At 30.8% G+C, this 72,089-nt stretch overlaps 2 protein-coding genes and 2 long non-coding RNA genes across 4 annotated transcripts; 3 read left to right on the top strand and 1 right to left on the bottom strand.

Moving 5' to 3' along the window:
• Window positions 1-29,017: 29,017 nt before the first annotated feature.
• Window positions 29,018-32,297, top strand: LOC114721216 (uncharacterized). The gene is made up of 2 exons (XR_003738044.1): window positions 29,018-29,094; window positions 32,228-32,297. It is a non-coding gene; the product is annotated as an uncharacterized LOC114721216 (long non-coding RNA).
• A 6,443-nt stretch (window positions 32,298-38,740) lies between these two features.
• Window positions 38,741-39,095, bottom strand: LOC114721210 (uncharacterized). The gene is made up of 2 exons (XR_003738043.1): window positions 38,888-39,095; window positions 38,741-38,839 (listed from the first exon to the last, which is right to left on the bottom strand). It is a non-coding gene; the product is annotated as an uncharacterized LOC114721210 (long non-coding RNA).
• A 6,552-nt stretch (window positions 39,096-45,647) lies between these two features.
• Window positions 45,648-55,220, top strand: LOC114721240 (uncharacterized). The gene is made up of 6 exons (XM_028907072.1): window positions 45,648-48,590; window positions 49,113-49,703; window positions 51,108-51,698; window positions 52,925-53,503; window positions 54,520-55,110; window positions 55,203-55,220. Exons 1-6 carry the CDS (start codon window positions 45,648-45,650, stop codon window positions 55,218-55,220), a joined length of 5,313 nt encoding a protein of 1,770 aa, XP_028762905.1.
• Window positions 55,221-55,279: 59 nt separating this feature from the next.
• LOC114721231 (uncharacterized) lies at window positions 55,280-60,645 on the top strand. The gene is made up of 4 exons (XM_028907062.1): window positions 55,280-55,514; window positions 60,080-60,185; window positions 60,251-60,337; window positions 60,419-60,645. Exons 1-4 carry the CDS (start codon window positions 55,335-55,337, stop codon window positions 60,643-60,645), a joined length of 600 nt encoding a protein of 199 aa, XP_028762895.1. The 5' UTR covers window positions 55,280-55,334.
• The last annotated feature ends 11,444 nt before the right edge of the window (window positions 60,646-72,089 follow it).

The raw sequence follows: 72,089 nt of genomic DNA, 5'->3' as shown, positions 1-72,089 counted from the left end.
GAAATATTGAAATTTTAATGTTGGAGGGGATGGAACTGAATGCATCCTTCCTGTACTGATTTTTTTTTTTGGCACAGTAATTTTGAATATGAAGTTATTGCATTATCATTATTATTCAAACACAAAAGAAAGATTTGTATTGCTTTTAAAACAGAGCATGGTGAGATCAATGTCGGATGTCCTCTATTGAAATTTAGCCTAGTCAAGTAATATGGGACACACAGTCGCAAGCTAATTGAAAACTTATCCAAAATGGTAGTGTAGCCTCTCATACAATGTTTTATTACCAGAGGGAGATGTATTTCCAAGATCATATATCCACAAATCTTCATCAACTTGCCACTCGTTAGTGATGCCGAATCAATGTATTGTCCCTGTTCTCGTTGGATATTGAAAACGGCATCGTATAAAGAAGGCTAATTCCCTTCCATATGCGACCGAGACCTTAACATCATGTGAGAATTTCTAGTTTAATAAATCATTGTTTGTAATAAAAATAAAAACAATAATAATAATAATAATTTCATTTTTTTTTTTGTGTGGCTATGTTAATTCATTCCATAAAACCAGAACAAGTACATACACGCAAATAGAGAGGAAAAAAATTTAGGCCACCTTCTAAGACGAGTTTATATATAAACATCTATTCCAAAATCTCCGCTGGTGACAAAAATCATTTTTAATATATACAATAACAAAGGAAGATGTATTCCACACAATAATGCAGACTCAAAGATCATCCAAATTAACTTGCCCCACTTTCTTTGGAAGACAATATCTAACTTCCACACTGATTTCAGCTTTTAACTTCATCAGAATTTGCAAACTGGAGAAGTTGGTATCACGAAACACTTGTATATAGGATAAGCAATTGGAGCACCAAAAGTAGAGCACAAAACATTTCTTCAGACTTTTTTTTTTTTTAATACACCAACATTTCTCTAGACTTTGTTATGCTTATAATTGAGAACGTAATAAAACATGTTAGATCTCAACTTTTATATATATTCCTTCTACTCACATGTTTAGCATCAATCCAATCTATAGCATAACATAACAACTCTCCAAATCATTCACAAGTGGAGAAGAGGTTGCTCGCAGCGCATAAAAACACAAAGAAAGCTCTGTCATACTTGCTTTAATTGATTTAATTTTGAATATTAAGTTATTGAATTTATTATTATTATTCAAACAACAAAGAAAGCTCTGTCATACTTGCTTTAAAACAAAGCACGGTGAAATCAATGTGTGGTGTCCTCGGTTATTGTCAAGTAATGTTCAAAAAATAATTAACAAGAGAACAGAGGAAGGAAGAAAAATATAATAACATTAAACCACTTAATTGGTGAGGCATTTACAAAACGCTTTGAAAATAGCCAAAATTGGGTTAACTTGTTATTCCACTTGTTAATCAGTAAGAAAATGTGTTGTTAATACCTGCGGTAATAATTGTTATTGTTGCATCTTCAGTTATTAATGATTGTCTTTTCAGTTATCAATGCATATCTAAAAAAGAAGATGAGGAAAGTCTAGTAATTGAACACGTGAAGTCTCTTATAACCAGATTTCTTGAGATTTCATATTAATTTGATGATTTCACAAAACATTTATATATATATATTTTTTTTTTGGGTGAGACCTTAATATAATTTTTCCCAAAAACATTGATGACAAATACAATACAAAGAAAGATGGATAGTGGCAACCGGTTTATAATGGCATAAAAGATCCCTTAAAAATGAAAGGTTACATGTTTAGCATAAAAAGGTCTCTTAAAAATGAAAGATTACATGTTTAATGTTTTTTGAAACTATAAAATATAATTTCTCTCTTTCCATGCTTCATAAGCAATTCTCCTTATAATATAACATGTATTGTTTGGAGCATTAATTTTTTTTTTAACATAATATCCTTAACAAAATATAAAATTTCTAATTGCTTAAACAAATTCTTTCAACTAATGACTTTTATTAAAGACAATTTTGATACTTCACAAAAGGAAACTAATTTTAACTAATTTATTTAGATTACGTAAATTTATTAATAAGTGCATATAACTAAGATTGGAGGGAATAGTTTTTATTATCAATAGAAGATATTCCTCATATAAAAAATTATGTTCTTACAGTTTCATAAGAAAAAAGTAGTGGTAAACACTTATCTTTTAAATTATACTATTTGTGCTTATATATTTACTTTGCATGGATAGTATTATTATAATTTTATAAAACTCTACAGGTATATATAGAAAATGTCTTCCACCTCTGCTTTGAAAAACAGAGGACTCTGGCCTAGAGGCATGTGATTCTAATACATTTGACGAGCAAACTTGTAAAGTTACATATATCCTATATATATATATATATATAATATTTGAGGCATGAATGACTTAATTTATTTTTTGGGCCCCATTTCTTGGACTAAGACAAATACTTCAATTATTTAAGTTTTACAGAGAATCATTGGAAATAAAATTGAGTTCTGTTTTTAGAGTTTGAGGGACTTGTTCTGTAATTCAATTGGTGTTCTCTGCTTTAAGGCAAGGCGACAAGACATAATATAACATCATGAATTACATGAACACATAAACACATGCCTTACGTAACTGAGTAAAAAAGGCTTGGTGAGATCAATGTGCGGTGCACAAAACTATAATTTCTGATATTTAAAATAAAAAATGTATTACATGAAATGAACACCAGTGCATAGAGAGAAATAATTAACAAGGGAACAGAGGAAACTGTATTATTTCATCTTGATCTTCTATTTATTATTTCATTTTTCATTTTTAACATCAGGGTCAAAATATGCCTCCAAGCTTAAAAAACGTGTTCAAAGTAACTTTTTTCTAACACAGTATCAAAAAGTCTATAGCTCCTTATATTACTCCTATGATTCTAAATATAAGAGTTAATTAGATAGTTAATTTTGATTCAAAATTAAGAATTTATTTTATTTTATTTTTCATATTTATTATTGTTTTATCAAACTAATTTTATCTAACATATAAACGGATGTATAATTTAATGCTGGATGGAAGCATTTTAAAGATATCATGTCACATTTGTTAAAATTAAGTAATTTATTTATCTCTCTTAATTTTGTTTCAAGTACCACAATTTTTAATCGAAATCTAGTATTCATAATGGTGAACAGTGAATTGGAGTTAACAAAAGAATATAGCTTTAGATATACAACATAACAAAGTTAAATGTGGGAATGAAATGGAGTCAAAATAAAAAAAGATATCAAATTAGCAAAGGAATTTTGCAACAAAAATTTTGCATTTGCGACAAATTCGCATCAAAAATTCTGGTGCTAATTATCTATGCGTGGAATTTAAATGTTTCCATCACTAATGTCAAATTCTCTCACTAATTTCAGAGATGGAATATTCCAAGTGAGGGAAATAAATTTCTCATCAATGATTCTGTTACAAAATTAGAATTGGTTATCCTTAAAGTTAACAAGGAATATCTTAGTCATTAATTTATATCGTTAATTATTCACAATAGAATTAGCAATGGAAAATTATCATTGATAATGTTTATCGCTAAATATTTTGTAATAAAATAATGAGAAAAATTTTTCATCACTGATTTTCACCGCAAAATATTTTTCTGATGGATTTAAGAACAGAAATTTATTTGTAGTTACCGCTAGAACTGTGAAAAATAAAATTTTTGTTAAGAAATTTTGTTACTAATTTGCCGTTTATAATATAGAGGAAGGCATTTATTGTTTGAAACGGAGTTGAATTGACAAGGAGCAAGTCAAAGTAGATGGGTAGTAATAGAAGGGCTGTATTTATTGTCTTTGCATTTTCTACATAGTTTAGTATTAGAATCAATATTGTATATCAATGAAAAAAAAAGCATATGATAGATATATAGGCCTGTTACATTGATGCACCAGAAATTAACAAAGCACATGCATGTTAAGCCAAATGAATAATCATACTCATCTTTTGAAACCATGCCAATACATTCTAATCAATGTTGGGAAATATTAACAGCAAAAAAGGGCTTTTTTTTATTTTAAATAAGATTTTATATTTAATAATAATTGTATGGATTCATCAATAAGCTATTAGTTGAGATAATAAGCGGTTTCACTCTCTTAAAAAAAAAAAAAAAAGAATACAAGTTCGAATTATGAGAAGCGGACATGTTAAAAGAGTTTTAACCTTAACACTTGGTTCAAAAAAAATTAGTCTCAAATTCAAACTTACTTGAAGATACTAATAAAAATTAATTGGGTGCATTCATTTTCCAAGTCCAAAATTTATGTGCGATACTATTGACATCCAGTATATTTATTTTGCAAGTTTTAATATGATACGGGAAAAAACTTTTGTGCACATATTTATTTTTCCTAACCAAAAAAAAAAAAAGAACACAGAGAAATCATTTCAATGTAGCTAAGATCGCCATATTTACCAAACTATCTCTTCTCCTTCTATGAGAGTCTTCATTTTTCTACAAAAAAATTATTAATAATTAAAAGAAATCCATTTAAATATGAACTACAAAAATTTGATAAATAAGTAATTGTTCTTTTAATTGAATATACAACGAGTTCATCTTCCTTTCTTTCACTCTTTTTTTGTTTTTTTAATATTCAAATTTAATCCTCTCTTTTTGAGTATACTAAAACTTTTCATTAGATTTTGGTAGCTACAGAAAATTAATCATTTAACTTTAGTTAAAAATGGACTTTTAGCAAAAGCGATTTGCAAGAGTTCGAATATGCTTAAAAGTGCTTTAGAATTAGGGAAATTTCGAAAAAAGAATATTAGAATTATTATTTCCCAATTTAGGCATCTAAAAGTTGAAAATGATAGAAAAGAAAGTGGTGCCTAATCTGATATTTTGTAAATGTAGTTAAATAACTAAAATACCTTTATATCATATTTGGAAAAAAAAAACTATCAAATTTGTCATTGTCAATACATTTTTCGTCATTGACTATTCAATACTTGTCATTGACAATACATAACTTATTAATAAATAACTTGTTATTGTCAGTATATTTTTTGTCATTTGCTGTTCAACACTTGTTATTGTCAATTTACAATTTGTTAATAAACTTTTTGATATAATGAAATTTTAGTCATTTAACTATATTGAAAAATACCATATCAGACGTACACCACTCTTTTTTCTGGGATTTTGAAGTTTTAGGTGCCTAATTTAGAATATTACATTTCTAAGCTTCTAGTCATTTTCCCCAAGAATTATTCTTGACATTATAAGATTTTATTAAGGAAAATAGCACGAAAATACCTCCCAACTCTACAAATCTTAATCTAGGATGTTGCATGGCTTAATCATTTAACGAATCATAACTTTTAGGCTAAATTATACAAAACTTCCCTGATGTATGGACCAGCTACATATAACCTCCTTGATATTTGAAAGTTTAAACTCAACTCCCTTGATCTTTCATTTTCTTCATTATGAACACCTTGCTGTTAACTAACCATTATCTTTTTAACGGAATTTGCCATATCAAATCAAAACAAGACACCTTGCATCCTACGTCGCATCTTACCTGGCATCCTATCTAATATAATGATTTTATTATAATTATATTATTTTTATATGAGGATTAAAATGTCATTTTATATTAAAAAAATCTCTTACTCATTAAATCTATTCGATGAAACGCAACTTTTACCTTTCAATTCTTATGAGACCCTCACAACGTCAAAATGAAACTTCCAGCCTTGTTCAGTATTTCACTTTTGCCAATATTTATCTTCTATTACCCATTTTTTGTTTTTTTTTCCAACTAGAAGTTGAGCTTTTATTCTTATATTTTTTTGTCAACATAATTTTTTAAATAAAATTTTTATTTTATTTTTATCGCACAAAAATTGCTATTTTAATTAATAAAAGATTGTCAAAATCTTAATAAATATAATTCATTAAGATCATAAAATAAAATTATAACATTGTAAAAATGTTGCAATGAAAGTAATGAGTAGGTTTTGATGAGCATTAAATAGAAAGAAAAAAAGTAATGGAAGTTTAGTATTAAAATGTTAGGAGGTTATGTGCAACTAGTTTAAAGTTCAGGGGTGTTTTATAAAATTAACTTAGATGGAATGCCATGTAAGATACCATGTAGGATGCGAGGTGTTTTATATTGATCTGACATGGCAAATTTTGTTAGAAAGATAACGGTGAGTTAGCGGTAAGGTGTTCATAATAAAAAAAAAATGAAAGATGGGGGGTTGAATTTAAACTTTTAAACATGAGGGAGGTTATGTGTAACTGGCCCATAGTTTAGGGAATTTTGTATAATTTAGCCTAACTTTTATTATATAAAACGACAACAAGAACAAATTCACTGACAATGAATTTTTTTAAAAAATTACTCCTCATGTCTTTCGTGTTAGAAGGGTGTTAATGCGATGTTGACATCCAACATACCTTAATGCCCATTAAAAAGCTATTATGTTGAAATGATTAAACAAAGCTTTTAATGTTGCCCGTAATTTATGCTAATGACCTCTTTAAGTCTCATTGTTATGGATAGGTATCCTCCTATTAGAAGCAATCATATTTAAGATATTATATAATACTCCTCTGGTCCTTAATATAGGATCCAATTGTTAAGTTGGTTTTGATCTTAAATATAAGACCCATTTATTATATTTATCAATTTTCTCTAAATTACCCCTATAGATACTTCCTCAACCATAATCAAGTAGAAAAGGAAGAGAGGGTATTAAGAAAGATGATTATGGTATTTTAAAAAAAACGTGTCACATTTCCTATAATTAACTAACTTACCTAACTTCCTTAATCTAATCAAATTAGTTAAATGGGTCTTATATTAAAGACCAGAGGAGTACTAAATACAAACATCTTTTTCTGTAGGAATTTAAATATTGATTCATCACATTGTGAAGAACTAGTTTCTTTCCTTAGACTTAAGCCCGTTGATAATCTCATTGTTATCTATCTCCAAAAAAAAAAAAAGTTGATCACTGAATTCAACATAACTATGTTAAAAATATTGAATTAGTGATAGAATTTGATAAAATTTGTGAATTCTATTAAAAAAGGACTGTTACTAATTAATTAGAGACAGAATTTTGTCGCTAATTTAATTAATGTCAGAATTTGTGAATGCATGTTTCATTTCACCTAACAAAACAAAAGGCACTGAAACGCGTTCATACATAGTTTTCATGAACCGCCCAAACAGTTCATAATTAAAAAAAATATTATGCTGAAAGACTATGATTAAATTAAGTATTTAATTGTGACATTAATTAAATTAACCTCATAATTGCCTATTATGGAGTCTTGTCTTGTTCTTAAATCTTGAGATGTAATGGCTTCTGTTCTATTATTAGGCACCTTTTTTTTATATAATACAATTAAGTACTTCTCCATCCTTTATTATAAGATCATTTTAACTAAATTGTATGGTTTAAAAAAACAGTTAAAATTAATTAAAAGTAATTAATATGTAGCAAATGTAATTTTTTGTAAATATACCTTTATATATAAATGGATAAATATGAAAGAGTAATAGTAAGATAAATGAAAAAAGATAATATATTAAATGTATTAATTAGGAATAAAATAGGTAATACTCCCTCCGTTCCTTATTATAAGAGACGAATAACCGAATTACGTTGATAAAAAAAACAGTTAAAATTAGTTAAGAACAATCAATGTGTAAAATGTATAATTTTTTTTCCAAAAAAACCCTCATTAATAAGGAGAGAGAGCATGAGAGAGAACAATGGTAAATTATTCAAAAAAAGAGAAGTAGGAAGGAGAGAGAGTGTGAGTTGGAGACAATAAATATGGGTAAAATAAGAAATCAACACAAAAAAATAGAGACAACTTTCAAGTGTCTCTTATATATAGGAACATGCCATAAGCATCAAATGTCTCTTATAATAAGAAACGGAGGGAGTAATACATTAAATGTTAAAACAAACTTAAAAAAAAATCTTATAAAAAAAAAACAGATCTATTCAAAAAATTAGATAGTACTATAAGCTTGTCCACGCCGGGTTCAGTGTTCCTACTGGAGCAACAAGTCATTAACTATTACTAGACACGTTTAACCAAAACCAATAACCAAATTACTTCTGTAAGAGCTTATTAATACTTTTCATCTTTTTTTTTTTAATTGTATTTGTGCTTTGGAACAATTCAATATTTTTTTGATAATATCATCAATATATTAGTCTACTTTTCTTTCTGGACTGAAATAATTAGTCTGCTTTTGAAAGCTGAAACAAATTATCAAGTTGATGGGACATAAAATGGAGATACAACTTTTATAAGAGTATTTTGTGAGTCCCACCTCAGACCTTTTTTCGAAAATAAATAATAATAATCAAGTTTTTTATTTATTTTATGCTTTACAGGTGTCTTGAGACTTCTTTTCATAATACATACTACTTTTTTTAAAGAAAATATCAATTAATAATGCGAAACTTTGGTAATGATATATATATATATATATATATATATGTTAGCTGTGCGATGAGAGATTAATTGATACAAGAATTTCTCCTTCCTTTCCTGGCCAATTCCAGATAAATTTATTTATTCCATTTTTCAACTAAAATTAAATAATTGCGTAATTTTTCCTTAGTTTTAATAAAATTAAATGTTTGGTTGATATGCCTTGTTTACATATTAATATTTACGGAAAACATGAGACTCCATAATGGACAATTTATGAGGTTAATTTTATTAAAGTCACAATTAAAAAATTAATTCAATCAAAGACTTCGACTTAATTTTTTCGGCCTTCTATTTGCTTAATATGAGATGAAATGAAGTGACCTAATTAATACGAGTAGGAATGATATGAAATATAAGTTCCAGCTTATACGTAGAGTTTATTGATCAAATTTTTCAAAGAAAAATAATTACAAGATTTAAAGAGATGTTTAACATCAATCACGAGCAAAATTAAGAGGTTAACTGATCTTATTATTATGGCTACACAAAACTATGTCACTGATATTCTGCAATATGGTAACACTTTTTTAATATTACCACTCATTAAAGTCTGATGCAATTCTTTTATGACTCCTTAATTAAGATATAATTTATGTTTTTTTATATAATTATTTGATACAGTAATATATACTAAGCCTTTTTTTTTTTGCCAACAATATATACCAAGTCAGATTGAAGCATTGTTTGACATAATTAGAGATAAGTTTGAATTTTTGTTGATTTTCAACTAAAATTAAATAATTTAATATTTTTCTTAGTTTTAGTGAGTTGGTTAAATAAATCTTATAATGGGAAAAAATTCATTGCATATCAAGATTAAGGTTAACATGAGACTCCATAATGAATCGCACTTATGGGACTAACTTAAATAAAGTCACAATTAAAAATTAATTCAATCAAAATCTGCAACCCTTTTTTTTTTTTAAACGTTTTGGGCAGTTCATGAAAAGAATACATGCTTTCAAAGTTGATATATACTCCTTTAATCTAATTTATAAGTCACTTCTAATATGTTTTACACAGACAAAAAAAAAAACCTTAAACTTCATTCACTCTTATTTAAAATTCAACAACTTTTCAATTTTATCACTATTTAATATGTATTATGTCTCATGTAAATAAAGTCAACATAATAATAAATAAAGGGTAAAATTATACATTCATATAAAAAATTCTCTTAAATAGGATAAAAAATATCTTTTCTTTCTGTCTTGTAACAAGACCAGAGGAGTGTGTGTGTGTGTTTGTATATTTTACTCTTAGCCTAAAGCCTAACCTTTCCTATAGGTAAGAAAGACTCGTACATTATCACACTTCACAACAGCTTGTTATCTGCTGAGTTTTTCTTCTTCACATTGGATATATTTCCCAACAGCTGCTTCAAATTAGATTCCACAACCTCCTATTTAAAAAAAAAAAAAGATGAAAACATTTGATAAAAACGTGCAAAATAAAAAGTCATCTCGTTTTCAAGCGTGATTACTTTACAAAAAGGACAAAAGAAAAAAGGATAAGAAGCAAATAGCTGTGAGGCATTTCATCCAAAAGTAATAACGTAACAATAGAAAAGTGGACAAAAAATTTGGCGAAGACTTTGACTCACTAAAGTAGTTGTTGGTTAAGAAGAGTGATGTTTCCAGATCTGAGTATTGTTCAGCATCAACTCATCTCTCATCACCGCACTTCTTGCGCTCTGCTCAGCCTCTTGCGTTCTGATCTCAGAATCTCTTCTCTCTCTCTCTCTTCATAACAACGCTCTCATTTCAAAGAGAAAAAGAAGGTAAGAATACATTATGTATTTTCTTTTTAACAGTATTATTTTCTATTTATATTATTTTATTAACTTACATAGAGTTCAAGCTCTTTAACGGTGATTTTCAATATTCATACTTATTCTATATTACTCAATCTTGTAACTCCTAAAACTAAACATTTCATTTTAAAATTTTTAAAATTAGCAAGACTTGTTTTTATTAGTTGTTTGTTCGGCAACTATTCTGTTCTCCGCTTTTTTTCTTTTATTTTCCTCTGGATCTGGATCAGTTTATTAGATATCTTTCTTAGCAATAATGATTTTGCATTGTCAAAATGTCTAATCTCCCTTTTTCCTATATATATATATATATTAAAATCTTTATGCAATTCTACATATTCAATATTTGTCCACCTGACCGTTTCATTTTGTTACTGAAGTTATAAAAATCTCTAAAAAAAAAATAGTTGTCAACTGTCGAAGCTCCAGTGACCGGTCATCGGCCGACGGCCAAAGCTCTGGTGACGATGGCCTACCTAAACTCTGGTAGTTGCTGCTAGCACCAGAGCTCTAGCAATCACTCGATTGGTGAGGGTGCTTGGTTTTTTTTATAAAATAAAATAAAATAAAAGCCAATATGGTCATTTTAGTAGATTTGTAAATCCTAATTTGGTTATCTATACCTAAACTAGAATTTTGTTTATTCAAGTGACCATTTGGGGATTTTGAAATTTAAGAATTTTTTTTGTCATTTTTCCTTTATATTATAATTTGAATATTTTCAATTATAAAAAAAATGAAAGTTTTTGGAAGAGGAGAACTGCAAAATGCTTATTCCTTGCTTATTAAAAAAATAATTCAAAAGAGAAATGCATATTCCTTGTGATATCAAAGAATATAGAGAAAAATGCAGATAAAGACCTCTCAATATGTGAAATTACGATTTGGGGCTCTTAATTAGAAAAATGGCAAATAAAGACCCGATTCCATATTACAAATATAAAATCTTGGTGAAATGTCTAAAATACTCCTCTGGCAAATTGTGATTTGGTCTATTGAAGTTGCCATTCTTTAAAGTGAACTTGTCATTTCTCATAATCAACTTGTCATTTGGCATATTCTCAGCCAAGTTGTGATTTGGTCTACTAAAGTTGTCATTCATTAAAATGAACTTGTCATTCCTATAGTCAACTTGTCATTTGGTTGAGGAGTATTTCAGACATTTCACCAAGATTTCATGTATATAATATGAGATCGGGTCTTTATTTGTAATTTTTCAAATTGAGAGTCCTAAATCACAATTTCACATATTGGAAGGTCATTATTTACCATTTTTCTGAAAATATATTATATGAATGGATTAATTGATGATCACTTTGATATCATACTTATTACACATTTTCTCTTATAATTAAAGCTTTCGCTTTTTTTTTTTTGTTAACAGGGTTTGTGCTCTTGGGTTTTGATTTAAGAATTTCTTTCATTTTCTGCCAGTTTCTCTATGAAACAACGTTAAAAGACGCTCAAAAATATCTTTTTCTTAAAAAAAAAGGTAAGAATATATTCTAATTTGATTGTTTTTATGTTTATATTATTATTTTTCTTATACATATATATATATATATATATCAATCGGAGTATCCTTCCAATCATATTTAGCATTTTGATTATGACTTTCATTACAAACGGACATGTGAAACTGTGTGTTTAGTGGCATTTGCATGGGAAAACAAGTAGGAAGCTTCATACCTTTTTAGTTATTCATAGTTAGGTGTGTCTTCTCCATGTTTGTTCTTGCAGTGTCATCATTTTTTTCTCTTTCTAAATTTAATTAACATATAGTAAATCAGGGATTAAATATGATGGCAGGAAAATTAGTAATCTCAATTAAAAAATACTTTTAAATTTTTTTTAACAGAGTTAAGGGTTTGGATTCAATGTTTTGTCTTCAAAATAGAGAACATGTCTGCATAATTAAAACAAAATAGAAAGACTGTGAAAGTGTTTTACTCTAATAATAATAATAAGTGGCAAGTGGAGTGTGCTCTCCAGTTAGAAAGATATCTTGTTCAAGATTCTGACTAAATTAAGGAATTAACTACTCAATTAAGGAGACTAATGCTGTCTTTAAATCTAATTGTGGCTATTGTATCACTCCATCTCTCACCATATATAGAAGTTTGTATGCGCTTTTGCTTAACTATGTTCTAGCGTTATCAACATATGATCCAAGAATCTCTTTTATTTATTTTTTTAATACTCTTTTTCTTCTTTGGAATTCCAGACCAAAAAAAAAAGGAGACTTCTCTGCAGGCTGAAATCTCCAAGGCAAAAAACGAAAAAAAAGTAGACTTCTCTGTGGGTAGAAATCTCCAAAGCCACAAAAAAAAAAAGCAAACGTGAGAATATATTTGTTTTCTTTTATTTGTATGTTTCGTTTCTATTATTTTATTGATTCACAGTTTCACTGAGGTCTTTACTGGCGATTCGGTAACTCCTGCCGTTCAGAATTATTATATAAATTATATATATATGGCATTCTAAAATTTGCAAAATCAGTAGTACTCTGTTGTTTGGCTGCTAGATGTTTTTTATTTTATTTTTTATTTTTCTCTTCATTAATTTTTAGAAATTTTTTTAATAATAATAGTTTTGCATGGTCAAAAGCCAAAAGGTCTTATTTTCCTTCTTTTCAATTCCTTTTGAAATTTGTATGCCATTCAGTATTCTCTTTATTGCTATTAAAATGATCTAAAAAATGGTAAATGTACATTATGATTTTTTTATAGTTTGAATTATAATCTTTTAGCCTTTTGATATTTATATTATAATTCAAATATTTTTAATTATAAATAATTGAAATTTTCTGAAAAAAGAGCCTCGCGAAATGCAAATTCCTTGTCACACAACATGCACATTGGGCCCAGAAAATCGATTACTATTAGTTAAATTTAAATGATAGGTCCATACACTGATACACCGTTTGAGCCCAACATTTATTGGCAACGAAATACAAAATAGGTGCAAACCGGGAACCTACTGGGCCACGGCAACACAAGCCCAACATCTGTACAGTACAGTACAATAGGAAAAAAAGAAATGTATGTTGCTTGTGATTATGTGAATGAATTAATTGGTGACCACTTTAATCTCATACTTAATATACATTTTTTTAATTAATATTATTTCGCTCGTAACTAAGGCTCACATATTTTTTATTGACAGGATTTGCATCCTTGTGTTCTGGTTCGAGAATCCCTTATAGTTTCTCTTGGTTTAACACTGAAATTTGGCCCAAAAAAAAGTAAGGATGTATTCTTATTTGATCGAGTTTCTGCAATTTCTATTATTTTTATATCGTGTTTATTTTTTTATTATTATTTTCCTCACACATACAAACACAAATATGGTATTGCATGGTCCAATCTTTTGTCTTTTTCAAAAGAAGCACCTCACCAGAAAAGAAAAAGTCAATATAATATTAATCTGAAACTTGTTAAATTGTGGGTGCATAACTTTATCATCTTAACTTTATTCGTATGCTAATATGTGTAAAACACACATAATGCTATTAAGCCAATTCAATAAAGTTTTAAAAAAAAAAAAAACCCGTGTTTGAAAATTTTTTTTCCAGGGTTTGATGAAGAGGGAAGGAGGATTAACGGCGGAGGCCGCTGATGGTAAAAGTGGAGAGTGAAAATGGGATGGAGAAAGGATTTTTTTGGGTCTCCGGTCGAGGCTTGTCGGGGAAGAAGAATTTTAACACAGTACCCTGACGCTTGCCTTCCAAATGGTGAGTTTCAGTCCTTCATTGCAATAACTCTAACCATCAATTCCCATTAATTCTTTTAAGCTTTTTATCTCAATTTTCCTGCAAAACAAAACAATTTCAAATAATGTAATATCATGAAGCCCCAAAATAAATTATTTAAGAACAAACATAATGATATGACAAAATTACCCCCTTTTGCTTTATTTTAATAAATCAGTCTTTAATTCAAATTAATTAAACTAAATGCGAATTAATTTATTTTAGTTGATAAAAAAACTCTTAAAAAGATATAAAATAATATGGTAAAAATAGAGGCCTTATCAATTGCCTATGTCAGAAAGTTACTCACTTTCAAATTCATCAGGTCATTTGGAATGTTGTGCGAGATATATGTTTCCAAAGGTTCTTGATTAGAAACACAGCTAACTTTCCGGAAATGGAAATCAATCACTCCGCGGTCACCTACTTTTCAGCCAAGTCCCGTTGTAGTTTTTGGTCAATTCTTTTTAATTCCTTTCCCAGCTTCAGACCCGCTTTTGTGCTCGTTGATCATTGGCATTCTATCTGACACACATTTGTACTTTTCTCGTAGAAACTTGGCTCGGAGGGCATCCCTTCTGGTAATCAGGGGGTAATTTTGTCATATAATAATTTAAAATGTATTAGTTCTTTATTAAAATATAATAATTTTTTAACTTTATTCACATTTAATATATGCATCTTTTAAAAGAGATAACTTCTTGCATTATAATAAATTAAGGATAAATAGTATATTCACATGGAAAATTTAATAAAGTGACTTATAAATAGGAAAAAAAAACTTCTCTCTCTGGCCTATAAATAGAACCTAAGAAGTAATTCAGGTATTTAAGAGGTCAAAATCTTAAAAGAAGAAGTAGTACCTGATTTGATATTTTGTAAATATAGTAGTCAAATGACTAAAATACTTTTATATCAGCTTTTTTTTAAAAAAAAAGTTATTAAAGTTGTCATTGCCAACACATTTCTTGTTATTAATTGTTCAACACTTGTCATTGTCAGTTTATAACTTATTAATAAATATCTTTGTTATGAAATAGAACCAAAAATGAAACCACAAAAGTAGAAAGATGAAGACAAGAGAATGAGATTGCTTTTGTATTTCTTACTTGCATTACAACACAAACGACATGCCCTATTTATAGGCATAGTCTTACAAATAGGTTACAATTGTTCTTGAATGACAAATAGTGGATAATCAATCCCATGAATGTGAATGGAGGTGAGTTACAAGAGTGAATGGGTAGTGGAGGAGTAATGGGTAGTGTAGGAGTAATGGATGGTGGAGGTAGTAGAAGTTACTTGGAGAAGATGAAGAGCAAGGGGTAAATGGACATCCACACAATATTCATAACACTCCCCCTTGGATGTCCATTATACAAATATGTGCCTCGTTAAAAAACTTCAACTAGGAAAAACCCTGTGGGATAAAAACCTAGAAGAAGAAAAAGAGTACACATTTATTAATATGCTATTCAGTGCTACCTCATTAAAAACCTTACTAGGAAAAACCCAATGGGATAAAAACCATAGTTAAGGAAAAAAGAGTACAGCATGTGTTAACTCCCCCTCTTGGTAATATCAGTTGATATCTCTGAGTCTACGACATCCGATATCATGAACAAGCTTTTCAAATGTTGTACAAGGAAGTGACTTGGTGAACAAATCTGCTAGATTTTCATTGGAACGGATTTGTCGGACGCTGATTTCACCATCCTTTTGAAGATCATGAGTGAAGAAGAATTTTGGCGAAATATGTTTTGTTCTATCTCCTTTGATGTACCCTTCCTTTAGTTGCGCAATACATGCAGCATTATCTTCATATAGAATTGTCGGGATCATTTTGCTGGAAGACAAGCCACAAGTGGTTCGTATGTGATGTATTATCGATCTTAACCATACACATATCTACTTGCTTCATGTATTGCAAGAATTTCTGCATGATTAGATGATGTGGCTGATATGGTTTGTTTCATAGAACGCCATGAAATGGCTGTACCACCATATGTGAACAAATAGCCTGTTTGTGATCTACCGACATGTGGATCAGATAAGAATCCAGCATTTGCATAACCAATGACGTTAGTTTTGGGTACATTTGAGTAGAATAACCCCATGTCCATAGTACCCCTGAGGTAACGAAGAACGTGCTTAACTCTATTCCAATGTCTTCGTGTTGGTGACGAGCTATACCTTGCTAGTAGGTTAACAGCAAATGATATATCAGGTCGTGTGTGACTAGCAAGATATATGAGTGCACCAATTGCACTAAGGTATGGTACTTCTGGACCAAGTAGTTCTTCATCATTTTCTTGAGGTCTAAAAGGATCTTTATCTTTCCCCAAATATTTTATATACTGAAAGATTTTCTCATATATGCTCCTGGCATATTTTTGAATCCTTCAAGGATTATCATGTAAATTTTACTATTTAATGATCCTCATCCAGGGGTCATCTAGCAGGCACATTTCATAATGCCAGACTATTCAAATATGCAAAATGATATCCCCCACAAAGTAATATGTCTCATTATAATCATTTGGGAAAATCTATATAAACATCTATCTATTCTATAGAAACTTTATATTCTATGTGTTCGGACTGCAGGCCTATTTTCACATATCGAAACAATATTTCCATCACGTATTTTCCTTTTTACTTTTCTTCTTAGCCAAATTTATCTCTACTTTGCATGATAGATCTATGTGTAAAATCCTCTTTTTATCACGTGATATTCTTATGAAAATCATTGTCGACAACTTTACCTTTTCGGTTCCATTTTTTCTTTTGTGACATAACTTGTTGAGATCTCTTTCTTCCTTTTCAGGTACCTGAACCTCTTCTGAGGTTTTATAATTAGTTATGTCTTGACACTCTTCTAGAGTAGATGCCTCCTCAATACAACTTCTAAGTTGTATGCTCCTCTTTATTCAAGATATTTATATTGGAACCGATTAACCTCTCATGCTTCTGGCATGTCTTAATATTCAAAATAATTGGAGCATTTTTAGCTGGAATAAGAGATTTAAAAATTTTCATTCAAGTCAGTAAAATATTTTGTAATATTTCATGAATGCAATTTTGATGAACTTCTGGTCCATACTAATATATTTGAGGATCTATATTTAATAGTAATAATGCATTCCATGCATTCTCTTTTCCAGCTACTCAATTTCTCCCCTCATGTTAGGAAAACTTTGTCGAATAACAGTCAACTAATTATGTAGTATAAGTCTCCTAAATCCATTTGCTTCTTTTAGGAACATTATTTTGTTCCAGTTAAAAACAAACAAGAAGAAGGAGGTTCTTACCCAACATATGTCCCAACTTTCTTAAAAATCCATCTATGTGCACTGTGGTAGATTGGTAAGAATAAATATTGCACATTTCAATCTTTAGATGGAAAATATCTTACTCCTGACCAAAAGCCAATTTCATTGGGAGAATTTTGTTGCCTTGATGTCTATAAGTGCTGCAATATATCAAATATGCCAACACTAAAATGGAAAAATTTGTTCTCATAAATATTGATCAAGCTATTCACAGAGGCATCAACAAATGATTTTGCTAGATCAATTTGTTAAGCAGGCTTTTCAACATTAAAAGCCTGATATATAAATTCACTAGCATCTTTGAAATCAAGTTTTGGAAATCACGTAGTCTGGAAATATTTATCTAAATAATCTTGCAAACTTCACGTTGCAAATTAATATCAATCACACATCTTACCATTTTATATAGATGCATCTATCAAATATTAAATACTTGTATGGCTTATGTGCTTCTAAATGGGCCCATATATATTTCCAGAAATATAGTGATCCATTCAAAAACAAAAACATAACTAGTGATATTTTATAATCAATTTTCTTTGAGAACAAGCAGCACATACGGATTCTTAAAAATGTTGGCTATTTGGAAGAATCTTCTGGTTCTTCAATGGATATCAATACATAATCTTCAATAATTATATAGTTTAAGATGATCAAACAAGTCATGTCAACAACAAATCTAATTATATCAGTAAACTTCTGGTTTACTATATCATGTTTCGTTACCAATAATAAACTTTTCAATATAACATATGATTTATGATATCCATTTATGAAATTGATATGAAAAATATATCCAATATCAACTCATATTTGTATTTCAACAGTTTTTCCCCTCAAGATTGAGTCATTCAAATATGATTCATTTATTCATATATTTCATAAATAGCTGCTAGCATAAATAGGTTAAAGCCAATAACCTATCTTTTGCTTGGAAGCCCAAGTATTTCCTAGTTTATATATAGTTACGGACTTTAATCCAATTATACTATAATATTTACACTCTTTGGAGAACCAAAGCTGTGATATAGATCTATGGGTTATATTTTTCACTATCAATACTTTGTCTGCTCATAAAGAAAAATCAGTATTAGTTCTTCTGGAACTATATTAATACTATTACATCTAGTTCTTCAGGAACTATATAATTTAAGAGGAATATGAAAGACAACTCTATTTCAATATATTATTAAGATAATAACAAATAATTATGAGTATCATAGATTTAACTTACAAGACACATAGAAAACACAAAAAAATGATGAAGAACATTTAAAATGAACTTTTAAAAGTAAAGTACTTAATGTTCAAAACTTCTCAATATTAATCAAGGTACTATAGACATTTAAAATGTTCAAAACTAATATTAAATCAAATCACATAAATAAGATATAAATAAACAAAATATAACTAGTAACTCTTGAGTCTATTTGATCTATTTAGTTTTATATCACACACTTATCAATATTACAATATCAAATTCTTATAACATTTGTTTCTCACAAATCACAATAAATTTAAAGACCAATAAAAATTAAACATTATACACTTAGCCTTCTAGGCATATACTTATATTTTTCTATTTTTATATATACTTTGGATATCTATCTTTCTTCACAACTTACTGCCTTCAGGCATTAAAATTAGCTTCGATATTTTCATAATATCACATGGTCTTTTTGATTCCACAACCATTTTTCTTTAACATTTGCTTTTCAATGAACTAATACATATTTGTTTATATGACTTCTGGTCATATTATAACAGTTGTTCATAATTTTATCGTATTGATCATAGGGCCATTACTAATTCTGCTATTATGATTCAATAGTCAAGTCCCAAGATCATTGCCCTTTTAGTTATCAGTTCCACTGATACAATGTTATCATATTCTTTATCACTCTTATGGATATATTCCTTGCTTTCAATAGCACACCATCAATTTTCTCAAATATTAGTCTTCCGGACTATAACAAAATTTTTAGAACTACGAAATTCTTTTGTATCGTTTCATTTTTAGCCATCAATCTTCAAGACTTTGATATAGATTATCAAATTGTGACAATTTTGTCATGCCATCTGTTACTACCACAAGATAGTCTGTTATCAAATAATCATCAAAACGTGATGTGGCTTCTGGCCATCTAATCACAAAATCAAGAATATAATGATAGTAGAATCATGAAAATATAAAAAAAGTAAGAAATAAAAATAAAAATTTTCATATCTCAATATGATGAATAAAATATTCGATTGCCACTGAATCAATATGGTTAATATGCAAAACCATCATTTGCTTTAAATAAATTGGAGAAATCTTACCAAACTGTTCGGATCAAGCTATCTTCATTCAACGAACAAAACATCAACGTGCATCAACTAGAAGCCATGAACTCTGATGGTAGAGTCTCGTGCTGATAACGTGTTATGAAATAGAACAAAAAATGAAACCACAAAAGTAGAAAGATGAAGACAAGAGAATGAGATTGCTTTTGTATTTCTTACTTGCATTACAACACAAACGACATGCCCTATTTATAGGCATAGTCTTACAAATAGGTTACAATTGTTCTTGAATGACAAATAGTGGATAATCAATCCCATGAATGTGAATGGAGGTGAGTTACAAGAGTGAATGGGTAGTGGAGGAGTAATGGATGGTGGAGGTAGTGGAAGTTACTTGGAGAAGATGAAGAGCAAGGGGTAAATGGACATCCACACAATATTCATAACAATCTTGTTATTGTCAGTACATTTCTCATCATTTGTTGTTTAATACTTGTTATTGCCTGTTCACAACTTGTTAATAACCTTTTTGATATAAGTGTATTTTTGTCATTTAACTATATTTATAAAATACCAGATCAAGTATAAGTTTCTCCCCTATGATTTTAACCTCTAAAGTTGTCTGAATTGGAATATTGTAATTTTTAACTTCTTTTTATGTAATTTCCCTTATTTTAGAGAATTTACATTTTTTTAAAAACTATTCACAATTTACAAGTGAAACGTATGGATCATATAGAAAGAGTTATTCATATTTAATGTCTAATAATACTTTAAATAGACTGTCTCTATTAGAAAAATATTATATATATATATATATATATATATATAAAAGAACCAAACATTAAATAAAGAGACGCAAAATAAAAAATCATCCCTTTCTCAAGCGTGATTGCTTTCAGAAAAGGATAGGAATCGATTACCCGTGAGGCTTTCATACAATAATAATAATATAATAATAGAAAAGTGGAGTATCCTAAAAAATTATTTTGGTGAAGACTTTGACTAAATTAACTTCTTAATTGTTCATTAAGGATGCTCATGTTTTGAAATCTGAGTAGTATGTTCAGTATCTGCTCATCTCTCATCATTGCACTTCTTGCGCTCTGCTTAACCTTTTACGTTTAGATCCCAGAATCTCTTCTATTTTCTCTTCAAAACAACATCAAATTTCAGAGAAAACGAAGGTAAGAATGCATAATGTGTTTATTTTCTATTCCGTCGTTATATGGACTCCACATAGCTCGAGCTCTTTAATGGCGATTTCAATATTCGGACTCTCTATATAGCTATCTGCTGCTTCGTAAACTTATTATACTAATTAATTGTTTCTTTTTAGATTTAATATTCTGTTTTGCGTTTCAAATTTGAGTTTTTTGGCTGATATTATATATGTTTTTATTTTCTTCCTTTTATTTCACTTTCATTCTTTATTTCTATTAATATTTAATATTATTTAGAATGCATTATAATGTCCTTTTGCATTATCGAAATGCCTTTCCTCATCATCATCAAATTATCATGATTTCTTGTTTTCCCCTTTATGTAAAATGATTTAGTTAAAGAAACTCAATTATCATCGCGCACTCGTAATTCTTCTTCTTGCATTGCTTTAAATTCTGCTTATGTTTTCTGTCTCTCACTTCCTTTCAATTTCTCTTCGCTGCTCCCTTTCCTCTTATTTCTGCCTTTATAAACAAAAAAGCAGATTTCTCTGTGGAACATCGTTCAAGTCGCCGGAGAAAGAAGGCAACAAAGAAAAAAAAAACAAGAAGACGGTGAAATCTTCATTGTAGAAGTATGCAGGTGAAAATATTATTCATAAATTAACCTTGTAAGTTCAATTAGTACTAAATTTCACTCTGTATGTTATTTTTTATTTTTGCAAGACTTTGTTTGGGCTTTGCTATATGTGTGTTCTCCATATTCTGTTTACTCTTTTACTTTCGCTCTAATTATTTCTGCTCCATATAATGGATAGCTGTTAAATTAATAACAATTTTTTTTTAATTTCAAATTCACAGTCACAGGGCTTGGACAGGTAAGAATAATATAATCAGATTTTGTTTATCCAGAGTTTAGTTTTTTCTATTTGTCTTCTTTCTGTAAATTAAATAAAACAAAATGAACTAAATCAGTGAAGTAAATTAAATCAAAATGAATTAAGTTAGTGATTAAACAAACTGCCCTAAAATTCAGGATCTTCCTATAATCAAACAAACTGTCTACAAGTCTCTTGATCAAGGAAAGCTTTTTTTCTTAACTTGGCTTAATTCTTATTTTTCTTGTCTCCTCGAATTTACAGCCTACTCAGCATTAACTTGAATATCTTTCCAGTTCCATTAATTATGTACTTGTTGTAGCTAATGTTTCTTCATCTCAGGAATGGACGGGAAATCATAGATGACCTCCTAAGTATAAAATGCTTTTAATTAAGTTAAAAGCACCTATACAGCTAAGATAATAGAAACAAAGATAGAAAGACATATACTAAAATATCGTCCGAGATCTTATCCTTCGTACCTTGTACTAATTTTTCTCCTATCCTCGTCAAACTCCACATGTAGTCTCTATGCAGTACCATGACATAAGGCCAACTCTTTTGATTGGTAGGATTCATATTCTTTTGTTCTGAATTGAGAATTGAATCATGAGCAACATTAAGTAGTTGATTTAATCACATCTTTCAACATAATTATTTATAAGAGTAATAATAAGCATAACAACAAGATAAACATGTTAAAAGTATCTTATAAATAGGATTAGAGAAGTAATTGTCAAGGCATCTTACATGTGGGATGGCACTATTTATTAGATTTTAAAGCATTCACATTGAATAACTTAAAAAAGCATGATTTTATTTTTTTTAAAAAAATTATTTTGTACTTTTTGTGGATAAGCAGGACTTCTTTTTCACTGAGCTTTTTGTCTGTTCTTCTTTTTCCTCCATTATTCGGTTCACAGCTTCGTCCGTCTCAGGAAAAGAAAAGGCCAAAGAGAAAGGTAATAATACATTTAAATTAGGAAAAACTGCTTAAAAATACTTGTTTAAAAATTTATTATACCCTAAAGCACGTAATACACAAAAATTAGTACTCTAAAAAGTTTATACACACATAGTACTTGAATATAACTAAATGCTATTAATATCAAAACAACCTTAAAACAAAAGATCTCAATCGTCATCCACCTTCTCTCGAAAAAAGAAGGTTATCAAAGATGCAAAAAGTATACACCATATGTGGGAAATCTTAGCAAAGTGATCAGCTAAGGCCAGATCTCTAACACATGCATGGTAGATCTGGATCTGCCGCTCTCTTCGAATCAAAGTGCTAATGTCATTATTAACAATATTACTATAAGGATGGTTGGTATCATACCCTCTTGTAGCTAAACTAATGGCCTCGATACAGTCAGAGTCAAAAAAAACGTTACGACAACCTCCATTCCAGCAAATCTGATGCCCATAACAATACTAGTACTCTACATTAGGCACCTCTGAGAAATATACTTTTTTAAAACTGGCATTTTTCAGCAATTTTCCGCTCAGTGGTGCTATATTATTCCCTTCCTCCTATCTCGCGCGTGTTCTCCTTACTTTTTTTTTTTTTTAAAAAAAAGACAATATATTAAATTAAATGGAAAGCAATTAGCCAATTACATAATAAGGTTCACGAACATATACAGTAACATTCTGATGGGAAAAAAAAACATCCTGAAAAAACCAAAATCATGATCAATCCCGTGGTAATGCGATGTGGATAGATTCTTTGAATTGGGAAGGACAAATCTGAATGCATTCAAACAGAAATTAGAAAGTAAAAAAGAACAACAAAGAACGATAGGGAAAGGACGTGGATGTTAAGGGATATGAAAGATGAAATTATTGGGCTCTAAATTCTACGCGCGGGAAGACTTTGAAGTTGACTTCCTCTTTTTTATTTTTTTTAAATCATTTTATCTCTTTAAATGTCATCCTCATACTTACTTGTAACCCTATCCGTTCTATCAGTTTGCCTTTTTTTTTAAAAAAAAAATCATTTGATGTCTTTAAATCTCATCCTCACACTCACTTGTAACCCTATCCGTTCTATCAGTTTGCCTTCCGCTGCTCACATTTCTACATCTTCACAACTTCTGTGCTCCAACGAAGTCTCTTCAGGAAAGAAATCGGTAAAATCTTCTAATTCTTATTATGTTTCTTTCCTCTTGTGTGAATATTGTTATTTTTACTCGCTTTTCCTTCTCCGTATAGTCTTTTATATGCTTTATCTGTTATAATATTTACATCAGGATTTTTATGAATCACATATAGTTATTTTTCACGCAGTTCAGTGTATTATTATCAGCTTTCATTCATGCAGGACTTGTTGCGGGTTTGCTAGCGGTTCTGCGTTCTAGTTTCTTCACAATTATTCCTTCTACTCTTCTTTTCACTCGTAGATTCGCGCATCTTTCAGGAAAAGAAGAAGCCAAAAAAAAAAAGGGAAAAAGAAAAGAAAAGGTAAGAATACATTCTAATTTATGTAATTTCTATATTTATGCCCTTCTATTCGCGCGCACGTGTTCCTTACTCATATTATCACTGTTATTTGTCTTTATTTATATATTTATTTTAAATTAACAGATCTTTTTCTAATCTTAGCATATAAATAAAACTTGAGTTTTCTTATTTTTTGGGCATTTTAGGCCTTGCTTAGCACAATATAATTTACTAAACTTTTTAGAAAGTTAAGGAGTTAACTTTTTCTAGAAATTTCATAATTAATTGCTTATTTTATTTTTCAAATTCGCACAAGGTTTAACTATTTTTAATAAATATATTATTATTCTTATACTAGAAACAAATATATCCTTTTGATTCAATTTTATAATTCTTATGGGCAAGTTTGGGAATATACCCATTTATGGAATTTTTTGCCAACAATACGTTTATGGAAGTGGAAATTGCTTGTATCTTATTTATTTATTGAAAGCAAGAGGTTGGTGGTCTCGTGGCTTAAACAAATAGTTGGGGGGGGGGGTTTTAAATTTCAGCTCTTATATATATGTGGTAACTTAGTCAGTGGAGACCCTCAATGCGCGGGAGACTATAGATGATACTCCTCTGGTCCTTAATATAAAACATAATTATTAGGTTAATTTTAGTCCTAAATATAAGACCTATTTCTTATATTTATCAAATTTTCCTAAAATACTTCTATGGATACTCCCAACCATAATCAAGTAAAAGAGGAAGAGAGTATATTAAAAAAGATAATTATGGTGTTTTAGAAAAAACATGCCATATTTCTTACCACTAACTAACTTATCTAACTTACTTAATCTAATCAAATTAGTTAAATAGTTCTTATATTAAGGACCGGATGAGTATTTACGATCGTGTAGTTTCCTCCATGAGCTCATTGAAAGATAATTGTATATGATTGAAATAAAATAATAATTATGATTGTCTTAAAATTTCAAAGAATAAAATACTCTAATCTCACTTTCATTTTCCCCTTAAAATGTTTAATTTGTTAAAAAAATTCTAAAAAGATATTTTTAATCAAAATTTATGTTGACATTTTCTCTCATTTTCTTGTTGTGTAAAAACAAGAAAAAGAAAAAAAATAAGTTTCATCTCTTTGAAAAAAGTCATTCTATCAGCTCGCCTTCCATTGCTCGAACTTTTGCATTTTGCTTCTTCCTCACAACTTTGTTGCTCTTTTTTCTCTGGGTTCCTCTCATTTCAATTTTACAAGAAAAATACAAAAACAGAAAAGAAGAGCCTCCGACAAAGAACGTTGAAGCCTCTTCAAAAAAAAAAGGTAAAAACTTCTAATTCTTAATGTTGTTATTTGCATTTCCTTACATGTTTAGTCTTTCATATGCTTTATCTGCCATAATGTTTAGATCAAAACTTTTGTTTAGTTATTTTTCCAGTTCATATAACTATTTATTAGATTCTAAAGCATTCGTAATGAATATCTCTAAAAAATATAATTTTATTTTTTAAATATGATTTTTTTGTAAATAAGAAGGACTTCTTTTTGCTCAGATTTTTGTCTGTTTTTCTTCTTTTCCTCCGTCATTCAATTCACAATAAATTAAAAAAATTGAAATTGCTAAAATACTTTTGATTATGTTTGTAATATTAACATTTCCATCATTCTTTCATTAAATTTGATCTTTCGTTGCTCACTCTCCTTATGTCATTAATAAATATTATTGATGGTTTTAATAGTTTAAAACTATAAATTTCACCCCATAAATTTTCATTTGCGCAGGACTTGTTTCGCTTTTGCTGTTCGTGCATTCTAGTGTGCTTTTATTTTCATTTATAGCTTCCTGCTTCTTTCAGGAAAAGAAAAGGCCAAAAAAAGAAGGTAATAATACATTTAAATGAGGAAAAATTACTGAAAAATACTTGTTTTTCGGCAATTTTTCTTCAAATTATGTTTGTAGTGCTATATTTATTCCCCCTCTCCCCCCTCCTTATAAAATCGTGAGGACTTGCTAATCATTGAAAATCCGTCCTTGTCTGTTTTTTTTTTTTTGGTTTTGAATGTTCTGGATTAAACTTCTTCTTTGGATCATTTGGGCTTAGTTCAGATTGACCGAATATGGCTCATTGGTTTTTTTCCTATATAATCATTTTACTTATATTAAATAAAATTATCTTTTTATTTAAAAAAAAAAGAGAATTACAATAGAGTCTCATGAAAAGAAAAATAACTACCAAAAATTTTTAATAACAAGTAAGAAGTCTTTTTTTTTCCTGAAACTTAAGAGATTATAGTTTAAAGTAGATTTTCTGAGATGCCCTAAATTATTAAAAATGAATAATTATTTTATTTTATTTGGATCATATCCATTAAAAAATTGTTTGTGTTCATGTAATTTTATTTATATTATTTCAACATGAATTATTTAAGAAGGTTAGTATAAAAAGTTAAAATTAAATATCATATTGTATTTTAGAATTTATCATGCCATTCATCCCGAATATTAATTTAATACTATCTCCTGTCCTAAATATATTTAGGACTAGGAGATAGTAGTAGTAAATAATTTAAAAAAAAAACAGTTTCTGGGGGCTACGGTAAAAGAATCTCAATTGTTAATTTATTATGGCACTCTCAATTATTCTTGTCTTGCTTTAAATTTTTTTGCTTCTTTTCTGCTTCTGCGTCTCAGTTTTCTGTGATCGCGTTGCTCTTATTTTTGTTCCCTGTCTCCATAAAACAAAAGCAGATTTTCTGTTAAACATCGTTGAAGTGGCTAGAGAAAGAAGGCAAGACCAAAAAAAAAAAGTATGAACACATTCTGATTATAACTATACTATTAAAATCGTTGTCTATTTCTACACACACACACACACACACATTTTACTCTTTTTACGTTCGCTCTGATTATTTCTGCTATATATAATGGAGTTGTAGAAATTAACAAGAATTTTTTTTTATTTCAAATCCACAGTCCCGGGCTTGTTTGATCTGTTGCTGTTTGGCTGTTTGTGTGCTCTACATTTCTCTGAATTCTGTCTTTGAAAAGAAAAAAAGAAAAAAGAAAAAAGATAAGGTAAGAATAATAAAATCAGATTTTGTTTATCCAGAGCACTAGTTTTTTCCATTTGTCTTCTTTCTGTAAATTAAATAAAACAAAATGAACTAAATCAGTGAAGTAAATTAAATCAAAATGAATTAAGTTAGTGATTAAACAAACTTACCTAAAAGTCAGGATCTTCCTATAATCTCACAAACTGGCTACTAGTCCCTTGATCAAGGAAAGCTTTTTTTCTTAACTTGGATTAATTCTTATTTTTCTTGTCTCCTCGAATGTATAGCCTGCTCAGCATTAACTTGAAGATCTTTCCAGTTCCATCAATTATGTACTTGTTGTAACAAATGTTTCTTCATCTCAGGAATGGACGGGACATCATAGATGACCTGGCAAGTATAAAATGCTTTTAATTAAGTTAAAAGTAACGATGTAGCTGAGATAATAGAAACAAAGATAGAAAGACATATATTCCTTCGGTCTTTAATATAGGAGCTAATTTATAAGACCTATTTCACATATTTATTATTTTTTTTTCAAATTAACTCTATTAATATTCCTCCATAATAATCAAGTAGGAGAGAGATGGAGCGAATTGAGGAAGATGTCTTGGGTGTTTTAGAAGAAACATCATATTAACTAATTTAACTATCAACCTTAATCTACTTAAATTAGTTAATTAGGTCTTATATTAAGAATTGGAAGAGTACTAAAATACCGTCCAAGATCCTATCCTTTGTACTTTGTACTAATTTTTCTCCTATCCTCATCAACCTCCACATGTAGTCTCTATGCAGTACCATGACATAAAGCCAACGCTTTTGATTGGTAGGATTCATATTCTTTTTGTTCTGAATTGAGAATTTAATCAGGAGCAACATTGAGTAGTTGATTTAATCACATCTTTCATCACAATCATTTGCAAGAATAATAAGCATAAGGATAAGATATAAACATGTTAGAAATGTCTTATAAATAGGATTAAAGAAGTAATTGTTGAGGCGTCTTACTCGTGGGATGACACATATAAGAGGACTTTGAAGCGGACTTCATTTTTTAAAAAAATAAAAGGAAAAAAATAGTTTCATCTCTTTGTAAAAAGTCATTCTCAGTTCGCCTTCCATTGATCAAACTTTTGCATTCTGCTTCTTCTTCTTCACAACTTTAGTGCTCTTTTTTTCCTCTAAGTTCCTCTCATTTCAATTTCATAACCAAAATACAGAAGCTGAAAAGGAGAGTCTCCGGCGAAGAACGTTGAAGTGTCTTTAAAAAAAAAAAGAGTAAAAAATTTACAATTCTGACTGTGTTTCTGTCCCTCTTTCATGAATATTGTTATTCTTATTTGCATTTCCTTCCATGTTTTGTCTTTCATATGCTTTATCTGTTATAATATTTAGATCAAAACTTCTATTTAATTATTTTTTTCAGTTCAGACTATTATTTATTAGATTTTAAACCATTCACATTGAATATCTTAAAAGAGGTATAATTTTACTGTTTTTTAAAAAAATTGATACTTCTTTTTGCTCTGATTTTTGTTTGTTCTTCTTCTTTTTCCTCCATTATTCGGTTCACAATAAATTAAAAAAAAAACGAAATTGCTAAAATACTTTTGATTCTGTTTGTGATATTAACATTTCCATATTCTTCCATTAAATTTAATCTTTTGTTGCTCCCTCTCCTTATGGTACTCATTAAATATTATTGATAATTTTAATAGGTTAAAACTATAAATTTCATCCTAAAAATGTTCATTTACACAGGACTTGTTTCGGGCTTGCTGTTCCTACGTTCTAGTGTAATTTTGTTGCTTCCATTCATAGCTTCTTCCATCTTTCAGAAAAAGAAAAGGAAAAAAAAAGAAAGGTAATGATACATTTAAATTAGGAAAAACCGCTGCAAAATACTTGCTTAAAAATTTTGTTGCCCTAAAGTACCTATACAGAAAAGCATCAGCACTCTGAAAAGTTTATGCACACATATATAATAACTAAATGCAACTGAATGCTATCGAATCAAAACAACCTTAAAACAAAAGATCTCAATCATCATCCACCTTCTCTCTTGAAAAAAGAAGGAGGTTGATCAAAGATGCAAAAAGTATCCACCATATTGTGGGAAATCTTAGCAAAATGATCAGCTAAGGTCAGATCTCTAAACACATGCATGGTTGATCTAGATCTGCCACTCCCTCAGAATCAAAATCCTAATGTCATTGTTAACAATATCCCTCTAAGGATGGTTGGTATCACAACCTCTTGCAGCTAGACTAAGGACATCCAGAAAATCTGATATATGCCCATAATACTAGTACTCTAAATTAGGCACATCTGAGAAATATACTTTTTAAACTGGCATTTTTCAGCAATTTTCCGTTCAATAGTGCTATATTTATTTTCTTCCTCCTCTCCCTTGCGTGTTCTCCTTACTTTTTTTTTTTTTAAAGATGATAAAGACAATATATTAAATTAAAGGAAAAGCAATTAGCCAATTACATAATAAGATTCACCAACATATTCCTCTAGTCCTATTTATAAGTCACTTCCAATATATATTTTACACAAACTAAAAAAAATCTTAAATTTGATTAACTTTTATTTAAAATTGAATAACTTTTCAACTTTATTCCCATTTAATATACATTATATCTCACATAAACAAAGTCAACACAATAATAAATGAAAAATAAAATTGTACATATATATGAAAAATTTCTCTTAATAATACCTTATAAATAGGATTAAAAAATATTTTCTTTCTGCTCTATAAATAGGACCGGAAGAGTACACAGTAACTTTTTTATGGGAAAAAAAATCCTAAAAAAACCTAAATCATGATCAATGCAGTGATAGCGCGATATGGATGGGTTCTTTATTTTGTATTGAGAAGGAAATATCTAAATGCATTGAAACAAAATTTAAAAAGTCAAAAAGAACAACACAGAACGAGAAAGATGAAATTATTGAGCTATCTAATTCTACACGTGGGAAGACTTCGAAGCTGACTTCCTTTTTTTGTTAAAAAAAAAAATCATTTGATGTCTTTAAATCTCATCCTCACACTCATTTGTAACCCTATCTATTCTATCAGTTTGCCTTCCATTGCTCACATTTCTGCTTCATCACAACTTCTGTACTCCAACGAAGTCTCTTCAGGAAAGAAATCGGTAAAATAATCTAATTCTTATTATGTTTCTTTCCTTCTTGTGTGAATATTGTTATTCTTATTTGCTTTTCCTTCTCTGTTTAGTCTTTTATATGCTTTATCTGTTATAATATTTAGATCAGAATTTTTATAAATCACGTATAGTTATTTTTCAAGCAGTTCAGTTAATTATTTATTAGGTTTCATTCATGCAGGACTTGTTGCGGGTTTGCTAGCTGTTTCTGCGTTCTAGTTTCTTCACAATTATTACTTCTACTCTTCTTTTCATTCGTAGCTTCGTGCATCTTTCAGGAAAAGAAGAAGCAAAAAAAAAAAAAAAAAAAAAGGTAAGACTACATTCTAATTATGTCATGAAGTTCTATATTTTTGCCCTTCTTTTCTCGCGCGCGCGTGTTCCTTACTCTCATTTGCAATTGAGAAATGAAACCAATGACTTATATATTTACTATTTATTGATATTATCACTATTATTTGTCTTTGTTTATATATTTATTTTAAATTGACAGATCTTTTTTAATCTTAGCATATAAATAAAACTTGCATTTTCTTTATTCTTTGAGCATTTTGGCCTTGCTTAGTTCAATATAATTTACTAAAATTTTTAAATTTTTCTAGAAATTTCATAATTAATTGCTTATTTTATTTTTCAAATTCGCACAAAGTTTAACTATTTTTAAATAAATATGTTATTATTTTTATACTAGAAACAAATATATCCTTTTGATTCAGTTTTATAATTCTTATGGGCAAGTTTGGGAATACACATATTTATGGAATTTTTTTCGCCAACTCTATATTTATGGAAGTGGAAATTGCTTCTATCTTATTTATTTACTGAAAACAAGAGGTTGGGGGTCTCGTGGCACAAACAAATAGTTGGGGGGTCTAAATTTCGGCTTATATATATATGTGGTGGCTTAGTAGAGGGCATTTTTTTACCATCAATGCGCAGGAGACCAGAGATGATATTTTGAAATAAAATGATAATTATGATTTTCTTAAAATTTCACAGAATAAAATACTCTAATCTCACTTTTATTTTCCCGTTAAAATGTTAAATTTGTTAAAATATTCTAAAAAGATGTTTTCAATTAAAATTTGTGTTGACATTTTTTATCATTTTCATGTTGTGTAAAAACTCTACATGAGAAAAACTTGATGTCTACAATTACAAAATTGAAAAATCAATCAAGGAGGTAACGATGAGTTAGATTTTATATTGAAAAATCAATCGTGATGTCATCTTAATTGAATAGAAAAACAAGCATGAAGCTTCACATCAGGTCGTTTCCATAGCCGTTATTGCAGCTGTCATTGAGAGAAAATGTTGATGTGTTTAAGACAAAACAGAAGGGGTTTCCATTTAGAAGAATATTTTGTTGAAGAGTTTGACTAAATTAACTTCTTAATTAATAATAATAGTTTTGCATGATCAAAGGCCAAAAGATCTTATTTTCCATTTTTTTAAAATTCCTATTGCAATTTGTATGCCATTCAGTATTCTCTTTATTGCTATTAATATGATCTAAAAAAAATTGGTAAATCTACATTATGATTTTTGTGTAGTTTTAATCATAATATTTTATCCTATTGATATTTATATTATAATTCAGATATTTTCAATTACAAATAATTGAAAGTTTCCGAAAAGAGTCTTGCGAAATGCAAATTCTCTACCCATTATTAAAAAACACCAATAACTAAAAAAATGCGTGTTCCTTGTGATCATGTGAATGAATTAATTGGTGATCACTTTAATTTCATACTTATTATACATTTTGTATTAATATGATTTCTCTGGTAACTAAAGCTTCCACATATTTTTTATTGACAGGATTTGCATTCTTGTGTTTTGGTTTGAGAATCTCTGTTATTTTCTCTTGGTTCAACACTGAAATCTGGAAGAAAAAAAAAAGAAAAGAAAAAGGTAAGGATATATTCTAATTTGATTGAGTTCTATTATTTTTATATTATTGTGTTCATGTTTTTATTATTATTTTCCTTGCACACACATATACACAAATATGGCATTTTCTATGGATTCTTCTTTTATTTTCCAGTTCATCAATTGCTTTGTTCTGCCCAGATAAGAAAGAAAACAAAAGTGTTAGGATATGTTATCATTATGATTTTATTCGTATGTTAATATGTCTAGTACAAATATATATACAAAATGATTATTAATCCAATTCAATAAAGTGCAAAAAAAAAACTTTTTGTTTGAATATTTTGCTTCGAACATTTCAGTAAATGTCTGGTCAAAGAAACAAACATTTTAGTAAATGTATTTTGATAAAAAAAGAATATTAATACAAATAATCCATTACAGTAGATACGCAGCGACACATTTGCCACGTCATGACATCGTTAGACGGGCGATTCTGATTGTCTGGTTTGCGGGGACTGAAGACGTATTATAAAAATTTATTAAAGGTGAAAATATATATTTGGTCTTTTAATTTTGTATAATGGTCCCTTCAGTTTAAAAAATATATTTTTAGTTTTTTAATCCTAAATTTTTTTAAAAAAATAATAATATTAAGATTTTAAATGTTGATAAAACATTCTTAAATGCTAGTATATGAAGTTTAATTTTCAAAAAATTCATAATTGTTACAAAAAATATCATTGAAATCTAATGATTTTAGGGTTAAAGGATCAAATGTATGCTTTTTAAAGTTAAGGGATCAAATTAAAACCTTTAACAAAGTTAAAGGACCAAATATATATTTTAGCTATTATAAGTAGTTATTACTAAATAAACAACATGCATTTATAATCAATACGATAAAAATCACACTTTTTCTAAAATTTTATGTTTTAGATTTTTTAAACATAAATTTAAATTTTATATATTTATGATTTTTAAATTACAGTTTCAATGACGACAGAGCTCACCGCTAAAAGATCACCCATGTTTGTCCATGAGAGCTTTTGATGGAATCTTGTTGCCGCCAAAACTTTTTTCTTTTTTTGGTGCCACGATTATTAGATTGCCGCTTCCTATAACATGTTGCTGAGCTATTTAGGAACTCAGAACAATAAAAAATAAAAGGACATATAGCATTTTACTTAAATTGTGTTATTCCAACAACAACAAAGCGACAAAAATATATAAACGTTAAAATAAAATTTTGGGATAATTAATTCCCAGATCTTATAGCTTCATTTGATTTTTAGTTAGGTCCCTATAAATTTTTTCTTTTTATCATGTCTTGTTAATTTCACATGTTTTTAATTAGGTCCTTCTATTTTTCTTCTTTTTATCAAGTCTTTTATTTTCACTTATCTTTTAATTAGGTCTTTTGTAGTTTTAAAAAATTTATTTGTAAAATTTATTCTTGAAAATTAATTTTGGACAAAATGATTAATAGAATGATTTGTTAATTAATAATTAATTAGAATAATCAATTGTAATTAAATATAAATCATTTATACAAAATAATTAATATAATCATTTAGTAATTAATAATTACTTAGAGTAATCAATTATAATAAAATATGAATTATTATAATTATATTCTAATTTTAGAATAGTTTATGTGATCCAAAATAAATATGTGAGACACCCGGTTAAACTACCTTCAGGATGGTTTACTTCCTTCTTCTACGTGTTTATTTAATGGCCACCTTCCTAATGCTTAAAGAAGTCACTAATTATCACTTTAAATGTTACATATAAGGCTGCACATAGACATGGTTAGACAGGCCAAGCCCCTGCTTGATGCCCAGCTCAAAATGCAGCTCGCTGCCCAGTAAAAACCCTAACTATTTTGGACTAAATAAGGGTGGGTTGGGTTAGGCAAGACGGGCTTTTCTGCCCAATTTAATAACATCTTGCTTATATCATATTTAGAAAAAAAATTCAATTATCATGTTTTGAGACAAGTGAGAGGAAAGAAATTTATCATGAATGATTCAATCACTCATATATATATATATATATATATATATATATATAAGGCTTATGTAGTGTTGTTGTTCAGTTTTCGATTTAAATTAGGAAAAATTGCTGAAAAATACTTGTTTGAAAATTTTATCGCCCAAAACTTGAAAGAAGTACTTGATACCTAAGAAAGTGCCAGTGCCTTGAAAAGTTTGTAGGCGCAATATCAATACTCTGGTTTAGATACCTATCAGCAAAAAACTTTTCAAAAAATGCATTTGTCAGCAATTTTTCCTTCAAGTTATGTTCGTAGTGCCATATTTATTTCCCTTCTCCCCCTCCTTATAAAATCATGAGGACTTGTTAATAATAGAAAATCATTGCTTTGTCTGTTCTTTTCTGGCTTTAAATGTTCTGGATTAACCTTTTTCTTTGATTGATTTGGGCTTAATTATCGAAATAACTCGTCGGTCTTTTTATATAATATTTTATTTATATTAAATAAAATTAGCTTTTTATTTAAGGAAAAGGAGAACTGCGATAGAGTGCTGATAAAGAGAATAACTATCAAAAAGTCAGTTGTTATTAAGACTAATAATTATGATTTTTTTTGACTTAATTGTAATATTTTTTTAAAAAAAACCAAGCTAGGTGGGGGCCATTCATATGAATAACAAATATTTTAAATATTCTCCGTGCATCACATGAGCACCCTGTCATCATTCAAAGCACTTTAACTTTTGTAGTACTGCGCGTCGCACGGAGGCTCTGTCATCATTCAAAACACTTTACCTTTTGTAGTACCGCGCCTTTAAAATTATTGAACCAAGTGAGGGTCTTTTTTCGTTTTTTGGGCGTTGAAGTGGGGGCTCTTTGCTGACTTTGAATCTCAACGTCATCATATTTATTTTATTTTATTTGGATCATCTCCATAAAAAAATTATTTCTGCTCGTGTAATTTTATTTATATTATTTCAACATGAATTATTTAAGAAGGCTAGCATAAAAAGTTAAAATTAGATATCATATTGTATTTTAGAATTTATCATGCCATTCATCCGGAATATTAAAAAGAAAAATTATAAATAAAGACTCTCAATATATAAAATTACAATTTGGGATTCTTAATTTAAAAAATAACAAATAAAGATTTGGTCTTATATTATAAATATGAAATTTTGAAACAATGTCTGAAATGTTTTTCAATCAAATTGTGATTTGGTTTACTAAAGTTGTTATTTGTTAAAGTGAATTTTTTATTTTTTATAGTCAATTTGTCATTTAGCATATTCTTAGCCAAGTTATAATTCGGTTTATTGAAGTTGTCATACGTTAAAGTGAATTTGTTATTTCTCATAATCAACTTGTTATTTAGTTGAGAGACAATTCACCAAAATCTCATATTTACAATATAAGACCGGGTTTTTATTTACTATTTTTTACATTAAGGGTCTCAAATCATAATTTTATATATTGGGAGGTTTTTATTTACTATTTTCTCATATTAAAATGTATAATAGATTTAATACTATCTCCTGCCCTGAATATATTTAGGACTGGGAGATAGTCGGTAAAATATGACTCTTTAATAATAATAAAAAAATACAGTTTCTAGGGGCCACAGTAAAAGAATCTCAATTATTAATTTATTATGGCACTCTCAATTATTCTTGTCTCGCTTAAAACTTCTGCATCTGCTTCTCAGTTTTCTGTGCCGCTCTCATCTCTGTTCTCTATCTCTATAAAACAAAAGCAGATTTCTCTGTCAAACATCATTGAAGTGGCCGCAGAAAGAAGCCAAGACAAAAAAAAAAAAAAAAAGAAAGTATGAACACATTCTGATTATAACTATACTATTAAAATCGTTATATATTTCTACATATTTTGTTTACTCTTTTCTGTTCGCTCTAGTTATTTCTGCTGCATATAATGGAGCTGTAGAAATTAACAATTTTTTTTAAATTTCAAATTCACAATCACAAGGCTTGTTTGATCTGTTGCTGCTTGGCTGTTTGTGTGCTCTACATTTCTCTCAATTCTGTCTCCAAAAAAGAAAAAGAAAAAAGACAAGGTAAGAATAATATAATCAGATTTTGTTTATCCAGAGTACTAGTTTCTCTATTTGTCTTCTTTTTGTAAATTAAATAAAACAAAAACAAAATGAACTAAATCAGTGAAGTAAATTAAGTCAAAATGAATTAAGTTAGTGATTAAACAAACTTACCTAAAGTTCAGGATCTTCCTTAATCTCAAACTATCTACAAGTCTCTTGATCAGGGGAAGCGTTTTTTCTTAACTTGGATTAATTCTTACTTTTCTTGTCTCCTCGAATGTATAGCCTGCTCAACAAAAATACAGAAAAACATTGAAGTGTCTTTTAAAAAAAAAAAACAAGTAAAAAATTTATAACTCTTACTGTATTTCTTTCTCTTTTGTGTGAATATTGGTATTTTTATTTGCATTTCCTTCCGTGTTTAGTCTTTCATATGTTTCATCTGTTATAATATTTAGATCAAAACTTCTATTTAGTTATTTTTCCAGTTCAGATTATTATTTATTAGATTTTAAACCATTTAGAGTAGGTACTACTATAATTTTACTTTTTTCAAAAAAAATTGATACTCCTTTTCGCTCTGATTTTTATTTGTTCTTCTTTTTCATTCGTTATTCGATTCATAATAAATTTTTAAAAAAAACGAAATTGCTAAAATACTTTTGATTATGTTTGTGATATTAACATTTCCGTAATTCTCCATTAAATTTAATCTTTTGTTGCTCCCTCTCCTTATGGTACTCATTAAATATTATTGATAATTTTAATGGTTTAAAACTATAAATTTCATCCTGAAAATGTTCATTTACGCAGGACTTGTTTCGGGTTTGCTGTTCGTGCATTCTAGTGTACCTTTTTTGGCTCCCATTCATAGCTTCATCCATCTTTCAGGAAAAGAAAAGGCTAAAAAGAAAGGTAATAATACATTTAAATTAGGAAAAACTGCTGAAAAATACTTGTTTAAAAATTTTATTGCCCTAAAGTACCTATACAGAAAAGCATCGGTGCCTCCGAAAAGTTTATTCACACGTATTAATTGAATGTAACTGAATGCTATCGAATCAAAACAACCTTAAAACAAAAGATCTCAATCATCATCCACCTTCTCTCTTGAAAAAAGGAGGTCAATCAAAGATGCAAAAAGTATCCAACATATTGTGGGAAATCTTAGCAAAATGATCAGCTAAGGCCAGATCTCTAAACATATGCATGGTTGATCTGGATCTGCCACTCCCTAAGAATCAAAGTCCTAATGTCATTGTTAACAATATCACTTAAGAAAATAGTTTCATTTCTTTGAAAATATTCATTCTATCAGTTTGCCTTCCATTGCTCAAACTTTTGCATTCTGCTTTTCAATTCATAACCAAAATACAGAAGCCAAAAAGGAGTGTCTCCAGCGAAGAAGGATGGAGTGTCTTTAAAAAAAAAAAAAACAGGTAAAAAATTTATAATCCTTACTGTGTTTCTTTCCCTCTTGTATGAATATTGGTAGTCTTATTGGCATTTCCTTCCATGTTTAGTCTCTCAGTTGCTTCATCTGTGATAATATTTAGATCAAAAATTCTACTTAGTTATTTTTCCAGTTCAGATCATTATTGATTAGATTTAAAACCATTCACATTGAGTATCTTAAAATAGGTATAATTTTACTTTTAAAAAAAAAAATTGATACTTCTTTTCGCTCTAATTTTTGTTTGTCCTTCTTCTTTTTCCTCCATTATTCGGTTCACAATAAATCTTGAAAAAAGCGAAATTACTAAAATACTTTTGATTGTGTTTGTGATATTAACATTTCCATCATTCCTTCATTATTTTTTTTTTTTGGGTCAGAAAGTACGTCGTATTAAAAAAGTAAACCAGTACACCTCAAAGTTCCCAGAAAAACAAAACGCAAAAATAGAGAAAACAAAGAACATAAACTGGAAAACAACTCTTCCAACACCAAAACAACAACTAAAGAGAAAAAGCAAAACAGCAATTTCTGACGCCAAAGTAGCTCTGGAACTTTTCCGTGACAGTAGAGAAGATAAGCATGGCAGCAGAGAAAATGAGCACTAGGTAAATATCCATCAAGAGGGGCCAAGAACAAAGCAAAAGAAAAACTGGGATTGGGGGGCATAAAACCCAACCATAAAGGCCACAAACCCATTAACCAACTCCTTAGCTTAATCAAAGAAGCTAAGTTACGATACTGGCAACAATTTCCAGAAGAGATATTCGCTCAAGAAAGAAGCTCCACCAATCACAGCTTAGCTGAGCATAACAAAAAAAGAAGAACTAGGAGCTTTTTGTCCTCTTGATTTCCAGTCGACCAGTAACCCATCATCAAAGCCACAGGAAACACATCCCCTACTCTCATTTCAGAACCATCAGCCCTAACAATTACCCTCACTTGTTTCTTAGAATCAAACAAATAATAAAGACATCCAGGTGGCACCCAACGTGCATCATCCTTAATTTTTAGTATATCTCTTCTGAATGCCACAAAAAAGCTTAACTTGCCACTAAATTTCCAAAACTGCACAACTTCAACAAAGCTAACTGCAGGAAACATAGTTGAGCCCAAAAAAACACCACCTCTATCAATGGCAATCCTATCTTGAGAGAAGAAAAAGCTAAAGCCCCATTTAACCTTTAAGAACACTGCGGTAAGCACTAGACGAACTAAAGCCAGAGATTCAAACCAGTGAAAATTGTATCTAACCAGATCCTTCGTTACAAATTCGCACATATATCTCATATTCCAGGTACTCCATGAAGCAAAAATCAAAACAAACGGCATAGCACCTATTCCATGTCCATCAATCAGACCATTTAGCACCATGAAGACTACAATAGGGCTAACAGAAAAAAGAGAACCAAAGCATTTTACCTTGTAAATCCAAGACAAAGGATTCTATTCGACCATGTTTACAGCAAGGCACTGCAAAGTTGGTTTTACTCTGAGATTCTTCAATCCGTCTCTCATAGATCTGAATAGATATATTCGAAGAGTTAACCGAGATCCAAAGCTTTCGACAGTTTCACTTCCCAAGCCTCCACCTCTCATCAGCTCTTTTCGATTTTCAGCCTCCTCGAAGGTGCCGAATAACGACATTCTATTATAAGGAAACACCAAATCTGCCAGCAACTCATAGATCACTCCATTCCCCAACCTCTTTCGGCCATGGTAGATTTCTGCATCTTCCATCTTCGATTCTGTCTGTATCTGTCCAAATCTCGCCATCGGTCATCCACACGATGCTTTCTGAGTCTCTAATTAGGTCCATCCACTGATCTTCCTCCTTCACTTCCATAAGCATCGCAGCTTCAGATCTGACCTTCCTCTTAATATCCATCTCCCAAAACCACAGCAAAAACTCTAACGCATGCACACGCCAACTCACACACACTAGACTCACTCTCCCCCTGCGGCTGCCGGGGAGAGGACGCCGAGAAACAATGCTCACCAGGGAGTGGTTTTGGCTCTGACAGGGGAGAGAATTTCGCTCTCACGGGAGGAGAGAATCCATCATTCTTTCATTAAATTTGATCTTTCGTTGCTCACTCTCCTTATGTCATTAATAAATATTATTGATAGTTTTAATAGTTTAAAACTATAAATTTCACCCCATAAATTTTCATTTGCGCAAGACCTGTTTTGCTCTTGCTGTTCGTACATTCTAGTGTGCTTTTATTTTCATTCATAGCTTCATGCATCTTTCAGGAGAAAAAAAGGTAATAATAGATTCAAATTAGGAAAGAATCAACATGTGCGTGTGTGTGTAAGATGTGCGTTTGTGTGCGCGCGCGCATTCAATTTACCTATTTTTAATGTTTCAAGTATCCCAAGTGTTCTCCACTTTTATTAGCCAAATAGTACAAGAATACATTGCTCTGTGTGATTCTTTTTCATATTAAATATACAAGAAAAATGAAGCATTACAATCACATATAAAGAAAGCAAAAATTATCTGAATTAACAATGGAAACAAACGGCACGGATGAAAAACTGAATTGATTATATTCAATTATCTTTACAAAATCTAGCGTGAGAAATGTTAAAAGCTCATTCTGGCAAAAGAAATGTTAACAGCTCATAATTATTCTTAATATCCACAAATTCTTAATTTTTAAATTAAATTTGTGAGGATGCCAAAGGTTGTATAGCATTTTTTTATATCTCATACTTGTTAGGTAATTTTTTTTTATCAACTTTTCTTTTTCTACTACTAATTTTTATGCGTTTACGTTTGGCAGATTTTGTGTTTCACTCCTGCTAAGAATCTTTTCATTTTTCTTTTTATCACCTTAGTTTGCACCAAATTTTAAAAAAAGAAAGAAAAAGAAAAAGAAAAGTGAAAAGGAGGTCTCTTTGTCCAACAACATTGAAATCTCACCAAAAAAAGGTAAGAATATATTGTATCATGTTTCATTTCATGTTAATGCTTATATTGTCTTTTGCTATATGACTGGTCTAGGCTATCAATTACGGCATGGTTTACAATTTTAATCTATACAATCATTTTGAGAATTTTATATTTATAAGATTACTTTTATTTTGCAATTTGCATCGTGTAGGATAAGACTTAATTTGATGGTTGAAATTTGATGCCTGGAGAAAGAAATTTGTGCTTTAAATTTTGTCCAAACCAGCATTAAACATTTTCATCATAAAAAATTGTAAATACTAAATTGTGTGTGTTTCTGATTGACAGATTTGTGTAATAGTCTTCTTATTGTTCTCTTCATTGGTTATTCTTCATCGATTTTTTTAAGGTAATATATCTTTATCTTGTTTCTTTTCATGTAATGTTGATATATTTGTTAGACTTTTAGGTTATAACTTTTACTAATGACCATAAAATACTTTTTGTTATTTTCGTACAACAACATTCGTGTAATTTTATCAAAACTAAAAATGAATAATATTGGGAAACAAAGGAGAAGTGTGTAGCATAAAACTTGTGATCCGAAAAATAAAATATATAGAGGAATTTTCTATTACCAATGTATATAATTATCATTTTAAATAAAAAATATAGTTTCTCATTTTTAATGGCATTACGATATTCTTTATTCTTTTGTAATCTCAATATAGGACTTCAATGCTTGGAGACCTATAAATAGAGGCCATACATAAAATATTTGTACCATGAAACAAAGTGAATGACAAAAAAATCATTATCTTCTTTATCTCTTACTTTTCTTTACGCTCTCTAGTTTTCTTTTTTCTTCTCATTTTATAACATAGCTTGAATTTAAATATTATTTTGGTACTTGTGGGACCCACATCAATAATTCACCTTGTTGGCCCAAAAAAAAAAAGAAGGGGATAAATCCCTCATTGAAAATTTATTTGGTAAATGGGACTTAGGATTATTCATTATATAAGGAAAGATTAGTTGCATACAAAGGAAGGTAAGTTGCACAAAGAAAAAATAGTTTGCACAGAATATTATTAGATATAAGAAATTCGTTTGTATATAAAGAAGATAACTTGCATATAAAAAAAATTTTATTTGCACAAAGAAAATTGTGTTGCATATTGCACAAAAGAAGATCATTGCACATAAGGAAAAATAAATTACACACAAAAAAAAGTTAAGTCATATATAATAGAAGTTAAGTTACACAAAATTCTTAAGTCTCATTTGTCAATTAAATTTTCAACGAGAGTTTTATCTCTAATTTTTCCCAAAAAAAAGCCCTCTTCTTCATATTAGGATGTGAGTATGTGACATGACCTTTATCTTCTAAACTGAGCCCAAGCGTGGCCCTGAAAGATTTTCGTGTTTTGTGTATTAAATTTACCATTGAAACCTTACTTTATTGGAATTTAAGCGCTAAATATTCTGGGACATTTTATAAAATGTTTTGTCCTCCATACTCGATTTAATTCTTTGCCTCATAAAATAATTTCTATAAAATTGTTGGGCCAAATCAATATTTTGATTATTTTCTAACTATTTTTTCTTGAATTATTCGAGAAAATAGAACATTAATTCTCATATAAATTAGTTTTAAAATTATGTAAGCTATTTTTGGAAAACAGACCTCTTCATAATATATCCAAATCCTCAAATAATGTTAATGTTGCCCCAATTTTCAAGACTCTGAATAATTTTATAAACTATTTCTTCTTTATTTTTTAAAAATTTCATCCGAAAATAGGTTTTTTGGCCAATAATTAATTTTGTAGGCAATTTAATTTTGAATAATATGTCTAAGCCTTAAATATGTCTTAGACAAGCTCTTTTATCCTTTCCAGATTTTATTGTATAGAATGAATAATATATATATTTTGTTTTATATATATTTTGCTAACGTATTACATACATACATACATACATACATACATATATAAGGCCGTTTTCTTTGCACTGCATAGCTAGATCTTATTCTATATATTACATGTTCAATCATAAAATTTAGCTCAGACAATCATCACAATCAATCACACAAACAACTGACCAACACAATATTAATATCCAAGTCAATAACTTTGCTACCTTTCCTTTGGTATGACCTTTTTATTTGAAAATTTGATAAATATACATTATGATTTTTTTTTGCATAGTTTTAATTATAAGATATGCGTATTTCCTTTTGATCCCAAATGATATTATGTGAAGGAATTAATTTTTAATCACTTTCATCTCAGACTTGTTATATATTTTCTATCAATAATATTTCTCATATAATGAATTCTTTTGCATATTTTTGGTTGGCAGGATTTGAGTTCTTGTATTAATCCTGGGGACTAAAATTTCTCAAAAAGAAAAGGCAAGGATATAATCTAATTTGCTAGTGTTTCTCTTTGTTATTTTTATATCATCTTTATGTTTCTATTGTTATTTTCCTTACGCTTGAGAGAGAGAGAGAGATATATATATATATATCAATTCTATTTCTAAAATTAATCATATTTTTAGCATTTTGGTGATGACTTCTATTACGAAGTATGAAGTGTGTCATATATCCAACACACCAAAAGAACAAAAGTAATGTGATATTCTAAAACTTGTTAGCGTGTTGGTGAGGGGCTCTTGTCCTAGTCTTACTTGGACTTTTTTCTTTCGCCCTGCATTACTTCTCTTCTTGCCGAAATATGGGAAAGGGCAACCTTTGGGGCCTGTTTGGATTGAAGACAGGGTGGGGGAGGGTGGAAGAGGTTTTAACTGATGGAATATGAAAAAATAATTATAATTTTATTATATTTTTAGGATATTTGATTTATTTGGATTTATTATCATTTTAGGATTTATTTATATTTATTAGTGGTTTAGTATTTTTATTATTAGGATTAGTTGTTGTTGTTGTTGTTATTATTATTATTATTATTGCTGCTTTAGTATAATTAGATTTAAGGTTTTCATTCTATGGCAGGCTTGATTATTAAATGATGTTGCAGTTATCGTTTTCTCTCGGCTTGTTTCCTCTTCTCTATTCTCTATTTTCCCTTCTTTGCTCTTTCTAATCTCTTCCTTTTCTCTTCCCTCTTCTCGTTTTATATCATCAACCTTACCTTGTTTGGTTTGATTAAATAGGAGGAGAGGAGGAATATTTAATGATCCTTTGTTTAATTCAAGAGAGGGAGGGGATGGATAATAATAATTAATTTATCATTTTACCCTCACATATTAATTTTTATTTTTATTTATATATTACATAAATTAATTTATCTTAATTCAAATTATGTAATTTAATAAAAATGCAATATTGTTGTATTAATATCTGTATTAAACAAGTGGTACAGTAAATTTTTATTCTAATTAGCATAATAATATATTTCAAATAATCAAATTAGCAAATTTACTTTGTTTTTTAAAAAATGAAATTTTTGTTCTCCTTTGGCTATGCTTTTTCTTCATGCTTTAAAACATATTTTAGTTAAGAAAATAATATTTTTGTAAAAACTAATTAATTTATAATAAGATAATTTTTCACTGTAATAATTTTTTTATTTTAAATTAATTTTGATTATAATATATTTTTAATTATAATAATATATATTTATTTAGAGTAATGTAATTTTATTTGAAATTATAATAATATATTTTTTATGTGTATTTATAAAATATAATAAAAGTAAAAGAGTAAAATGGTTTAAGAATTTAGTTTCCCTCCAAAAAATCCCAATTTGGAGGGGAACTAAAATAGGAGAAAGTGAGGGAGGAGAGGGGGAATTTTTGCTCCCCTCCCCTCTAACATTTCTAACCAAATGAGGGGAGGCGCTCATTTTTCCTCTTCTCCCTCACCCTCCTCTCCAACCAAACAGGCCCTTAGAGATAGCTCCCTCCAACCAAACAAGCCTTTAAAGATGGCTAGGATTGGGGCTACTTTTATTAGGTGTGCATTCTCATTAGTGTCGAAATTGATTCGCTATGCTACATGTATGAGGTATCTCACGCACAATTCGGGTGTTGTTGGAATTGTCTCTCCCAGAGGTAGCAAAAAAAACTCAATCAAAGCAATTAGTAAGAGGCAGGGACCAATCTACAAAAGCAAATGAGAAGTGAAGAGAGACTAGAGCTAAAACCTGGAGTAACAACAGAGTGATCTAAAGTGAATGAGCAATGAAAACAATGTATATTATTTTCCCAGAATTCTTTTGGCTTATCCACAAAGGCACCATTGGCTAGTTTCATAAGTAGATCAGAGGTGTATAACCATAGAGGATTATTTCCCAAATTTCAAATTTCGTCCCTTGATGAATACTTCCATCTTTTTTCTTATCTTCCTGAAGTTGAAGCCTTAGAAGATTGGTGGAGAAAGATCAAAGGATGATTTATTCATGCCATTTTGAAGAAGTTTCTCAGATGATGGTTATGAAAGGGTTTTGCTAGGTATGATACACAATAATTAAGTCAAAAATATTGGTGGTTACTAATAGGATTGGCATGATTTAGGTACAACACGAGATGTCAAAGATTGGGGGGCCGTTTGCCTGTTCTAATGAAAACTTTTGTCTCTCATTTCTTCTATATCACATGGTTCCCCAGTCTCACTGTCCATTAACCCATTCCTTCAAATAGCAAATTTTAATGTAGTCTAGGTGGCCTCCGATTTGAAACCACTATCCAAATCCAGCTTCAAAATGCATTAGTTGAGTCATAATAATGTATGACTTATAGTGAATTTCTTTCAGGGTTCAAATTCATGTATTTTACTTTCTAAGATGATTACACTAAGTACCAAATTAGTATACATTTTGCTCCTCTTTTAGTTAGTCCCCTTCATTTTTTATCTTATTATAATCATTATGTGGGTATTTCATAACTTAAATCAAGATAGAAAGATAGAATAACATTAACTTTATTTCCCTGTTAGATGGAGAGCATCCCTGCTGAACTTGTAAAGAACGAAACCCAGAGTTTAGTGAACTTGGTGAAAAATGAAGCTCAATATATATGTTGCTTCAATAGTTATGTTCAAGAGTATGAGCAGGCAAAGGGAAGATTGAAAGCAAAACTCGAAGATGTAAGCAGAAAAATTAATCAAGCTAGAGGTGTTTCTCTTGTCACATCTGTAGCACTACAATGGACACATGAAGCTGAAGAACTCATTAATGTTGACACTAAGAAAGAGAAATGCTTTAATGATTTGTGTCTTAACTGCTGGCCTCAATATCGGAAAGGTAGAGACTTGGCGAAGAGGACTCTGGATATTGACAGACTTCTAAAGAGATGTAACTTTGATATAGTGGCAGGTCCAACTGATCTTCCAGGTATAAAATACCATTGCTTACCAAATTTCACGCATTTTGAGAGCAGAAAGTCAATATTTAAAGAACTTCAAAAGGCACTAGAAGATGAAGAAAATAATATGATTGGACTCGAAGGCTTAGGGGGAACAGGCAAAACTTCAATGGCAACAGAAGTAGGTGCTGAATTGGAAGGATCCACATTCGGCAAAGTCATCTTTCTTGTTGTCTCTAAGCTTCCAGATTTCAAACATCTTCAAGGTGAAATTGCTGGACGTTTGGATTTGAAATCAGAGGATGGAGAGTACCACGAAAAAATATTGACCAAACTCAAAGCGTTAAAAGAGAAACTTCTTATAGTACTAGATGATGTGTGGATGGAGTTTGATCTCAGGAAAGAGTTGGGGATTCCTCCTCCCCACTTGCATAAGGGTTGCACTATATTGATAACCACCCGAAGCAAAGAGATTTGTAAAAAAATGGATTGTCAAAGGATCATTCATCTTCAAGCATTGACTGATAAGGAAGCATTGCAACTTTTCCTCGAGCATGCTAATAGCTCCTCTACTTTGGAGAATCTGGCGCAAAAAATTGTGAAGCATTGCCATGGAGTACCAGTTGTAATTATAGCTGTAGCAAGATCACTAAAAGATCGACCTTTTAAAGTTTGGACGGAAGCCTTGAGGAACTTGCAAAGTGGTGAGTCAATATTCAATGTTCGTGATGAAGATTTGAAGAAGGTCTATGAAGGTTTAAAGTTAAGCTATGATAATTTGAGAAATGAAAAATCCAAAAAGCTCCTATTGATATCTTCTCTATTCCCCGAAGATTTTAATATCCCCATGGAGTTTTTAATTAGAATTGGTGTAGGAATGGGCCCTTTTGGTAAGGAAGTTGATGACTACAACAAAAGAAGAAGAAAATCACTTGATGCTGTAGTGGAACTCCTAGGTTCTTCTTTATTGTTGAATGCTGAGAGGGAATGTGTAAAGATGCATGATTTAGTTCATGAAGTAGCCTTATTGATAGGACAAGAAGACATTCAATCCATCATTAAATCTGAACTATCTGTAAAAAAAGGGTTGCAATGTTTATATTGGAAAAATGATGATTTTTTGAGACCTTTTGATAGTCAAAACCTTGAGGTATTATTTCTAGTTCGAGAAGATCGAAAGGATTTGGAAGTCCCTGATGCATTCTTTATAGAGATGACAAAGCTCAAAGTTTTGTTTTTACAAAATAAAGCTTGGCCTCAAATTTCAGCTCCATCACTGTTTCCATTAATTCAGTTATTACAAGATATCCGAACTCTCAAGATAAAGAATTTTAATTTAGATAGCAACATCTCTATGTTGGGAGGGTTATCAAATCTTGAGACACTTTGGTTGGATGATTGTTCAATCATTAAACCTGAAAAAAAATTTAAGCTACAGAAGTTGAGATTCTTAAGGATAGAAAATTGTTACAGTAATATGAATAATCCTTTTGAATTGATTGAAGCATGCCCAAAGCTAGAGGAGCTGGCTTTTTTGAGTAATGATTATGTCAAGCAGGAAGAAGATACAATTTCTCAAAAAATATCTCTTCCTTCCTTACAAATATATCAAATATCTTCTAAGGGCAACTTTTTGGATTATTTTAAGCAATGTGGTTCCCTGTCAAGATGCTTTCAGCCAGGTAGTTTAACGCATTTAATCTCTGAGGCAACATTTAGGCAACTTGCAAGAACAGCTGAGCTTCTTAGCTTAAGTGGGTATGGAAAACAGAAAAATCTTATCCCTGACATTGTTCCAATAGATGACACAGGTATGACTGACTTGATCATTCTTCAATTGGATTCTTGGCCTGACATGCAATGTCTCATTGATGCTGTGAACAATTGCTTTGACGTGAAGAATGCCTTTTCCAATTTAGTTGGACTATATCTTTCTAAAATAGGACTAAGCAATATATTATTTAATGGCCACTATAACCTGTGTCATTTGAAGACCTTGAAACTGAAGGAGTGTCCAAAGCTGACGTCAATTTTCCTCCCATCCACTGCTCAAAGCCTTTTGCAGTTGGAAGAGTTGAACATTAAGAGATGTGATGCATTGGAATGCATTGTAGAAGATCAGAGTTCAAGAGGGGAAATAGCTGGTGGTGATGGTGACAATGATCAAAAGAGCTACGGCACTCTGTTTCCAAAGTTTAAAATTCTTGAAATTGATAGTTGTGACAATTTAGAAATAATATTGCCAATCCTTCACGGTGGATGGCATCTGGAAAGGATAATCATACAGCAGTGCAAGAAGTTGAAATATATATTTGATAAGTTCCAAGAGGTCAATGTTATGCTCCCCTTTGTGGAAAGAATGCAACTTGTTAGTCTGTCAAGTCTGGTTGGTGTTTTCAGGCAGTATGAAAAATCCACCTCTTCGTCACCACAACAACTAGCACCCACACCTCCAAGCACCAAGATACGTTCTTTTTCATGGGGTCAAGTATGTTGTTTTAAATCAAAGGCGACAAGTAAAGAGGCTAATGTTGCTATTTCTATAGGGAGATTGCTTGACAAAGGAATCTCACAGGTATGATCAGCTCGCTTCCCTACTTTTGTTCAAATTTATTTTACATTCAAGTCTCTCTCTTGTGAATTATATGTTGTTAATTATTTCAAAAAGAAAAATGATTTACAATTAAATAAAATAAGGTATGAGTATTAAAAATATTTATTGTGATCCTTGGTACGATACATTATTTAAAGTACCTGTTTTTGCATGATTGACTGAATCTGTAACAAGATTTTGTAAATATGTCTTGTTATAACAATTGTTCCTTGGTAAAAATACACATACATAAACACATTCATGCGCATGCACACATGCCTTTTATCGCAAGAAATATAGTTAACAATGCTTAACACATAAAAAATTTATGATATATCTATGTTGAATTTCTTGAAATTATAATCGGATAATGATAGTTTCCTAGATTTCAACCAAATTACACATAATCTACTACAACAAAAATCTTCATTACCTCTAAGTTATTTTCTTAGTTTAGATATCTATGAGCATTACGATTGCGTAAACAACAATGTCTTTTTGAAGGGATTACTTGCATCTAGGAAATGGATTGATAATGCTCCTACACTTGGGAGGCAACTAGCACTCCATGTTGTTGGTCATATCAGGAAGATGGAACTTGCATATCTCTCTTCAAATTCACTATCAACTTTGTTCACTTTATCCATGGCATCAGTGATATCATGGGAAGAGATGACAATCAAGGATTATGATGGGCTAAAGCACTTGGTAACGAGCGAGGAGGATGATTATAAAGATCAAATCAACTGTAGTTCCATTTTCCCAAAGTTACAGAAACTTTATATCTCACGGTGTAGGGACTTGGAAATTTTATTTCTGTCTGCAATATCTATAGAAATTAAGAATTTAAAGTCCTTGACTATTGAAGGTGCTCCTCAGCTGACATATGTCATTGAGAAATACCAGCATCAGCATCGTTTATCTGATCAAAATCAGAATGACGAGTGGCACTTTGATCTCCCTGCTTTGGAGGTCCTCTGTTTAGAGAAAGTACCTAAGTTCATCGACATTGGTCCCATGAATTATAAAATAGTGTCACCATCTCTACCACACGTTTGTTCAGACAAAGCACAACTGAATTTGAATACCACAAAGGTAATGCTCTCTCTCCCCCCCCCCTTTCTGTGGTTATAGAAAAGGGCAAGGCCCCGAGTAATGCTCTCCTTTTGTCTTGATATTGTTTGTTCTCTATTGATATCCTTACTCAAAAGTGAAATATAAAAAAAATGAGGTTTGAAAACACTTCATAAAATTTTTTGCGTGTGATTGATACTTAGTTTGCAAAATTTCTTGAAATTATAGTTGGATAAAGAGAGTGTAAAAATACAGTCAGATGAAAATTGACTACATGATGTGCTAGTTTTCTAGATTTCATGCGTGTCTACAAATATCACTTGAAAATTTAACTGTGTGCGTATGTAGATCTTAGGTGTCAAAAAGAAATATATCACGGATACAGTGAAACACTTCATAAATTTTTTTTGTTAATGACCATGAATTTTAAAAGTTTCAAAAAAGGATTAAGATTATTGGTTAGAATTAGATGTTTTATATTGATTCTTTTCTATATTCTTCATTGTTTAAGTACATAAATTTAACCACTTCAATTCTTGTTTTTAATATTTTCAATATTCATATTTCCAGTTTTTTAATACCTAAATTTCTTTTCTTTTTTTTCCCCAATTACTCAACTTCGATGTTTTCAACATTTAGTTTCTTTTGTATTGAAAGCATTAAAAAGAGTAGTAAATAGATAAAAGTATTGAAAACACTGAAAATAGCAGCATTAAAAAAATTAATGTCGAGTGGTGAGAAAATCATCTCAACAAAACTTTTGATTTCAACCAAGGAGTTTGGTCAATATTTGACGTTTTTAAAATTCACAGTCCTTTATATAATTAATATTTATAGGAGATTCTTTGGTTAAAAAATGTTTATAGAAGATGCTTAAATGTCATTTTTTACAAACAAACATTAATTATTTTGATACAAAAAATACAATTATTTATGGATTTTCTAATATGCTAATCCTTTTACATTAATTGCTTGTTTATTAATATTAACCAAATGTGGCGTTATAACTCAAAAGGGGCGACGAGGACAAACATTTAAGAATGAGCATATTACACAGCAACTTATATTAATTTATAAATACGTTGATCATATTGTCATTGTGAATTGAAACATATATTAATTTGACACAATCATTTATGAATATTCTAATATAGTAAGCTTTTAGATCAGTTGATAGTCGAGCCATTATAAATTAGAATATTAGAATGGAGCACAATAATTCAAAGGGTTGGACTCAAGAAAGACGATGAATATATGACAAAAAGAGATATAATAAATTTATTTTAGCGATTGATGTTTTGCTTAAAACATTTTGATTTATTATGTATTAACGTATATTTAAATTTTATATGTTGTTTATTTTGGAATAAGACTGATTTATTTTCTTGGCGATAAATATAGCTTTCTAAAGATTTGTGTTTATAGGAATTAGATCCATCCGCATGTGGAGTTTTTCCTTCCCACGCAGCTCAAAGCCTTTTGGTGCAATCATTGAAGAATGTAAGGAAAATAGAACTCACAGAATGTGAGAACTTAATATCACTGTCAAATCTATCTGTTACGGCCTCAACAATTTCATTGAAAAATTTGAGAATACGGAAATGTCATAAACTGAAGTGCATCACAACACACGAGGGAGATGCTCAAGTTGATAATAAGAATTATTGTTCCATTTTTCCAACACTAGAGAATCTGGAAATTTGGAATTGCGAGGAGTTGGAATTTGTATTTCAATCATCAATATCTGGTGGTCTTCAAAAATTGAAGTCTTTGACAATTAGGAAAGTTCCTGAACTAAAATATATTGTTGGGAAGTACCAGCAAGATCAGCAAAATGAAGAGCTGCATTTCAACCTCCCTTTGGAGACCCTCTTCATTGAAGATGCACCAAAGATCAAAAGCATTTGCGCTAAGAATTATAAGATGGATTTGGCATCTTTTCAGAATGTTCTGATGTGGAATTGCGGCATTAAATCTTTCGATGATTCTGACATGGTGAATCTAACAACTACAGAGGTACACTCTCTTTAACTTTTGTACATATGATTTGTTCTGTTTTGATAATGTTAATTACAAATGAAGTATTATTCGATCAAAATGAAATTATTTATGACTGTCTTTATATGTTGAGCTTTTTTGGCCCGCTCAATTCAGCTTTTACATTAATTGTTTATTAACAAATATTGAGTTAATTGTTGCCTAACAAGGGTGATATTAATATATGGTTACCAATAAAGACTTCGAATAAAAAAGGTTATGAATTGATTGTGCAACTTAAAACGTAAAATTATGTCATTTAATTTAGCTCCATATATATTTAGGAAATGAAATTTTTATTACTCAAAGTTTCAACTAGTTTGATGTTTTAAGTAGCATTAATTTGGTCTTAATAATTTCAAAATGTCAGATGAAATATATCTCGAGCTTTGAGTGTCTTATTGACATCAACGTAACATAATTTCACTTCATGTGCTGTGTTCTGTTATTAACTACTACTACTTACGTATGATGATAATTTAATTATTTATTTAATGAAACTGTATGGACCACCTTAATATTAAATAAAACATATGGGTCGAATTGCAAATCTTTTACAGATTCCAAGCTTTATCTATATATGTCGGACGCAATAAGACAAACACAGGCAATAATCATTTTAAATTGAAAAGATTTTTTTCCCCATTATAAGCATTTTATGTAATTTTTATTAACAAGTTATCAAATGGAATGGGGTGTAAGGCAGCTCATAAAGAGTTGAATTAAGTTTGTTTTCCTTGATATTATTTGTCGTATATGATATGACTACATAAAAAATTTACATACTCAAATCTTCGCTGATTGTTTTTTTCCAAGAAATCTTCGCTGATTTTTTTTCCAATAAATCTTCGCTGATTGTTTGTTTTGGAATAAGAATAATTTATTTTACTAATTGTTGTTGTTAAAAATATCTTTGATTTTTTTGAGCAAAAAAAATATCATTGATTTATTATGTATTATTATATATTCCAATGTTGCATATTGTTTATTTTAAAATAAGAGTGATTTATTCTGTTGGTGATGGATATAACTTTTTAAAGATTTGTGTTTGTAGGAATTAAATTCATCTACAGGTAGAGTTCTTCCTTTCCATGCATCTTAAATCTTATTATGTGTTAATGTATACTTAAATTTTATATATTGTTTGTTTTGGAATAAGAATGATTTATTTTCTTGATTTATTATGCATTGATTTGCGTTTGTAGGAATTAGATGCATCCCCAGAAGGAGTTCCTCCTTTCCTTGCAGCTCATAGCCTTTTGGTGCAATCATTGAAGAATTTAAGGGAAATAAAACTAAAGGAATGTGGGAACTTAATATCACTGTCAACTCTCTCCATTGCGGCCTCAACAATTTCGTTGGAAAGTTTGAGAATCTGGGCATGTCATAAACTGAAGTGCATCACAACACAAGCTGACAATAAGCATTATTGTTCCATTTTCCCAACACTAGAGAAACTGGAAATCAAGGATTGCAAGGATTTGGAATTTGTATTTCAATCATCAATATCTGGTGGTCTTCAAAAATTGAAGTCTTTGAGTATCATGAAAGTTCCTGAACTAAAATATGTTGTTGGGAACTACCAGCAAGATCAGCAAAATGAAGAGCTGCATTTCGAGCTCCCTGCTCTGGAGACCCTCTCCATCAGAGGTGCGCCGAAGATCAAAAGCATTTGCGCCAAGAATTATAACATTGATCTGTCATCTCTTCAGAATGTTGTGATGTGGAATTGCGGCATTAAATCTTTCGATGATTCTGACATGGTGAATCTGACAACTACAGAGGTACACTCTCTTTAACTTTTGTACATATGATTTGTTCTGTTTTGATAATGTTAATTACAAATGAAGTATTATTCGATCAAAATGAAATTATTTATGACTGTCTTTATATGTTGAGCTTTTTTGGCCCGCTCAATTCAGCTTTTACATTAATTGTTTATTAACAAATATTGAATTAATTGTTGCCTAACAAGGGTGATGTTAATATATGGTTACTAATAAAGACTTCGAATAAAAAAAGGTTATGAATGGATTATGCAAATTAACACATAAAATTACGTCATTTAGCTCCATATATATATTTGGGAAAATGAAACTTTTATTACTCAAAGTTTCAGTCCGTTTGGTGTTTTAATTAGCATTAATTTGGTCTTCATGATTTCAAAATGTCAGATAAAATATATATCAAGCTTTGAATTCCTTATTGACATCAATACAGTTTCAGTTAATGTGATGTGTTCTTTTTTAACCACTGTATACTTAGGTATATGGATAATTTAATTATTTATTTAATGAAATTGTATGGACCAAGTTAATATTAAATAAAACATTTGCGTCAAATTGCAAATCTTTTACAGATTCCGATCTTTATCCATATGTCGGACAGAATAACACACACAAAGGCGATAATCATTTGAAATAGAACAGATTCTTTTTTCCATTATAAACATTTTATGTAATTTTTCATTACCAAATTATCAAATGGAATGGGGCGTAAGGGAGGTCATAAAGAGTTGAATTAGGTTTTTATTTGCTCTGATATTATTTGGTGCATATGATATGACTACATAAAAAATGTACACGCTCAAATTTTCCTGATTGTTTTTTTCAATGAATCTTCACTGATTGTTTGTTTTGGAATAAGAATGATTTATTTTACTAACTGTTTTTATGTTAGCAATATCTTTGATTTATTATGTATTATTATATATTCCAATCTTGCATATTGTTTATTTTAAAATAAGAGTCATTTATTCAGTTGGTGATAGATATAACTTTTTAAAGATTTGTGTTTGTAGGAATTAAATTCATCTACAGGCAGAGTTCCTCCTTTCCATGCATCTCAAATCTTGTTGGCGCAATCATTGAAGAATGCTAGAAAAGTAGACCTATGGGCATGTTGCAACTTAATATCTTTGTCAACTCTATCCCTTGCCTCTACAATTTTGTTGGAAGATTTGACAATAACGTACTGTCAGAAACTGAAGTGCGTTGTAGAAGATGAGGCAGATGCTGGAACTCACATGAACTACAATTATTCCATCTTTCCAAAGTTGAAACGGTTACAAGTTTTATGCTGCAACGCATTGGAATATTTATTCCCAGCACATGCTTTCAGATGCCCTGCATGTTTGGTGAGAAGCCTACCAATGTCGCAGAAGCTCAGTATATCAAAATGGGAAGAATTAGTTAACATTGTTGAAGAAGATTATGAAAAAAATGATGATCATCATCATTTGTGCCGTGAACCATGCTTTCCCAACTTAGAACAAGTCTCTGTCAATGATTGTGACAAACTGAGGCACCTGTTCTCTATCCCTATTTCTGGTATCCTGCCAAAACTAAGATCTCTGGGGATACGTGGAGCCAATGGACTTGAGCATGTACTGGTAAGACAAGGAGAGATGAAAGAGATGGCCATGAATGATGTGCTTCCACAACTAGGTCAATTGGTGCTCATGGATCTTCCTAACCTTGCTAGTCTCTGCTATGGGATTGATTTTCAAACTTTGAAAGGAGACGATAATACGAGAGTAGATCGTTGTCCCAAGTTTTCCTTTTATGGTATGCATTCAGAGAAGTATTTATTCTCTATAAAATTGAAAATTATCATATGAGTTTTATTATAACATTAAAAATCCTACTTTCAGAAATTTCAACTACCCAGCTTCAAGCATGTCCTGAAACAACATGTTCTCAAGCTGAAGAAAAAGCAGACAAGAACCTTTCTTCTCATCTCAATACTGAACAGTCTTTAAATATGGGAGAAACAACACAACAATCCCTCACGGAGGTATGATTTTGATTGCTAATGGCATCATTTTACTGCTTCTCCAATGGTCCCCCTCATCATTATATGTATGCTTGATTATTTTAATTTTGTCGCAATGGTCGGAAAATTCTATCCTTTTTATGAGAAAAACAGAGTTTGAGTATCATATTTAAAATGCTGAAAATACACCTGCGCGCGGGTACAAACAAGTGTGGTGTATTCCAACTGCTTAATGAATTTGACATGAACTGGAAAAAAAGAAAAAAAACTTAATAGTTTTGGACAGGGCATTGAAGAAACAATATATAATTCCATTGTGATAAGCATGCTATTTTTAAAAACACCAAAGAGACATCATCATCATTTGATTGATTTTTTGTTACATCATTTGATTCTAATTTTATGAGGTAGCAAACCTTTAAGAATTTATTTTAATTTTATTAAGGAGTGGGTTGGAAATCTGAAATAAAAAAATAATAAATAACAATTTTTTTTTACAAAGGAAATGAATAAAGTTACGGTTAAACCTTATTTAGGTTCACTAATTAAAGATGTTTAGCCATTTGAGAACCACTTATGATCTCTTAGAATCCCAGAAAGGCCAACAATTAAAATTTTTTTCCCCAAAACACTCTAGGTTCTATCACTAATGCTTTCCTATTATTGGGATAAGATTTTCTAAAATATTTAAAAATTTATAACTAATGCAATATAGCTCCAAAAATTGTGGTTCATAGCTTTAACTTTAGCTCTTGAAAAAGCTTTATGCTCTAACTAATTCTTAGCTCCCCCTACCCCCCAAAAAAAGAAGTACTGTACTACATTTAAAACTATTGGAGCCTTTAAATTAATCAATGTTCATTTTTATCTGCCTTAAGCATGCAGGCTGAACAGGGCGGCTTTACAAATTTAATTTGTGTCTAATATTCACCAAACTTAGGCTAGAGACTTGCTACTACACCAAGGTCTCTGCTAAGCTCATTATCATATTCGAATTTAACCCAAACTTAACTTCCTCTTACAAAAAATATGCTATCCAAAACAGGGCCTTTAGACATGCCTTTGGTGTAGTTTGGGAATTTAAAACACTTGTTGCATGTTATAACATATCAAAACTACATTTAAACCTCTTTGAGTCACAACTTTGAGTCCAAACAGGGGATAAGAACTATAGTTCAGAAGGCTAATGCTTTGATATTCCTATTGCCCATCTAATCACTATGTGGGAGTCACCAGACCCTTTACCTGTGCAGTTCATGATCATTCGCTTTAAAAGTTTTGGACAGCCTTCCCTTTACATTTTAAAATTTTCCAGATTCACAAACTCCTCTTTTAAATACATTGAGGGGTTTAGCCTTTATATTCAACCAAACCTAATTCTCTCTAGGCCAATTACTTTGACAGAGCAAAGGAAGAGGATAAAACTTGGTTTAACCACTTCACTTCATCCATATTTCACCTCGAAGCCTCTAGGTATTTACGGTATTTTAGTTCCCAATTAAATATAAATTTAACACATAATTCAACATTAAATTTGTGGGAAAAATTCAGCTTCTGAATTCTAGATTTCAGCTCCCATAAGAGAAGTCAAATAATAATAGTAACCCCACAAGATTTAATCTATCGTTTAAGTATGATTTCTATAGCTTAATGCTCCTATCGCTCACTTTACTGTCTAGAAAACAGATTTAAACCTCTCGTCTACTTGCAAAACAAACAGCCACTGCAAAAAATATTGATGGAACAAGGTTTAAGGTCCTTACCTCGTTCTAAATGTTCGGTTGCATGCGAGGGAAGAACTTTCCTTCTTCTTCGATCACTTCTTCGCCTCCCCTCAGCTCTCTCTCTCTCTCTCTCTCTCTCTGTGATGCTCTTCTTTTTTAAAGATTATGAAGATTAGTCCGCGACGCATTATGAAGATTTTTCTTAATTAGCTTCTCTAACTCCTAAAATAAGTTTTGTAAAATTTTCAGGCTGAACATTAGCCTCCAACTATTTTTAATTCAATTTTCAGAAAAATAGGCCCTCATATCCCATAAATTAGTTTTAAAATTATAAGTCATTTCTGGAAAATATAAACCTCTTCATAATATTTCTAAATTCTCAAAATAGAACAATTTTAATAATTACTTTTTTATTTCCTTAAATTCTCATACAAAATAGACTTTTTGACCAATAATTCATTTTTGGGACATTTAAATTTTAAATAATGTCCCTAAACCTCAATTATGCTTTCAAAATCTCTTCTCTACTTCTTGAGACTCCTCTAAAATTTTGGGCCTTTTTTACAATCATAATTTTGTTCTATATTTTCTCTTATTTAATCTTTTGCCCCTCAGCCCACTATATTTTTCAACTTTTAGGTCAACTATCTTATTTAACCCATATTCAAAATTCAAATATTACAATTACTACTAAATATTTTAGCTAATTCATTAATTCTCACTACAAAAAAATTGACTTTCAGCGGCGACAAAAGTCGCCGCTGAAAGTACAAAGTCGCCGCCGAAAGTTTTTTGCGGCGACAAGTCGCCGCTGAAAAGTCGTTGCCGTAGCAGCTGTGGCTGAAAACTTTCAGTGGCGACTAAAAAGGTCGCCGCTAAAAGATACTTTCAGCGGCGACTTTTAGAAGTTTCAGCGGCGACTAATGTCACCGCCGAAAACACTTTCAGCGGCGAAATTTGTCGCCGCCAAAAAGTCTTTCAGCGGCGACAAAAAAGTCGCCGCAGAAAACACTTTCGGCGACGACACTCTTGTCGCCGCTGAAAGACTTTTTGGCGGCGACAAATGTCGCCGCCGAAAGTGTTTTCTGCGGTGACTTTTTTGTCGCCGCTGAAAGTAATGCCTAAGAAGAATTGGCTTTACCAATGCCACGTCATCGCCGTCGGTGCCACGTCATCATCTCCGGCCGCCACGTCATCACCGTCGACCTCCACGTCATCGCCATCGGCGGCCACATCATCACCGCCGACCGCCACATCATCACTAGCCACCTCCACGTCATTGCCACATCACTCTTCCTCGCCACGTCATCGTCCAAATATTTTCACCTTAAATGTGTCTTCTTCCAGGTTCGAACTCATGACCGCCTCCTTTCGTGTCCAATCTTCTTGCCGCTGAGTCAGATTGAATTTGTTTATTAATATTGTAAAATAAAATATATAGTATTATATTATACTTTCAGCGGCGACAAAAAAAGTCGCCGCTGAAGGTCCACTTTCGGCGGCGACTAAAAAAGTCGCCGCTGAAAGTCCACTTTCGGCGGCGACAAAAAAAAGTCACCGCTGAAAGTCTTGGTTTCAATGGCGAACTTTCAGCGGCGACTAAAAAAGTCGCCGCTGAAGGTCCACTTTCGGCGGCGACAAAAAAAGTCACCGCTGAAGGTCCCCTTTCGGCGGCGACAAAAAAAGTCGCCGCTGAAGGTCCCCTTTCGGCGGCGACAAAAAAAGTCGCCGCTAAAAGTCTTGGTTTCAATGGCGAACTTTCAGCGGCGACTAAAAAAGTCGCCGCTGAAGGTCCACTTTCGGCGGCGACAAAAAAAGTCGCCGCTGAAGGTCCACTTTCGGCGGCGACACTTTTGTCGCCGCTGAAAGTCTTGGTTTCAATGGCGAACTTTCAGCGGCGACTAAAAATGTCGCCGCTGAAAGTCTTAGTTTCAGCGGCGACTTTTTGGTGTCGCCGTCGAAAGTGGACCTTCAGCGGCGACTTTTTTTGTCGCCGCCGAAAGTCGTCGCCTAAAGTCTGTTTTTTTGTAGTGTCTTTTTCATGCAGAATGATTAGAATTGATTTAAGAAAGGTATCACTAAAACTAACATTAATTTTTTTATTTATAAATTTTTATTCTTTATTTATGTCCATCACACAATAATTTTCTTTCTTTGCTTTAAAGTTGTCATATGAACTTCAACATATAATTTGAAGGGGATAAAATGGGAAAAAAAACTCAGATCAAGTATGTTAAGTTCTCCAATCATACATGACCATGTGTCTTTTATTGTTTCATGTGGATTTATAACTAAACGTTAATATTTTAAAAATAAGATACATAGTTATTGGTGATTGGAGAACTTGACACAATAGATATAAAGAATTTGATATGACTATTATCCTTTAAAATACCAACAAGAAACTCTTAATACACATAAATATGGTGTGTATGTGTGTGTGTTCCATATTTATTATTGAATTTGACTTGAACTAATAAGCAAAGTTTTATCTGTAGTGCTGGCTATGCAGAAACAATATTGATGTTGATGAGCATGATATCTTAAATGTGCCAAAAGAACATATCATCATCATCATCATTATTTTTGTTATGCTGAATAATGAAGAAGAAAGGAATCCTAGTGTTAATGAATTCAACGTTTGAAACTTTTTTTTTATTCTTCTGCTATATATGAAGCAACAAAGAATACTATTGAAGAAGGTCCTAGACCAAAGTTGCAAAAAACAAAATTTTTAAAACCTATTTGTTAGCCAATCTCTTTAAAGCTTAGTTTTATATATTGTGGTGTTGGTCTGGGTGCAAAGAAAACAGCTACACTAATTTATCATCTTTGTTTTATATGACCACTGGTTTCCAATAGAAGGTGCCAGTTCATGCAAGTCCCAACCTCACTATTCTTCCTATAAGAGATAACACTCACGCAAGTGCTAAAATATTTGAAGAGGAAGATGAAGAGGAAGAGGAAGGTAAAATATTGATTTGTTAGTTTTGTATTAGAAAAATACTAGTTATTTATTTTATGGGTTTACAGACAGCTTGATAACATCCCGACGTCCCCGAAATGGAAAGAAAGTTAGCAGTTCTTTACCAGAGAAAAAGCTTGAAAACTCTACTGATGGTACTTGCTATTTTCTTTAATTAAATGAAATCTTTAATTAATTTCTTCCTATGATTTGATATAATAATCATTTTTTCATAGGTGACCCACGTGTGCCCCCAGAAACAACCGTTTCGAGTGAACAAACGTCAACAAGCCTTAACCAAACTCCTTCATCTAATATTCCCAAGCATTCTGATGGTAAGTTTCCTTGCTGTCTTCTTATATTGACACTTCATTCAATCATTGTAGTGTCAAACTTGCCAAAACTATATATCGAGACTACCTTATCAAGCAAAGACAGATGTTGCTATAAGAAGTACCATTGAACTTATAGAAGATTCTAGTCTATGCTCTAGTAATTCTACCCATTGCACGTCTGATCTTTATTTTATTCAATTATTATTTTTAATTTCCATTCTAACATCACTTCATTAATCTAAGGGATATATCTAAAATGTTGAGACTACTAACTAGTGAACTCCAATAATTTAGATTATGTTGAAGTTTGTGATAAGTCTCATCCACATTCAAGCTCTTCATTTGAATGTGTTGACGGCGGGAAAAACAAGGAAGCAGGTATGGTTCAAAATGAATCTATCTCGAATGTTGAAATAAGTAACCCAGCACAAAGGGAACAAGAGTCGTCACATTCTAAAGGTTATTAACCTATTTCCTCTATTGTTGAACATATAAAACATAAGTGAACTTGAATCTTCTTTCCTGTGATCCATGTGAGTACTTCTCATTCTGCACAGTTGATTTCATTATCTTCATTTTCTAATGCGATGGTCTTTTTCTGGGCCAAATTCAAACAATATATCAATTGACAGATTCACAACCAACAAGAGCAATGCCAGCAACACTTTTTGTTGATATTTCCAAAGAAGAATCCTCGAAGGTAATACTATTGCTATTTCTTCATACATAAAGATTATAGGTTTTGCTTTATATTTCTATCTAGCTAGTTCTACTACTATTAGATAAGATTCATGTATTGTCATGCCCTATTATGATAAGTACTGAGCAACTATCATAAAAGCGTTTTTCACATTTACATAGATTGAAACTCAAGATTTTGTATTTAAGAGACCTTAGTTTCTTCGACTAAGATCAACATCTGTTGGCATAAGATATAAAAATTTATTCTAGATAAAGTGGAGTTATCCCACTTTCTCATGCACAGCTAAAATGCATTCTCATTCTGTCCACAAGGAAACTAAATTTGACATACAATCTAAGCAAACAAAAACAACTCAAAAGTTCATTGAGGATTATATTTATGATGGTTTATCGCCTCAGAAGAAAGCAACTTAAATATCTGTGTGATATACAGATTGTTGGAGTAAGAGCTGAAGATGGTGCTTCAATATTAGAGACCCCACATCCAAGTTCGTTAACTTCTAAACAGGTTTGCTTCTTCCAACAATTTTACAATTTAATATATTTGTTATTCCTATATTAACAATTATGAATGGTTTATTGTACAAGGAACCTATTCCTGTGAGTCCCAATCCCACTATTCTCCCCAGAAGCCCAAGTACAACTACCAAAATTTTTGAAGAGGAAGAGAAAGGTAAGATGATAGTGTCCACAATTTCAAGATTTATAGCTCCTCTAGTTATTTATCCTGGGCAGTGAATTCTTTGCCAGTAGGAAAAGAGCACAAGACTTTTGATCATGGTTTTGTGGCTTTCTTAAAATGAAATATTTCTCGTTGTGATTTACTAAGTATATATTTATACACTTCATTGACTTGGTATAGGTGACCCCTTTGTGCCACCAGCGCCAATTATTTCAAGTGAGCAGCAAGCTAATGAGACAATAAGTCCTATGCCATCAAAAGCTCTAATGAGTCCTACGCAAACTCCCATGCACACTCCCTCTAAGACTTCTTATGGTGAGTTTTTTTGCTGTCTTATTTTACTAATTTACCTTTCACTTTATCATTTTGTAATTTTTGTGGCTTCATCCAGGAAGAAAGATCCAAGAGAATGTTGGAACCATTGACCATCGTTTGCATGAAAATTTGGGTGCTATTCAAATTTCTAGTAAGTCTTGTGTCCTTGCCATTACATGTTTGCATGTGTTATACTTGACTTGATTCCTTTTATTGAACGTGAGTATTTTGATTCTCTAACCTTGCTTTTATTTTAACTCACTTGCTGATTTGATGGTTTTGGTAGGTCAACTTACTGAATGTGGCTCATCACACATGGCTTCTTCTATTTATGATACCAATAATAATGTCTTAGGTGTTCATGGGATAAAAGAGATAGCTGATATGATGAAATTAGAAGGTGCTGAGCCTTTCATGCTAGCAGAAGCATTCCAGACTCATCCACAACTTCATCTTTCTTCAGAGGATCGAAGCACTGAGTTGTTATGCTATTCCTATAGGGTGCTACTAAATATTTTGAACATTCTGGCCACTAGGAGCCCCTCCACAATCACTAAGGCGGACAAGATATTGTTGGCAAAGCATTTAAAGGATGCTTCTGTTCTGGGATTTGACAAGGACTGGCTTGAGTCAGTTAGGAACAGGGTTTCCACTTGTGATGCATTAGAAATCAATCGCATGCAACAAGCTTTAAAGGGTTTAGGCAATAGGCTCCAAGCCAATAAGATAGAGCTTGCAAATATTCGAGACCAGGAGGCGAAAGCAGCAAAATTGGTAGAAATGACTCAGAGAGAGTTGGAGGCCACACATAAAGAATTAGAGGCAGCATATAAAGGGTTGGAAGCAGCTCAATCCCATCTTAATGTCGCACAACAAGAACATGCAAACATTAGAGCACGTTATTCTCAGCTCTTAGAAGAATGCCAGGGAATTTCAGAACAACAGTACCAATGTTCAGAAATTATTGCTGCCAAATTCAGGCCTTTCGGCTTCTAACATGGATGCCATGTGAAACTTTGTTATTGCCGTTTCAATTAAGGTCATTGTCGTACCTTTATTTCAAATAAAAAATAAAAGTAATACTCTCATGGACATTGTAATATTACCGTACCTTTATTTTGCACAAGGATCGCGCATGACATTACAGACTTGTTGTACCTAAGGGTTATTTTCCTTGTTAAGATCTTATATATCTGTGTTTGGTTTCCAGATGTGCTTATCTTCACCCATTTGCTACTAGTTAAATTGAATATAGTGCATCAACTACATATATGATTAGGCATAATTAAGTACTTTTCTCGACACTGACACATAATATGTTAACATCAGTGTCATGTATAATTGTCAAAGGGATGCTGCATCTCATTGTTTAAATTTTGGCTCTACACATTTTCTAATTGCATGTTTGAATTTTTAACTCCAGACCTCTAACTGAATCTCATCCAACTTATCATTCAAGCTATCCTCAAGTGACAAAAAATTACCCAACTTATTCATGAATTTTGTTTGCAATTTTGACTTCAATAACATTTTAAACTGATTTATTTTAGAATTATCAAGGACATTTATTATAGATTTAAAGTTTATTCCGCAAATGTTATCATTTAAATTTTATTCTTAACCTAACAATTAGTTAGATATAAGACTAGCAAGAATATAAGACCCCATTTGATTTTTATTTTGATCTTAAATATAAGACTCAAATCCACTTTGTCTCTCATATTTATATATTTTTTTTCAAAGTATTTGTCTCTCATATTTATATATATTTTTTCAAAGTATTTGTCTCTCATATTTATATATATTTTTTAAAGTAGCCTTTCTAATAATGATAGTTCTAATCAATACACTTGACTAGCAAGAATATTTTAAGAAAGACAACACCTATTTAGGATAAATAACTAACTCAACTTACTTCTTTAATCTCCTTAAATTAATCAACTAGCTCTTATAATTAGGACCGGAAGTAGTAGTATTTTTTATGTCAATATCTCTCGCTATACGTTAATCAGTTTGCACATGATTTGTCTTCAATTTATTTTACTGTCCTAAAATATTTTGGCAGATATTAAGCAACATAATAAAGTTTAAAATTTTTTAAACAAATTTTAAGTAAATAAAAAGTTTTTAATCACTTTCTCTTAATCAAGAAATCACCACATCAACTAAATAATTTACAACTTTTCATTGGCAAGCCAATGGCTTGAAATTTCAATTTAATGGGTAACGAGTTTTGCATTAAATTGAAAGCATATTTGGTTTTACCTTAATATCTATCAAAACTATATAATAATTCTGTTTTTGGGTAAAATTAGCTCCTCATTGATTTTTCCTACTTGCACAAAATTATTAGTTTCTGATCCATGAAATATTCAAGCGCAAGGATTAAGAAAGCAAGATGTTAAGCATAGAAACGACATACATAATATTATACAAGACCAGGCCAATCATGAAAACAAGATGACAACTCCGTGGGCGAATGATTAACAAGAGAAGAAAGGAAGGAAGAAAATGATAATAATAATAGATTACTTAATCAAAGACTACTCTCGGGTGAGATTCAGCAATCTCTTGAACATACCCCCCCCCCCCAAAAAAAAAGCTCTATTCTGACCAAAACTTCACGAAAGCATCTACAAAAGCTCTGAAAATGGCAAAAATTGGATTTGTTTCTTGTCTCATCGAATGTTGAGGCGTCCCATCCCATGACTCTGCAGAGAAAGCATATGGAAGTTAAGTTAGCCAAGGCAAAAGAACCTAAGCAGCAATAGCTCAAATCTAAATGACATGGCATTTGAGATCAATAGGGTACATTTGAGATGCATATATGATACTCCTCCGGTTCTTAATATAGGACCTAATTCTTGAGTTGGTTTTGGCCCTAAATATAAGACCCATTTCTCATATTTATCAATTTTCTCTAAATTACTCCTATAGATACTCCCTCAACCATAATTAAGTAGAAGAGGGAGAAGGGGTATTAAGAAAGATGATTATGGTGTTTTAGGAAAAACGTGTCATTTTTCCTATAATTAACTATTTAGGAAAAACGTGTCATTTTTCCTATAATTAACTAACTTACCTAACTTCTTTAATCTAATCAAATTAGTTAAATGGGTCTTATATTAAGGACTGAGGGAGTATATACTTATAGATTGATTCTTTCTAAAGTTGGGTTGCTTTCCTGGGAGTTGCCACCAAGCTGACCATTAACTCTAAGCACAGTCATGTTCTCCTGGGTTTCTTCTTTAGTATTTGACTCCTTAGCAGAGGTGCGAGTGCGAGTCTTGGCATGAGAGCCATCTGGAAATTTTGTCTGACAATGAATTTATCTATCAAAGAATTTATACCACATGAACCTAAAAAAAAAAAAAAGGGGCATCTGCGTGGCTCCCAGAACAGCTGGTGAAAAATGGCATTGTTTTGATTGTAAGTATGCCAGCTTAACCACCACACGTTTACTAGAAGAAGGGGATTTATGTCCAAATAGAAGGATGAAAAAATTCAAAGCATAAATATTTGAAATCTAAAAAGAGGATGAAAACTCAAGGAGGTAATACACATGGATAATTCCAATTAAAATTGGAAATCCTAGGTTTGCATAATTTCCCCACTATGTTAGGAACACTAGCTTCTTGTGCCGCAAACTGAAAAGTTACATTCTACAGATACTTCAAGATTCTAAGAAATTAATGCAAGTCCAAAATAGTAAGCAGAAGGTCTAATTGGTCTCTGGTGAAAATAAAATGTTATCCCAACATGAATCAGCTTATCATCATGAAGACAATAATCTTGGCATAACCCATATCCAAACTTTTGAAACTAACAAAGACTCGTCTCTTCACGTTGAGCTCCTCACAGGCGATCCAAAGTTTAAGAAGACCTGATACCAGTGCAAGAGTTCATCATTAACACCAATTTCAGAACAATGATTTTCTCATGACCTGGCAGCCGAACATCACTCATATCTTAATGCGGAGAATGACTTCAATGAGGAAGAAATGCATCTAACATTTTTCTTCTTGAAAACTACACTAAGTGGCCCGGGCTTTATTTAGACTCTCCTTTCCTCTAGCTCTCTCCTTCTCTCTGTTCTTTCTTCTCAGTCCAGTATCTATATGCTGAAGGGTACTGGGTCTTTTGTATCTCTATTCTGACTCTCAACGCCCCTCCCCCCCCCCCCCCAATTTTCTCCCATGGGGTTAGACCCACAACATCTAATGCAACCCCCCACCCCTAACACAGAGCAGGAACTTAGCTGCACATTGAATTTTGTCGGCTATTAGAACATTGGTTTTGCAATCTCATGCAGAAAGGGAGGGTGGAATACTTTTAATTGACTTGCCGGTTGACACGGTGTCAGAGCCTCTATGACATGGAATACTTTTAAATTAATCAATGTTCATGTTTATATCCCTCAAGCGTGCAGGCCGAACAAGGCGGTCTTACATATTTAATTTTGTGTTTAATAGTCCCAAACTTATGCTAGAGACTTGCTACTACACCAAGGTCTCCATTAAGCTCATTATCATATTCAAGTTTAACCAGAACTTGACTTCCTCTTACTAAAACTGTGCTATCAAAAAACAGGGCTTAATAGATAGACTTATAAAATTTAATCCTCTTCTTGCCAAACACTTTAAAAGAGCCACCAAACACAAGCTAGGGGCCTTTAAACATGCCTTAGGTGCAGGACGGGAATTTAGAACACTTGTTCCATGTTATAACATATCAAAACAGTAACATTTAAACCTCTTTGATTGACAAAATTTTTAATTCAATAAACATCTGAAGGTTGTTGTCCAAACAGGGGATAAGAATTAAAGTTCACAAAACTAATAATGATATGATGTTCCAATTGCCCATAATCAGTAGACCCTTTACATGTGCAGTTCATCAACTTTTAAAGTTTTGGACAGCCTTCCCTTTACATTTTAAAATGTTCCAGTTACTTTGACCGAACAAGGGAATGAAATAAAACTTGGTTTAGTCACTTCATCCACATTTCACCTTGAGGCCTTTAGGTGTTTACTATATTTTAGTTCCCACTTAATTATAAACTTAGTACATAATTAAACATTATAACAGTGGGAAAAATTCAGCTTATGAATTCCAGATTTCAGCTCCCGTAAGAGAAGTTAAATAAATACTCCCCGGAAACAGGAACTCCAGATTCAAAAATCCACTTCTTCTCACACAAATCAACATGCAAGGAATAAAATCAACCCCCATCCATCATCTAAATATGATTTTTATAGCTTAATGCATTCGTCCCTCCCTTTCTCTCTTTAAAAACCAGATGGAAACCTCTCATCCATTTGCACAACACACAGCCACTAGGAAAAATGTTGATGGAATAAGGTTTAAGGTCCTTACCTTCGTCTAAACGTTCGGTTGCATGTGAGGGGAGAACTTTCCTTCTTCTTCAATCATATCTTCCCCTTCCCTCAGCGCTCTCTCTGTCTCTGTCTGTCTCTGTGTGTGTGTCTGTGTGTGTAGCTTACTACATAAGCATCTTACTTTGGCATTTCATGAATCCCAACCCAGCAAATCTGATGCTCTCCTTTTTGGACTTAGTGCACCACGCACAGCACTTTTTAGACTATGCATTGGCCCATTTCCTTTCTAGGCTTGAGAAAGTGAAATTGCTGTTGTACCCATCACTGATCAGTGCTAAACTTTCCCAAAAACGTCCAAAATTTAGTCTGCGACACTTTATATTTTAATTGGCTTCTGCAGCTCCTAAAATAATTTTTTTTAAAATTTTAAGGCTGAATATTAGCCTCTAACTATGTTTACTTCAATGTTCCCAAAAAAAGGCCCTTATCTCCCATAAATTAGATTTAAAATTATCGATTCATTTTTGGAAAATATAATCCCCTTCACAATATTTCTAAATTATCAAAATAATATTTCATAATATTTTTCACAATTTTCCTCGGCCTTCAATAATTTTAATAATTATTTTTCTTTTTATTTCCTTAAATCCCATATATATAATCCATTCTTGAGACATTTAAATTTTAAATAAGGATAAAATACCCATTTAGTCTTTTCACTTTATACAGAGATTCAATATAGTCCCTTAACTTTAAAATGTATATTTTTTTGGTTATTTACGCCTAAAATTTTTAACAAAAAAATGACATGAAGATTTTAAATGTTACTAAAACATTATCAAATGTTAACATATTAACTTTCAAAACAACCATGATTCCCACACAAAAAAAAAAGATCATCTAAGCCTAATAATTTTAAGATTAAAGAATCAAAAATATTTTTTAAAGCTAAAGGATCAAATTGAAATCTTGAATAAAATTTAAGAACCAAATGCATATTTTAATCTTTAAATAGTATCCCAAAGCCTCAAATGTACTTTGAAAATCTTTTCTATACTTTTCGAGACTTCTCTCTAATTTTTGGGCCTTTTTTTTATAATTATAAGTTTGCTCTATATTTTCTCTTATTTAAACTTTTGCTCTTAAATTCACTATATTTTTCAACTTTTGGGTCTTATTTAACCAGTATTCAAAATTCAATTGTTATAATTACTACTAAATATTAGCTAAAAAATTAATTATTTTTCATGCAGAATAATTAGAACTGATTTAGAAAAGTACCACCAAAACTGAGACTAATTTTCTTTTATCTATAGATTTTTATTCTTTATTTATGTCTCTATTACACAATAGTTTTCTTTCCGTGCTTTAAAGTCGTGATATGAACCCAATTATATTTTTTTTCTTGAAAATTTAGTTGCTAGAAGAAAAACATATAATTTGAAGGGGATCTTTAAAATGCCAACAATAAACTCTAACACACATAAATATTGTGTGTGTGTGTGTTCCAAATTTTTAATGAATTTGACATGAACTAAGTAAAGCTTCTTTTTATCGTTGGATTCGAAATTCTTTTAAGACTTATTTGTTAGCCAATCTCTGTAAAGCTTCTTTTTATATATTGGGGTGCTGGATAGAGTACAAAGAAAACAACTACACTAATTTATCATCATTGTTTTTTTTGGCCACCGGTTTCTAATAGAAGGCGCCAATTCATACAAGTCCCAACTTCACTGTTTTTCCTACAAGAGACAACACTCATGCTAGTGCCAAAATTTTTGAAGAGGAAGAGGAAGAGGAAGGTAAAATATTGATGTGTTAGTTTTGTAGAAAATACTGGTTATTTATTTTGGGTTTTACAGAGAGCTTGATAACATCTCAACATCCTCGAATAAGTGGCATGAAGTCTAGCAGTTCTTTATCAGAGGAGGAGTCCAAAACCTGTATTGATGGTACTTGTTTCTTTCTTTCAATGAGGTATTTCATCATTTATTTTGATATAATAATCATTTTTTCATAGATAACCCAAGTGTGCCACCTGTAACAATTATTTCAAGCGAGCAGACTTCTGAGGCAATCTTGCCATTGAGTCCTATGTCAACAAAAGCTTCAGCAAGCCTCAATCAAAGTCTTTCAACCGTTCTTCCCAAGCGGTCCCATGGTGATTTTCTTTGTTGTTATCTTATAGTGACATTTCATTCAAGTTTTATTCATACATAGAAGAAGCTAATCTTGCTACGGGGAGTGTCACTAACCTTGCACAAGACTCTAGTCTATGCCTCATCAGTGATTCTACCTATTATAAATCTTTATTTGCTTTTGCAATTATATTTTGGATTGTTTTCATTTTAACATTATATTTCTCCATTAATAAAGGAAGAAATATTCAAAATGACGTTGAAACCACTAACCAACAAACTTCTAATGTTGCAGATGATGTTCAAGCTTCTATCAAATCCTTTGGCTGCGCCATCGTCTCAAGTGGAAGTGGTAATATAAGAGTTGATATAGGTAACCCAACACACAAAAGGAACAGGAATATTATTCAAATGTACTCACGCAAACACATGAAAAGTACATTATTCAAGTTTTAATATATGAAATTGGAAAAATCTTCCATAGTACATGATTGTTCCAAATTTTCTTTTGATGGTATGCCTTCCAAGAAGTCAGTCATTAATTTAAATTGAAAATTATAATGTACTTGCAGAAACTACAACCACTCAATGTTCTGATGACTGTAAAAATCAAGATTCTAAAGTTTGGGAAGAGACAGAGCAGAATCTTTTTTCCTCTACAAATGGAAGACAAGCCTTAGAACCACAACGATCCACAACTGGTTCCTCAAATTTCACAAGAGTATATCTCATTTCATTGCTGTACATATATTATTTTTGTTAATGGCATTTTATTACTTTCTCTTGTCACCAACATGATTATGTCTACAAGCTTTAATCATATGCCACACCATTCTTTCTTTTTCTCTGTTTCAATTATCTTGAAGCAAACCATGATTTTACACTCTAAATGTTGGCATAAAAATTTGAATTTGATGTCATATTTGAACATTTTCATTCATAACTAAACCTTTTTATCATTTGGTGTTGGTTAGGGTACTAAGGAAGATGCAAAGGAAATCATCCAAGAGGGTATTACTTTTGAGAAGCTGAAGAAGACAAATTTATCATCTGACTCAATTGTAATAGAACAATCAGTATGTTTGGCCTTATCTCTTTGTCTATCTCTCTATTTGTTTTATTTTTACTAAGGTGTTGATCAAGAAAATTACCGCAAAGTTAAACTTATTCTCTGTTTTTTTTTTAATAAAACACTAAACAAACAGATAAAGGAGACATATTTCTTTTTCATTATGAAGGATTACACGTAAATACCACAGGCACTATGTGAATAGGATCTATTAGTAAATAAGTTGCTTAGAGAGATTTCTCTATGATTTTCCCTTGATTATATAATAATAGAGGCATCGGTCAAAATACAAAATAAAAAAACTAGTACAGAATAAAGATTCTTTCTAACAACGAAAGTAAAGAAAGATCCTACTGCATAAGTAATTCTATTTTTCTTTTTTGGCGAATGATTATGAAGGGAATATATAAGTATTATAAACAAAAATGGTCCATAAAATGCGTCTTCAAAAGTGATATCATCATCATTATCATCATCTTTTACCTGTAGATTATTATTCTTTATTCTTGCTAGCTTGTTCGATCTTTTGCCTTTTATATATTTATCTTTCACATAGGACGAGTTGGTGGGCAAAGTGGTGAGAAATGAAAGAACCATGATTGATCCACAACAATCTACATTGGGCTCACAGAACTTTACAAAAGCACATTGGATGGTCTATTAAATGCAGCCTGAAAAATAAGTACTAACCATTTTGTTTGATGCAGGTTAATTTTAAAAAAAAGGTGGTATTCAAGTACAACTCAGAGCCAAAATTCAAAAGAAAACTGAAACATCATCTAACTGATTTAATTAGAACTAATAAAAGTAATATGAACTACAAGCGTAGCATTTAGTTCATTATAGAATTAATACTCAAATGTGACTTATTGTTATGCTAGATATTTGAACTTATGTCCCTTTCATATTTATCTTCACATAGGATGAGTCAGTCAACAAAGAAGTGAAAACGGAACCAATCATGATGGAGCCACAGTCAAAAGAAGAAACAACAAGACATGGCATACAATCTCAGGAGGATGAGGAAGAGGAAGAGGAGGAGGAAATAGAAGGTAACATGTATATTAGTTTCTTGTCTTATAAGTAATATATTGGTTACTTATTTTGTGCTTTGCAGGCGGCTTGATAACTACCCGACATAGTCAAAGTGACATGAAAGCAAAGAACTCTTTCCTAAAGGAAAAGCCCAAGACCTCCATTCATGGTACAACACTCAATTGCTTTTTATAAATGAAATCTTTTATCCTTTGATCAGTTGATAACTATATTTTCTGTACACATGTTTTCATAGGAGACCCATTTGTGCCATGCACGACATTTGTTTCAA

The sequence above is a fragment of the Neltuma alba genome, unplaced genomic scaffold (assembly GCF_004799145.2).
Source record: "Neltuma alba isolate B1F8T4 unplaced genomic scaffold, ASM479914v2 tig00002282_pilon, whole genome shotgun sequence".
NCBI lineage: Eukaryota > Viridiplantae > Streptophyta > Magnoliopsida > Fabales > Fabaceae > Neltuma > Neltuma alba.
Note: the sequence above shows the minus strand (reverse complement) of the source record. Positions and strands in the feature narration are given on the sequence as shown.

Coding starts and splice junctions, on each gene's coding strand:
- LOC114721231 (XM_028907062.1), top strand. CDS start 55,335: ATGAGTTTTATTATAACATTAAAAATCCTACTTTCAGAAATTTCAACT. Junction 55,515..60,079: donor CACAACAATCCCTCACGGAG/GTATGATTTTGA, acceptor GGTTTCCAATAG/AAGGTGCCAGTTCATGCAAG. Junction 60,186..60,250: donor AGATGAAGAGGAAGAGGAAG/GTAAAATATTGA, acceptor ATGGGTTTACAG/ACAGCTTGATAACATCCCGA.
- LOC114721240 (XM_028907072.1), top strand. CDS start 45,648: ATGGAGAGCATCCCTGCTGAACTTGTAAAGAACGAAACCCAGAGTTTA. Junction 49,704..51,107: donor TGAATTTGAATACCACAAAG/GTAATGCTCTCT, acceptor TTGTGTTTATAG/GAATTAGATCCATCCGCATG. Junction 53,504..54,519: donor TGAATCTGACAACTACAGAG/GTACACTCTCTT, acceptor TTGTGTTTGTAG/GAATTAAATTCATCTACAGG.